The sequence below is a fragment of the Elgaria multicarinata genome, chromosome 15 (genome assembly GCF_023053635.1).
Source record: "Elgaria multicarinata webbii isolate HBS135686 ecotype San Diego chromosome 15, rElgMul1.1.pri, whole genome shotgun sequence".
Classification (NCBI taxonomy): domain Eukaryota; kingdom Metazoa; phylum Chordata; class Lepidosauria; order Squamata; family Anguidae; genus Elgaria; species Elgaria multicarinata.
In genome coordinates, this window is record NC_086185.1 from 25325828 (window position 1) to 25396292 (window position 70465).

Genomic DNA, 70465 nt, shown 5'->3' on the forward strand with positions numbered 1-70465 from the left:
CTCCAGCCCCATGGGGTGGGAAGCAGCAGCGCTGCCGCGTTGCAGTTTGCCCCAGACACGGGTGCAATAGAACTGAACTGAATGGGTTTTGCTCCCAGCACGTTAGAAAAGTGACTTCTATGGAGGAAAGCAAAGGGTGGGGGGAGTTTGTGGCACTGGCCACTGCCTGGGGTGCGGATGGGCAGGCTTTTGTTTCATTAAGGGACCAATTCTGTGCATGTCTTGACAGAGAAACTGGGAAGCCGTTTTTCTGTCTAAACATGCACAGGCTTGGGCCCCCAATTTGCAGCATTTATAAGCTGCTCTATATCTGAAAAGATTCCTGAGTGTGGTGAACAATAATCAAGACCATCCTAGCCCCATAAGACAGCCAGAGAAAAAGCAAATGCAGGGAGTCTATTTATGCACTTCCCTGCCTGAAAGAACATCTGTGAGAACTTTACAAACTAACTATCTATTTATTTATTTATTTATTGCATTTCTATACCGCCCAGTAGCCGGAGCTCTCTGGACGGTTCACAAAAATTAAAACCATTCAAAGTATAAAACAATAGTATAAAACCATAATATAAGATACAATATAAAAGCTCAACCAGATAAAAACAGCAGCAATGCAAAATTACAAATTTAAAACACTTAAGTTGAAATTTATTTATAGACTGTTAAAATGCTGGGAGAATAAAAAGGTCTTCACCTGGAGTCTAAAAGCAAATAATGTAGGTGCCAAGTGAACCTCCTTATGGAGCTCATTCCACAGCCGGGGTGCCACAGCAGAGAAGACCCTGCTCCTCCGGGTAGCCACCTGCCTCACTTCCTTTGGCAGGGGCTCGCAGAGAAGGACCCCTAAGAACTAGTGCCCATTCTCCCATCAAATCCCTTTTTCTTTTGGGTCGGGTCTTATAGAATGTGAACACGAAAGCAGGGACTGTGTTGTTATAATACTGTGTATGCTGCCGTAGGAATCCTTTTCGGCTGAAGAGCAGGTTAAAAAATACTGTAAATAAGAGAAAAACAAAAACCAGCCAAATTCAATGGCAGCAAAAGCGTCAGCAGTGGTGTATGGCCACTGAGCTATAAAATGGTCAAATTTGAGAACAAGCTAAATATGACCCTTTTACCACCCCATAGTGGTGTGTTAAAATGCTTACCAGTATTTTTTGCCACTGCAAATTTAGGCAGTGAGACAGCTGGGGGTGCCCTGGAGGCCACAGCCAAATGAACTGCTTAGTGACACCCACGCTCTTAGTGGCATGTCAAGCCACTAAGTTTATGAAATTTTAACAAGCAAATGTACATTTCTGTACAACTGCACATCCCAAACCTATGCAGATTTCAATGGGCTTCTAACTTCGTACAGTCTGCAACCTTTGACAGCACAAATCTGCAAGCACATTTTTGGCTGTCACTCCTGAAACTAAAACAACCGACATCTCAAAATTCGATTCAATATTAAAAGGTCTGCTTTCCAGATGTTTAATTGATTGAGTGGAATTGAAATTTATTTCCAGTTTGGATACAAATGGGCATACAGCTAATACACCTGTGCTTTTTATATTGTGTTTTGTATTCATGTTTTTAAATAGTTGGCTGTTTTATGCTTTTCACGGTTTTGATTTTTGTGAACTGCCCAGAGAGCTTTGGCTATTGGGAGGTATAAAAATGTAATAAATAAATATTTAAAAGTTACAGGAGGAGGATATGAACTTTCGGGGTTGTATTGTTTATACATTTGTTTGGAATAGGTGGCAGCAGAGAAGAGTTTGATTAAGGAGCTGCACAGTTGGCTGCTTCTCAGGAGAGGGCAGCACATGTGAAAACTAAAAGAAAGGAAAAAGAGAAGGACTGAAAAAAATTCTCCAAGCAACAGCTTGGGCTGTTTTCTCATGGGGCGTTTTAACAGACTGCAGTCTTTACTTTCCTTCATTTGTAATTAGAATAAAATGCCTACAATGTCTAGTATGTACATTCAGTTTTTAAATTAATCTTTCTTGGCTTCCTGTGCCATAGTAACATTCCAAAGCAACATATCATAACTTCGGGGGAGGGGGGGAACTGCTTTTGTATAAGTGCAGAGTTAAACTTATGGAAATTGTGGCCACAAGATGTGGCAAGAGCTATTCGCTTAGATGACTATTATTATTATTATTATTTATTTATATAGCACCATCAATGTACATGGTGCTGTACTACTAGTCCCGATGGCTATATGCTACCTCCAGTATCAGATGTAGTATGACTATGTACACCAGTTGTTGGGGATCATGGGTGAGAGGGTGTTATTGCACTCAAGGGCTACTGTTGGGTTTCCCTCTGGCGGCTGGTTGGCCACTGTGTGAACAGAATTCTGGACAAGATGGACCCTTGATCAGATCCAGTATGGCTCTTGTTAAGTTCTTAAGGCAGCACACCTTTTCCTGTTAACAGTCCAATGGCTTTTAAATATTCAGAGATTGGATTGGAAAGACAATGATACTTACTTCTGAGTAAACGCGTATGCCACTGTGCAGTTAGTCACTTTTGTTGTTAGATTAAAGTGGCCTTGGCGATGATGGCTGGAGCATGCCAGAAGTTGTAGGACTTTTTTCTTTCTTAAGCATAAGATTGCAGCCTTAAGAGACTTGCAGGGCTCCTCTACAGACAGATGTCGTATTCAGTTATGAAGCTAATATTTCACTCCCCTCCCTTCCATGCTTTACAACTGCTTCTAGATTCCTGATATATTAGATAAAAAAAAAGAATTACCCCAGCCCCGATTAAAAGAAAGTAATGCTTTAAGCTTGTGCAATCTTGCATTTTAAACTCACTTTAATCAAAGCAGAATGGAGCTTGCTTCTGCGGCCTTGGTTTACTTGAGAATAAGCACCATTCTGTTTTAGGAAAGAATCATACATTCTCAAATTCAAAATAATAGAATGAGTATTTGTAACCATCATTAACTTAAGTTCTATTCATTTCAATGGGTCTACTCTAAGTAGGACTTTTGTTGAATTGTACCCATGTACCTTCCCCCCCCCCCCCAGCCCAATCTATTTGCTCTCCATGTGTGTGGGGGCCTGTCCAGATGACATGCTAAACCATGGTTAGGCCAAGAACTCTTTTCCAGCAAATGGTTAGTGAGCGTGTTTAAACCGTGGTTATGTAGCCATCATGGTTAGAAATGGTTCACATGATACACTAAGCCATAATGTTTAGCTTAAAATGCTTAACCACCATGACTTAGCATGTCGCCTTAGCAGACCTGTGTGTCCCATTTTGGGACCTGGTCCTGGACTCCCACCCCAACCTCTTGTCCTAGGTGCAGCCATGTTTCTCAAAATGAAATATATGTTGGTTTTTTCTCCCTTCAACAACATTTTTAAATATGCACATTTATGCAGATTTTATATCACACCAAGAATTTATGCAGACAATTGATTACTCCACTGGCTAACATTTAATAAGCAGCAAAAAGTGTCTGTGTGTGTGGGGGGGAAGGGTTAAACGGAAGAGCCTGGCAGAGCTGCACGGTGGAGTGGGGGCGCAGCAGCTAGTAACTGGAAGAGCCGACGAGTGGGCACGCAGCACCGCCTAGCACAGTACGGCGCGCTTGTTTTGGAGGACGCGGATTGGTTGCTTGCTTATGTAATGGTCCGCAGGAGGAGGGGGAAAGCTGGCGCGAGGCATTCTGGGCATTGTATTCACTTTTGGCCTCCCTAGCGCCGCACCGGTCTTAAGCTCAACCGCTCGCTTTGCCTGACGGGAAAGCGAGTCCGTTTCTCTTCCTTCCCTCGTCCTGTCTGGGGACTACAGCTCCCAAGATGCAGCGGGAGCGCAAGCGCAGATTCCCCCCTCCTCCCCCACCCCCAAAGCCTGTGGTAAACAGAGAGCCGCCAAGGCGGCTAGCTGCTCCCGTGTGGCGAAGCTTGGTTGTGAGGAAGAGCCGGGACAGCGCGCACCCAGGCCCCGGCTTACACTGCCGGGAAAGAGCGAGCGAGCGAGCGAGGCAGGCTAGCAAGGCCGGGCGGTACCACTGAGCGGACGAGGCCGGGGGCGGCGATCGCTTCGTGAGGGAGCGCTTGGACCGTACCATTCTGTGGAGCGGGGGAGAGAGCTCCTCGTCGCTTCGGCCCTCAGGAGCAGGCAGGCGGGCGGTGATGTGGCGGCGCTGAGGGAAGGCAGGCAGGCAGGAAGGAGGCAGGCAGGCAGGCAGGGCGAGCGAGCGAGCCAGCACCGAAGCGGCGCCATCATGGCGGAGCCGGCCGGGAGCCCCCCAGCGGCCGAGCCCTCGTCGGCGGCGGCCTTGGACCCGGAGTTCCCCCCTCAGAGCCGGCCGCGCTCCTGCACTTGGCCTCTGCCTCGGCCCGAACTGGTGGCGGCGGCCGAGCCGGAGCCCGGCGGCGGGCCAGGGGCCGGGAGCGGCCTGGGCAGCCCCGAGGAGCCTGGCGGGGCGGCGCTGGCTGCTGCCGCCGCTGCTGCTGCACCCGGCGCCGGCGGCGGGGCGCGCAAGAGCGGCGGCTCGGGCGGGGGCTCCGGCGGGGCGCGGCGCAACGCCTGGGGCAGCCAGTCGTACGCCGACCTCATCAGCCAGGCCATCGAGAACAGCCCGGAGAAGCGGCTGACGCTGGCCCAGATCTACGACTGGATGGTCCGAAACGTGCCTTACTTCCGAGACAAGGGAGACAGCAACAGCTCCGCCGGGTGGAAGGTGAGCAAAGGCGGGTCGGGGTCGGGGTCTGCGGAAAGGAGCCGGCCGCGTCATGGGCAAGCGCCCCCCCGCGAGCCCTCCTGCTCGGGGAGCGTCACGACAGCCCTGCAAGGTAGGCCGGGGAGTGTTGTGGTCGTCCCCGCGGCACTGCAAGCGGGGCTAGGGGCTGAAGGGCTTGCAGCCGAGTAGAGCGGAGGGCCACCTGCTGTAGGACGTTGAGCATTTTCCCCTTCTTTAACTCCCTCCTCCGTTTATTCTGGTTTGCTATGTTTGTATACCATCTTTCTGCCAACGCACTCGGGGCAGTTCGCGGTCGCCTGTCGACCTAAGAGTCACAATGCAAAAGGGAGCGGTTGGGGAGGGAATAAGACCTCTTCCTGGCAGCGTATCTGAACCTTTCCAAATCGAAGAGTTTCGTGGAAGTCCAAAGCTAACTTGGCTGCTTTGTGGTTTTTATTGAGCCCTCAAGTAATATGATGCCTTTAAGAATGTCGAGACAAGGAATATAAACACAGAGCTATAGTTTCTACTATAGCTTGTTGAGTTTCTACCTGTTTTGCCAGGGTTAAAGAGGTGCAGCAGTTCTGCCAGGGAAGAATAAAAAAAGGTGGCAACGTCTGGAGGCTGTGCACAGCCTGGCCACTCTGAAGTCTTGGGGTGGGATCGGGTATTGCGCAGGCATTGGAATTACTAGCGTTCAGCCGTCCAGCCAGTTTTCAGTGCCAGGCTGCAAGCCTGGAACATGTTACAATAAATGTGTGATTCAGGGAGGGAATGTAAGTGCGTGCATATTCTTCAGCACAGACCACCTCCACACATCTGGAAGTAGGCTGCAGGCCTCTGGGTCATGGGGTGTGACTTACTGGCAGCCTTTCATTCCCAAATAAACTGCTGTGGTAGTTAGTGTGTACATCTGACTGGGCATTGGACTTGGCTGGAGCCAGGGCTCTGTTCCAGAATTTTAAAATGCTAAAGAACTGCTCTGGAAAATAGAGAGTCTCTGGGCATGTAGAGAGTGCCCACTTCAGTACCCATAGCCAGCTGGCACCTACTTGGGGCTAGGAGTGGCTTTCTGGTCTCAAAGTCCTGTGATTTGGATGGCATGCTGTGTATAGGCTGATCGGGGAGGGCTGATGAATGGGTGGTTCTGCCATGTAGCAGATGGGTTTTTCTGTCCTCTATCTCTTTGATACCGCCAGGTGGGGCAGATAGTGCAGCGGATTCTAAGAGAGCTTGTGGCTAGAGAGGGAGGAAAGAGCATCAATCTGTTGTAAAGTAGGTGAACCTACAGTGGCTGTGGGTTGTGTGGGAGGATACCGAACAAGTCAGGCTGAGACTGACCTGCTAGTTATCCTTGGATTGTTGGAAAATGCTTGGCCTTGAGTCCTATATGTCATTTTCTAGGCCTTAATCCGTGTACAGTTTTTTGCCCCACATTGAGAGATCAGTGGATTTGGCTTGGTATTTCTCTCCATATGGTGGTAATGCCGACTTCTGCAGGATGCCTCTCTGCGCAGAAGGCTGGGATTGGCTCAACCTCCTTTTCTCTGTGTCACCTCGCTTCCCTGATTACTCTGTGATGCCCCAGATACCCATAGTACTGCTAAATTCCAAGGGCAAAAGAGTTTGCAAAGGATCACACCATCTGCAGCTGTTAGCAGTGCTGGGTTAAGGAATTCTGCTCCTGTTGTTGCCAGAAATCTGGAAAGGATGACAAGAAATAGTTTTCTCTGGGACTCAAACCTCTTGATATTTTCAGTCACTCCTCTCTCTTGCCCCCACATTACTGCACATAGCTGATGGGTGGCTCATGAAAATGTAATTTCTGGCTGTATTCGGGTGTCACGATAGTGCAGATGGGTTAATAAGCTACTCACACCCACCCCCTTGTCCTGCTGCAGTCTTCCTGCCGGAGCAGTGGTACTGTTTCACCTCTGAGACACTGGGGGTTTGCAGGATCGGGACAGAAGTGCACACAGAGCACCACTCAACCCCTGTGCATTTACCTCAGAGGAGCAAAAATCTTGAGTGCACCAAAAAGGGGAAGTGGCTAAAAAACCAGGATCGAGACAATACTTCACATACAGCCTTTTCTAGTCAGGAGGCATCATCAGAACCCTGCATCCTGACAGGCAACAAGGAGCAGAGCGGTAGTGGTTTTGACCACTCTTACCGCACAGCTGTCTAGCCGGCAAAAATAACCCACAGTGACCGCCAGAGGACACGATAACCCACAGTGGTTTAAATATCCCACTCCGCAGACCTTGGGAGTGGGTTATTTTGGCCAAATAAGCCATCATGGGTTAAACTCCACCCGACAACATGGAAACCCATGTAACCCATCGTGGGTTGTCATGACGTCCAAACCCAGTCTAAGACTATGACTTTTAATGGGCCCAGAAGAGGTAATTTCAGCCCTGTTCTTTTCCATTCCATACTCTTCTGTGGATTTCCTTTGATCTGTCTAGCCTAGGCAGATCTGAATAAAAGAACAGCTGTGCTTGTATCAGCCTGAAGATTTCTCTAGGTCTAGTCCCTAAAGATGGATGCTTAACGAGCTTTAGGGGGTTGGGCTTTGGGGTAGGGGTAATGCAGCTGACTCCTACCTCACCCCATGGCTCTCTTTTAAATTCCTCCTCTGGAGCTTGAACCTACAGTTCACTTTGTTTCAGCACTTCCAAGAAAGGCCACTCCCTGCCCCTTTGTAAATGTTCTCAGAGATTTCTTGGAAAGGCAGGAGCCTGATCTGGGACTCTAGGCCAGGCTGCTGTGTAAGACCAAGTGTCACTTGAAAAGTTTTCAATGCTGGGCTTCAGTTCTTTGTCACCCAGCTGCGTTGATGCTCGGTATAAATAACTCCTTCATAGCGTGCATTCCTGGCTCGCACAACCCTTCCTTCAGAAAGGGAGCTCTTTGCAGAGAGAGAGAGAACATGCCTTCTCTGCTCTGAGGAGGCTCAGTAAGGCTGAAAAGGCATTCAGAAAGCTATTTTTTTTGCAAATACGAGCCTTATTTGTCCTAAAAATGGGAAATGCCAGTCTTAAAGGGACTTGGTTCCTTTCGTGGCTTCAGATGAGGTGGCTGCACTCATTCCCCCATGCCTATTTCGAGTCCCAGAATAGCACCACGTGCATGAATTAGCCACCTTTTGAAAGCTTGCACTTAAAAGGGTAAAAAAAGAAAGAAAAAAGTACTGCCTTGGTTTTGCTGAGATTGCAATTGCTTTAATTTCATGGTTGCCTTTCCCACATTTTGCAAAAAGCGGGCTGCCTCTCAGCCCTGCATGGCTCTCTCTCCCACTTTCCTGCCCCATCTCAAGGGTATATGGCAGGGGTGGGCAACTTGTGGCACTCCAGATGTTTTGATGTACAGCCCTAGCCAGCATAGCTAATAGTGGGAGATGTTGTGAGTTGTAGTCCAAAACATCTGGAGGGTCACAGGTTGCCCACCCCAGTTTACGGCAACATTTCTGCTGTTTTTAAATATGAGATTGCAGAGTGTGGCAATTTTCAGAGAGGGCACCATAGATTTGGTTATTACTATGTCAGTTGTTCTGAGGTGCAGGGATTTGTCTGAGAGTGCCCAATAGTCTTCCTAGCTGAGCAGGACGTGATCCCATCATGCCGGCTCACTCTTATTTTTTAGCCACATCCTCATTTGTACATACTTTTCACCTAAATGGAGATGTTGAATTGCTGGGGATTGAATTAACCAAAAATTGTATGGGTACTTTCTGAATGGTTTCTTGCTGCTTTTGGCTTTCTTTTATTCTGCAGTATATCCTTGTATGGTTAGGCAATTAAAAGCTAGGTCCTGTTTGAGATGCAGCTGAAACACAAGTTTTGGCAGTGAGGACTGTTTTGATCTGGAGCTTGTGGTGTTTGACCCTGGGTCATTCTTCTCCCTTACAAAGTTTGAAGGGTGCAGTTAAAAGGCTTGCGTTGTAAACTTTTTAGCCCAGGATGTGGTCAACCATATCATAATATTTCAGTCTCCTCAAAGAAGCATTCTGGAGAATATCTGCGAATAGCCATGCGATTTCTCTTCTGTCTCCGCAGTGTAGAATTTGAGAAGGTTATCAATGGCTACTAGCCCAGATGGCTATGTGAGGCAGTAAGCCTATATACGCCAGTTGCTGGGGAACATGGGTGGGAGAGTGCAGTTGCATCATCCTGCTTTGTTGGTCCCTGGTTCACAGCTGGTTGGCCACTGTGTAAACATAGTGCTGGACTAGGTGGACCCTTGGTCTGATCAAGCAGGGCTCTTCTTATGTTCTTAGAATTAACTAGGTCGAAAAGGGAAAGATGCTCAAACAAGATGGCAAGATATGCCTGTAGGTTCCTGTTTAATTTTCTTGTTACTTCATGAATGTTTTTTTTTTAATTTTCTGCTTGGCAAATCTATGCTTTGCCAAGTAGAAGCAAAGAAAATGTTTGGAATATCCTATATCATGCGTTGGCCTTCTGACACTTAAGTGAAATTCTGCTCCAAGTACTGGATCTAATAGGCTTTCGTAAAATGAACATAGGCTGGCTTATTTCCCCTGCAGTTGCTGCTATCTCTTGCAGGCAACAGCTTGCCCCTTAGAATCCCTACACGTGGCTGATAGAGATGGGGCTGGGTCATGTTGAACCTAGAGTAAGTCCAAATTAATAGGGGCTGTGGGGGAATTATAAGGTATTGGCATTTGACCCATATGCCTGAGGATTTAGTGGCCATTCCCAGTTGCTGTGGCTGTTTCAGTTTTGTCTCCATAATACGACCTGTATTAAGCTAGAGGGCTTTGTTATACATCCTCCTTTGAATGTCTCTTTCATTTGCAGGTACTTTCTGGGAAATCTTAAAAAAAGAGCTCCCAATTTTATGTTGAGGTATAACCAGAGTCTAGCCTTCTATGCTGCTCCAGGCTGGAATGAAAAACTGTTCTCTTGAGGTTACACACCAGAACCCCAACTGCTCTCCATGCAGACCGTTCAGTCTGGGATCAGGTCTTTTTTTGACTGGAAATTTAAACATATATGCCTTTCCTCACAAAAGTACTGTCCAAGTGTATTAAGTTGTCTTTTGTATACTTTAATTGTATTCATTTAGACATCAGGTTAAGATCTTTCTTTTTAATGTTTAATGTTATATTATTTTTATACTTACATTGTCGTATTTTTGGTTTGGTTACTTTGCTCTTCTTTTTGGTTTTATGCTTGTAAGCTGCTCCAAGAGCATTTTCCAGTTAGGCAGTTTACTAATAAAACAATAAAGAAATACGAGGGGAAGCTAAGGAGGGCTTCTGAGGTGTCATGTGGCAGAAGGGGATGACGATAAAAGGAAACAAAATGTGGTGATGAGGGTTAGAAAGAGATGAGGGGGCAGGCGCCGTTGCATAAGCACACTCCTCTCCTGTAATATCTCTGGGCATCCTTGCTAGAGAGCCCACAAAGAATAACTTCTCTGAGGTGTTGTCAACCATGCCTGTTCCTGAGCGAATGCTGTAGATTAAAAACAGGGTGTGCTTAACTGAACAAGAACAGAACAGGACAAACATGCCCCACCCCAGAGCCATTTGGGTTCAGAGTCCCAGAGGGCACTTTCCCACTCCCTCCTCACACTGTGCGCTGCCTGCTCTTCGCAACTCAAGTCGAATTATCTTGGAAGGCCTTGCTATTATTGCTGCCAGTTCTGAAAGGAGCTGTTTCCCCTGAAGTGTCCATGTGCACATGTTGCCTTGCAGCTGTATCAGGGTCCAGAATGACTGAAGCGGGCTCCAAAAACTGGCAAAAGCTGCCTTCCCTCCAACCAGTAGGTAATGCTACTCAGTTTGGCTTCTATTGACTTGTACTAGTACACCAAATATATATATATCTCCCTCCTCCTGCTTTGCTAGTATAAAAACCAATAGTTTTCTCTGTGTGTTTTACTGAAGGTTGGAGATACATCTGGGTAACTGCTCGCTTTTATATATATTTTTAAAGTGGGACTCATCCATTGTATGTTTGTTTGTTTATTTCAGCAATCTTAGGTATAACTTAGAACCTGCATAACACCTAGTACTGCTTAATCCAATTAGTTTTTGTGAACCGCCCAGGGAGCTTTGGCTGTTGGGTGGTATAAAAATGCAATAAATAATAATAATAATAATAATAATAATAATAATAATAATAATAATAGAGTCTGCTATCTCCTCTGTCACTGTATCTTAAGACTGTGACTAAATGCAGTCTTTGTGGCTTCCAAACTTCAAGCTACCTTTTTCTCCCACTCCCAGATGTACATGTTGTTTATCATCCAGCCTGATGAGGAGTTCTGGAGAACTCAAAAGCTTGCATACTATTTTGTGACATTTTGGATGATCCTAAAAAAGTTATCATCCCACTGTGGATTCTGGAATGCTTCCAGGAAGTTAATACAGCTCCAGTGGTTGTCTCTGTTAACTGTCTTCCCACCCCCAGTTTTCTTGCTGTTGTTCATATTGTTCGTGTTACTTTAAGACATGTGTCTTACTTTTTGCCATCAGAGAAGCAGGTTAAAAAATAGTTGAAAACAGAAACCTAGTTATTTTGTAGTAAACAAAAGAAAATGTATGATTTTCTCATGAAGATGACAGCACTCTAGGTGCAGAAAAGCATCATGGGATTTGAGTGTTGTATATGTCTGTATCTACATTATACACAGAAATTATTTTCTAGTGCTGTAAATTGTTTGGAATGCAGGGACTTTATTGTGGCAACATCCTGACTGTAGAATTCCCATCCCAAGAGACTGGGCCTATCTTTGCTGGACTTTAGATAGGCAGTTAAAAAAAAATTATGCCTGTCTCTTAAAGGTTTTTAAAGTGAGACTGAAGTGCTACTCTTCTTGGTTTTTAAACGGCTCTGGTTAATTGAATGTATTGCTTATATTTGTTTAATGTTTTGTTTTTGCATACCACCTTGGGGAGCCTTGTTAGGGCTGAAAGCAAGTTTATAAATATACCTATAAAGTAAATAAAACTACGTACCACACTTATTTTAATGAATAGAATCTTGTTTTTAAAAGGATTTCACTCATTCCAAGAGAATCATTGGTAGGTGATCTTTTTCAGTTTTCCTCCAATTCCTGTTTTTTCCATTGGATTTTTTTTTAAATCAAGGGGAATTTTCCTCCCTCCCAGTTCTTCCCCCCTCCCTCTGCTGTGGTCTCTCCTTCTAATCATCAGTTACTAGTGACCTTCCACCCATTCCCTCCTTGTGTCACACTTTAAATCAGCCTTCCCTAGCCTGGCTGGGGACAATAGAAGCTGTAATCCAACACACCTGGAGAGCCCCAGGTTGGGGAAGGCTGCTTCAGATTGTAAGATCTTTTGTGGGTGGGAACTGTCTTATTGTCAAACACCATAAACATTGGCACTATATTAGCTAGTAGGTAGGCATGAGGGAACGGATGCCTAGTGTTGAAGCTCTTCCCGCTCTATTGGAGAGGGTGAGCTTCTTCCTTGGCATGCAGTTGGAGCTTGCAACTTGATACGGGAGGCGCCTTTCATTCCTCTCAGGAAAGTCGGAGAATTTGGCACGTTAAACTTGATTAAAAACCGTCATTTCCTGTCTGTCCTGGTGAGGACAGCTTGCTGCCAAATCCTTAGAGCCCTTGAGGAACTCGGAATGGATACCACCTTCCCGGCGTTTTCAGAACCACCCTAGAGGAGACATAGTCACTTTGTATTATCAGAGTAGCATATTTTTGTGGAGGACAGGATCCAGAGAGATGCTTCTTTTAAATTGCCACCATTGATTTTCTTGCATTAGTACTTGACTTGAAGTCCTGAAATAAGTTGATAGTTCAAAAAGCAGCCAGCTTCTCAGATGGTGTATGTCAGGAATTTTGAAGGAAGAAGCATGCATTTCTGACACAGTGAAGTTCCTTTAAAAGCCTGCTCTAGCCTCCCCTTCCAGTGAAATTACGTTATCTCCTGAACATACACCAATACAAACTAAAACAGGGGGAAAGTTAAATGGGTCTATTTTCAAAGCTGGTGCATACTAAGTAGATAACAGAGCTGTCATGTCCGCTTCCCTCATCTCTGCAACTGATAAGGAAGGCTTTGTGGTTGGTCTGGTATTTTATTTCCTCCTCCTCATTCATGAATATATTTGTTTTAGAACCTGTACTGGTTTGCCTTGAGATCATATCACATATTGGTCTGATCTATGGTGCTCTTGTGTAAAATCAGTGGCTTCTGTTTCCTTTTATATCACTTCATTTATGGGCATTGTTGCTTCATCCTGGCTAGATTTAACCATCAGAAAATCCAAGTATTAAGTCTACAGCCTTCAAGCGCATCAACTTTCTGGGGGAGAAGACCTGTCTCTGACGGCTAAACCTAGCCAGCTTGAAACAGCCAGTCCTATAAGTGTAGCCACATAGAGGAAAACAGAAGCCGCTGATAAAAGTCCCAAAAAGCCTAAATGGCTTTAGCGCTATACATTTACAGTCTGCCCCCTTCCCTCTGCTCCATGACAACCAGCAATTAGAATGGAATTGGCTTCTTATAAGCAGGCTCAAGAGACACATGTACCATGCTGAAATAGCAATGGTATGCAGGGTGGTGTTCAAGGTAACTGCCTTGTGACACAGCCTTCTTCCCTGGAAGGCTCACTGAAACACGAGCCTGTGTGTTTTCTAGAAAGTTGGACCCGCTTTGGGTACTCTTGGTATGTTAACTAATAATATAGTTTTCTCTATTTTTAAAAACAAGTAGAAAATCTGAACAGCCCACCCTGAGTCTTTGAGGTCTAGGGGAGGTATTGGGATGTAGACTTGGGTAAGTTATAGAAAGTGTTTCTCACTAGCATTCTCAGCAGAAGGCACAAGTACAGCTCTAACAGTGTTTTTTTTTTTAAAAAAAGAACAATTGCGGTTTTTAAAAAAAGTGCTCAGAGAGTCTTGGTTTGTCTGTGGCTGAAAGTGCTGCTGACATCACTTTGATACAAAGTTGGTTGGGGGAGGAAGGGGGTGTTGGATAATGCGTTCAATAACTGAGCCTGAAAACCATCAATTTACGTTAAATATTATTTAGATAAAGACAGGGTTGAGTCTAGTCATGTGGCTCCAAGCTTTTTGCTAATTCATCTTTTTTTGCCAAGTTTGTTCTGGGTTTGCTTGCTCCATAACAGTTCTTTGCTTTGTGTTTGAGCTGGGGCAACCCCTGAACACTTCACCTTTAGTGCATCTGGTGTTCTCCCATCACGCAGCTTCTGAATATTCTTGCCGGATTGGCGGTGGCTCAGTCACTGGGCCTCCTGGGCCAAAATCATGTACCGAGGGAGCATGCAACTCTGAGGCAGAGCAGCTGCTGTGCATGCAAAAAGTTCCAAGTTCCATCCATGCATCTTCAAGTAGGGCTGACAAAGGTCCCTGCCATAAACTTTGAAGTGCCACTGCCAGTCATTGTAGAACAACCTTCCCCAATCTGCCGTCATCCAGGCATGCTGGATTATTTTTATTTATTTATTTATTACATTTTTATACCACCCAATAGCCGAAGCTCTCTGGGCGGTTCACAAAAATTAAAACCATCATAAAACAACCAACAAGTTAAAAACACAAATACAAAATACAATATAAAAAGCACAACCAGGATAAAACCATGCAGCAAAATTGATATAAGGTTAAAATACAGAGTTAAAACAGTATAATTTAAATTTAAGTTAAGATTAAGTGTTAAAATACTGAGTGAATAAAAAGGTCTTCAGCTGGCGACGAAAGGAGTACAGTGTAGGTGCCAGGTGGACCTCTCTGGGGAGCTCATTCCACAACCGGGGTGCCACAGCGGATTACATCTCCCATAATCCCCAGCCATGGCTGGGGGGTAATGGGAGTTAAAGCCCGGCATGCCTAGAGGATGCCATGTTGGGGAAGGTTGTTGGGGACAAACTTGAGCTAGATAGACCAACAATGTTTGTATAAGGCAGCTTCCTATGTTCCTATGATCTGAGATGGGTTACCATAATACTGCACACATGGTCGGTGGGTCGGTCTCTCCCTCCCTCCCCCTTTCTCTATGCTGCCATGCCTTAGTTTCTGCCTGTATTAAAACCAAAACACTAAAAAACGCTTTAAGACTTTTACCAGAGTAGCCAGGGCTTGATGGTTTTGTTCTGCAGTTCCAGAACAGTTCTGCTGTCGGGCCAAGGACATCCTTTGACGCAAAGCTTAGCACATTGTGGTTCTGGCTGACCAGGCCTGTTACCCAGAAACAAAACCATACTACTATTCCTAGGAAGTTACATGCTGTTCCGAACCTCTTGGTTTCAAGTCACTCTCAAGTAAGCGGAGCCAAAGTTTTGTGGTTATGCAATTAGACAGCAGTCATTCCTTTTGGGGTGGGGGTGGCTCTTGTTGGCTAGCTGGTTGGCTGACTCCCTGTGGGGCGGGGCTGCACAGCAGCTCGCAGCTCGCAACCTCTGGGAAGGGAAAGAAGTATCCCATTCTAAATCAAGAACAGCCATGGATGAGCTATGGTTTGTTTCTCTCCCCACCCACCCCCTGCAGTAACTGCAGAGTTGATCTTGAAGCCAAAGAATTCTAGGCTGGTTTCTGTATTCCAGAGGCTTTGAAAACAGTACTGTTCATTGGGATCCATGAACTTCTGGTTGTGTGGCCATCACTGGGGTTAGCAGCTGACTGCTAGGCTTGCTTGTGCTGTGACTTACAGCCAGTGAACTAGCATCATTGGATGCTGCCCAGTTCATCATTCTCAAGGCTGAGGCAGGGCCACACACTTTAAGGGAGGCCTAACTCTGATGAAGTTAAGGCCTGAAGTGTACTAATTTTCCTCAGGCAATCCTCTGTTTTACTTCGGCTTGGTGAGAAAAGCGTCGTCCCCTGTGCATATTCCACGCATCTTGAGTTGTTGTAACTTCCATTCTTAACCCATACTTGCAGCTGAATTTTATGTTGACCACCCTGCTGCATGACTGCCCCAAGGAAATGAATACAGCAGATTTCCCCGAAACAAATGACACCGAAGGCCAGCAGAAGTGAGAAGTGTTCCTTGGATACCTCTTCCAGATTCCTTTTGGCTTGAATGCAGTACCAAGTTGGAAACGGCTCACGCTCTGCAGTGGATCTGCCATTCCTGAATCAGTAGTGCTTTTTATTGGAAAGCCAAATTGTGTTGCATTGATAGCTGTGATGACACTGACCCTGTTCAGACAACACACTAAGCCACGGTGCTTAAGCATGTTGCGCTAAACATTTTGGCTTAGCGTGTCATGTGAACCATTCCTAACCATGGTGGCTACATAACCTCTATTTAAACTCACTCACTAACCATTTGCGGTAAAGGGGTGAGCAGCCAACCATGGCTTAGTGTGTTTATAACAGGCTGAATATAGAAATTTCTGCCACGTTGTCCTTTTCTAGATTGTTCTTTACACAAGCTTGCTGACATCTTTGTGGGGTTTTGTGCTAAGATGTGCCCTTCCCTCCCTCCTCCCCCGTGGTCTCCGTAGAGAGGAGTTTTCAAATGTGTGGCATGGGAATATTCCTAACACTGTACTCATCCCATTTTCTCTTGCAGAACTCCATCCGACACAACCTCTCCCTGCATAGCAAGTTCATGAAAGTGCACAATGAAGCTACTGGGAAGAGCTCTTGGTGGATGCTCAATCCCGAAGGTGGGAAAAGCGGGAAAGCTCCACGGAGGAGAGCAGCCTCCATGGACAACAGTAGCAAGCTGCCCAAACCCCGAGGGAAAGTCTCCAGGAAGAAGCTACCCATGCCGGTGGCCCCGGAACCTACTGCAGACAGCCCAAGCTCCCAGTACCCCAAGTGGCCTGGCAGCCCTTCTTCCAGAAGCAATGAGGAATCTGATGTGTGGACCAGTATCCGGCCTCGGACCAGTTCCAATGCCAGCACCATCAGTTTGGGGCCTTCTCCCATCCTAGCCGAGCAGGATGACCTTGCTGACGAGGAGCTCCTCCCCTCCCACGTCTACTCCGCTGCGTCCAACAATGTCCCGCCCACTGTGACAGAGGAGCTGGAACTCATCGATGGCCTGAACCTGATGTCGCCTAGCTCGTCCTTGCTTTCGGCTCAGCAGCCTCCTTCTAGCAGCCTGGCCCAAAGAAATCCCAGCTTCCCCTTGCGAGCTCAGACCTCGGCTCCTCAGGCCCCGTCCTTCGGCAGCTCCCTCTTCAACCCCGTCGATATCTCGCTGCACAGCTCTGCTGGCTGTTTCTCTGGTCCACAGAGACTGGAAGACCTCCTGACGTCCAATTCGCCACCGCCCAGTGATGTGATGATGACCCAGGTGGATCCCATCCTCCCACAGAACGGAGGCAGGTTGAACAGCCAGACTTTCCTGCTCCTGGAGGAGCAGTCCTCCAAAAACAAGATGAGCCCAGTTAGCCTACTCAGAAAGCCTTTGGAGCAGCAGCTGGAGCCAGTTGGTGTCACGGCTTTGCCATCGGCCTTTACCATGGTGTCGTCTCCTCAGAATACCATTGGCCTGTCTGCTTTGAAGTCATCGGGCCCAGCACAGTCTGCCCAAGTGGTCCAGCTGAGTACCCAGCCCCCTCTGTCAGCTGCCATGTTTGCCTCCTTCGGAGGGAATCAGGACCGGCTTCCCAACGACTTGGACGATATGCACATGGAGAACCTTGAATGTGACGTGGATTACATAATCAACACTGACCTCATGGATGGAGAAGGACTGGACTTCAATTTTGAACCCAACCACACTTGGGTACCAAGTTAACTTCAGGATTGACAAGGTAGGTGAATGTACAGCTGGAAAGAGCAGAACCTCTTTCAGCCCAAGGGCTGATTTCCATTTGAAGGAAGCTCTCAGGGTCACATTCCAGGGTGGGTGGGGCTGAAAGCACAAGAGGCAGGGGGGAAATTCTAATAATAATAACAACAACAAATTTTAGCTTAAAACTCTTGCTGCCAGTCACTGCGCTTAGGAGAAGCCGTTCAACCTCTTAGGTGGGGGATGAAACTGCAAACCGCCAAACCATTGGTGGTCAAGGGAAAGGGTGTGTGGCCATTTAGGGAGCCACAAGGGCCCAGAGTTGGCCCCTGGGCTTATGGCTTTGCACCCCAAATGTTCAGCCTAACAAAGATTCTGTTTTATCAATGGGACCAAAATCCCCTCCCCACAGTCAGAATATTGGTCCTATTTATTTATTTGATTTGTTCAATGCCTTTCCACCAAGAAAACGATGCTCAAGGTAGCTATGAACTTAATAGTTAAGGGACAGAGCTCTTTTTGTCTTTTTTGAGATAGTCTTAGGTTCAGAAAAGAATTAACTTGGGGGAAATACTTTTTTAATTTCTAGGAGCCAGCATGACATTTTATGTGCCCGCAGAGAGATATTTCACCTATTGAGGTATTCAGTGAGAATTCCCCAGCCTTGATTTAATTCAGCCTGCTGTTCTGTTCTCAAGCAACTGGCATATCTGGATAACGTGTATGTGTGTTTGTGTGACAAATTCTGTATCCCATCCCTAGGATTTTTATGAGGGCTCTTAATTCTGCCTGGTTTTGGGGCCAGACTTGTGTTATTGTGTAAGTAAGTAGCTGCCATGGAGCCACCCTGAGCAGGATCAGGACTGGAGGGGCAGGGTGTGAAGTTTAAGCTTCCTTTTGGTGCTATTTGCATTGGGAGAAAACCAATGGGAGCTCATTTCTTCCATGTGGAAGTGGAAGGGGTGGGGGAAGAGGATTTTCATTTGGATTGCAGGTAGGGAAAAGGATTAAACCCCCTTCCTCACTGCAGTCTAAGTGCTGCTTGCCCCCCCCCCCCCACATACTATAGGCATGTAATAGCACATTTAGGCTGTAATCCTATACATGCTTACTTGGGATCAAGTTTCATTGAACACAGAGGTCTGGTTCCCACGTTGCTAGTATAATGGGTTTTTTATGGGTTCTTGTTAATCGTGGGTTGTTATTAACTGCGAACACTGCACTATATTTTAACTCTGGGTTGTTAACCACAAACCCAGAGTTTACAGCCCAACAACTTCCATGAGTTCTCTTCCTGGGTTGTTCATGGTTAACATCCCATAGTTAAACCGTAGTGCAGGGTTTGCATGTAACGACATCTCATATTCATCCTGTACTTACTACTGAGCCAGTGGGTCTTACTACTGGGTAAACATACATAGGATTTCATGGTTAATATCACAACTAATTTGCCCTTTTCTATTTGGCAATGAGCCCCTAAAGCCTGTTCAGTTTTATGGCAGTCATCTGGACACTTGTAAATGGGTGGTTCTGATCGCCGGAGCTGTCAAAACAAACAAATGCTGCCTTCCGCTGTTAACTCCTCATGTAAACGTCCTTAGACAGAATTGTCCGTTGTTAGATGGCGGTTTAACTTCCCTACATCTAAATCTGCTTTTATGTTACTGGGGTAACAACTTAAACAGCAGCTGTTGACAGCCAGATGGTTGTACAGCAGGTGACATAGGTGCTCTTGCGCTCTCTGCCTTAATTCCACGAGGTCTCGCAAAGTACTTGTACTCAGACCATTGTCCTCTGCCCTGGGACCAACATGACAAGAATCCAAGCCCCTTAATTTAGACTAAAATGTGCCTCAAACTCTCCTTCCTCTCTCCATTAGGAAATAATTAGGAAAGGAATTGAACATAAAACTACCAGTATCACGCTTGACTTTATACAACTCTATGGTGTGACCACACTTAGAACACGGTGTGCAGTTCTGGTCACCGTACCTTAAAAAGGATATTGTAGAGTTGGAAAAGGTGTAGAAAAGGGCAACTGAAATGGTCAAGGGGCTGGAGCAATGCTGCTGTGAGGAAAGGTTACAACAGTTGGGATTGTTAAGCTTAGAAAAAAAGGAGTCATTTTCCTCCGTCTCTCATAATACCAGAACACGGAGTCATCCCATGAAGGTAGAATGCCTGTGAACACCATTTGCTGGGGGAAATGGGCAGGAAGGTGTTGTTGCACTCATGTCCTGCTTGTGGGTTAGCCCCTGCGTGTACAGGATGCCGGACTAGATAGACACTTAGTCTGATCCAGCATGGCTCTTCTTAAGTTTTGCTCTTAATCATGGCCGCAAAGCAGAACTGAATTGTGTACAGTAGCAGTTTGTTGAGAGCAGTCTTCCAAAAAGTGCTGGTGCTGTTCATACAGCACTAAGGAGGACAAGACAGAGGACTATTTTGCACAATTGCTCACTATGGTGCCAGTGTATGTGGGCGGCCATTTGTTGTGACTTGGTTGTGTCGTTCAAACCAAGTTGGCAGGCGTAACCCATGGGCTGTTCTAGGATTATTGGAGGGTTGTTTAACCCTTGCACATCCCATGCCGCCTGGGCTTGGACGACACAACATGCTGCGGCCGCTGCTTCAATATTGAAAAATGCCCCTGCATGCACCACATTCCACAGGGACTTAAACAAGCCATGGTGGGCTGTGATGATCATGTGAACCGGATCAGAGTAAAGTTGGATACTCCTCAGTTCTTCTCCATTGGGTATTCTCATGTTTTCCAAGCCCTTGCTGTCCACATTCTATCCAAACTGTGGTGGCATAGAATAGTTTCCTAAAATGGCCACTGTCTTCTCTCTAGAGGACAGACTTACTTGAGTGGTGAAGAGGGAAACCGTTTGACTTTTGACCCCAGCCACTTGCAAATAAGCCCACAGAAACGTGACTTTTGTGGCTTTAAAGACAAGGGAGTCCAATTCTGTAATGAATCTATGAAGCTGTCATTCAGAGTCAGATCACTAGTCTATCTAAACCAGTACTGTCTGCTCTGACTGGCAGTAGCTATCTTAAGAGCTGTTTCCCAGCTCTTCCACCTGATAATTTTAACGAGAAATGCTGGGTATTGAACTGGGGTGTTCTGCATGTAAAGCCATGCGATCTCGCATTTTGCTGGGCCCTTTTCCACACTTTCCTGGCTGATCACCTCGATGCAGTTCTTACCTCGGGCAGTCAGGTGACTGGCAGCTTGCCAATACTTGCTGGTTTTTTTGAGGGTGACTAGAACACAGCAGAGGAAACAAGTGAATCCCCATCCTTCCTACTGCAGCAAGCAGGAGTATGCAATATCTCTGGCCATTTGACTCTTGTACCATCAGCTGTAAGCAATGGTTATGGTGTTCACACACTCTTCCTTCGGTTGTGTTGGACTCCAATTCCCAGCAGCCTCTGTAGATACAGTGAAGCTTTTGTAAACCTCCAAGAGAGCTTCGGCTATGGGGCGGTGTATAAATGTAATAAATAAATAATAATAAATAAGAGAATAAAATGGTTGGCATAGGCAGAGGGTGCACATGGAGGAAAGGAGAGAGTCTGTACTCTAGAACAGTAGTGGAGCTTGGAAGGAGCGGGAGTAAGGGCAGAGCGAGCTGAGGAACTCTCTGCAGCAGGGCTTGAAGAGGTGGGAAAAAGAGCCTGGGCTTCCCAGAGTTGTAATTGCAAAGCACACAATCCCTTGGGCGTTGGGGCTAGAAGCAATCTGACGATTGCAGATTAATAAGGTGCCTCTGTTGGGGGCAGATTAACCTACATATGCCTGGACTTGAATCTCATAAACCTCTATTTGTGGATGCAGGCTCCAACATTAAAGGGGCTCTGTCTCTGATGTGGGGACCACCGCTTCAGAAATGTAGGTACTCCAAGAAGGGTGATGCTAAATACTTGGAAACCTAATTTCCCTCTAGTCTGGCTGCGTCTTGAGTTTGTGTGTACTTTTGTTGCCATCTGTGCACTACCAACAACTAAGCACCTGCTTTCTCTCCCTCCCCCTTCAGTGCCCTTCTGGTTTTGGAGCTTTCGTATCCCCAGAAGAGTCTGGAATGCAAGGAGCACCTGGCGTCTGTCTTGCTGCTCTGCAAACCAGCTAGGAGTGAGGGGGAAACTGCGACGGGAAGAGAGAGATCCTGTTAAGTGCCACATCTTTTCCTAAGTCTACTGTAAGCCCTGCAAGCCCCACCTAGGCCTCCCTGCAGGAGCCTAAGAAGGCGAGCCCTCAGACGTGCTCCACCCATGGCCAAAGACTCTTCCTGCCCTGCAGAAGCACTCTCCAAATCGATGGACTCTGACCCAGTCACAAGGGGTTGGGCGCTTTGTGCTGACGACGTCGCCCCTCCAGCTGATTCCTGCCTCCACTCTTCTTTGACCTGGCACCCTCCGCCTCGATCGCAGGATGGCTGGGAAGACGGATGGCGAATCTTGTGGCCGCCTGAGCTGAGAAGGCCCTCCTGTGGGGCACGTGTCCGTTGGGAGCAAGTGGGGAGGCAAGTGGAGAGAAACGAAACTGTCCTGCAGGGGAGGGGAGACCGACAAGCTTATTCTTCACTCTACCAGCCAACACACCCCTTCTAGAAGTTGAGGCCTGACCGGGCCTGGCGAAGGCCCCACCTGTGCGGTCATTGGTAGCACTTCCCTGAAATTGTGACTGCCCCAATGCAGGCAAGCAGGTGCTAAAAGCTGTTGCTAAGAAACCAAAACAACTTCTCTGTGACTTCTTTCCTGGGCTGTCTTGCTACAGCGGAGAAATGGAGAACCCAGATCCGGCCTTAACTAGAGCCCTGATTGGTGTTAATGTTTTTCCTTCTTTTTCTAATCCAGAAGGGCATTTTCTACAGGTGAACTATTTTGGAGGGGTTGGGTTGGGTTGTTACTTTGTTTTGTTTTTTACTAATCCGTGCAGGGGGGACGGGGCTTTCTGTGGTAGCCTTCAAACCATTGTAAGTATCTCCATATGAGTGCCTTTCCCTCCCTCTGACGGCACTGGCAGAAGCAGTGGTTTTTTGAGCTGCATCAAGAACAACTTGGCAATTTCTTGGGTGCATTAGCTGGGTGGCGGGAGAAGGGCACCAAGCCAGCCTTGTTCTTTGGAACTGGGGCAGGTGAGGGAGTTGTACATTATAAATAATTACCTGTAAAGCTAGCCACAGATTAACTAGAAGCTTTTGTAAACCTGGGGCAGGCGGGGAGGGTGACGGAGGGGGTGGGGGAGAGAAGCTGTCTATATTTTAACAGAGAATCCTATCAAATTATTGGCTAAACGTGCAGCCCGTTTTCTCGCAGCTTTGTACCTTTTGATACCAGACAGAACACTAAAGCACACAAGGCCAGGAACTGGTCTGAAGATGGGATTAGGGGAAAGCTATTCTGGGGGTGGGGGTGGAGGTGGGATTGGGGAAAGGGGGTTAGCTCAGGCGCAGTGGCTTCTCCTACACGGAGGCGCGCTCCTGGCCAGCTTGCGCTTTCAGCAACTAATCATGAATCACCAGCAGGACATATTGGGGTCCTCTAAGAGTTAGAATAGTTGGATCACAGCTGCCACTTCTGAGCCCTTGACCAATTTGTGCAGACCGGTGTCAGAGGGAGCACCAACTCAGGCTCACCTCTGCTCAGCACGTGTGGCAGCTTGGAGGTTGTTGGGTCTGCCTGGAGTCGGCTGTTGCTACGGAGCAAAGTAGGCCCAAGAAGAACAACGGGTTTTGTGGTTGGAGATCTCTTTATTGCTGTGAGGAGAGAATCTTGGGAGTCAGGGAAAGGTGATCTGGCCGGTCCCTGTCAAGTCTGGAGTATTCAGTGTGGCAGGAATAGCAAGCACAGGAGGGTTTCCTTCTAGCATCAACCCCCTTGATAAGCTGGCGACAGTTGCAGGCTATTCTTTCTGCCTTGAGTATGCTTGGAGTTTCACTAGCAATACTGGCGACAGAGAAAAGTTGAAGTTTTGCCTCCTTAAAGTAAAGCTGAGCCCTGGCACAAGTTCCTTCTCTAGATAGCTAGTTCCAGGAAGCTTCCTCCACAGCATTTCTGCAGTTAATGGAAGTCCGTTCTGGCTGAGGCTGGCCAGGGCAAAAGTTTTGTGTCCAAATGTGTTACTCACATGTGAGTAGTGTGTTCTTGGCGAGCCACAGCTTGGAGGATGGAAGACGCAGCCCAGACTCTTGTGTGCAACTGCAGCCTGGTCCAAGGTACCAAGTTTTTGCTGTTTTCTGGCCTGGCCTTTGAGCAAGCCACGTCAGGTGTGTGCATTTTCAAGCCAGGCCCTGTAACTCTTCTCTGGGGAATTGGGGCAGTGGCCTGGCTTGACCTGGTACTTTGCATTCTTCCAGCACCGGTGTTGCCTCCATAGCAGCTAGCGGAGCTGAATGAGTAATACAGCTAGCTTGAAATGCGAAAGGAGCCAAGAGAGATGAGCTGGAGCTTCTGGTGCAAGGAGCCTGGCACATTTTTGCTTTCTCAGTGCCCACACTAGTTAATTGGAGGAACTAATCAGCCCCCTGTCCTCCTCGGCTTGGCAAAACGTGGGCTGCAGCCTGGAGTCTTTGGTCAGGTTTAGCGGGAAGTGAGAGTCATTGTGACGCTGGCGGCTGGTGTTCAGGCATTGTCTTGAGCTGTGCTGGAAAGGCAAGTGTGAATTTCCAAAGGTGAGGTGGATGTAAAGCTATGGCCTGTAGCTCAGGACTGGTTAATTCTATAAGAACTGCTCTACCCCACCACCCTGGCTGTGGTTTCATACCTGCAGCTACCCCTAATGCATGCTTAAACTCTGCTTTCCACTTGTAACCATGCATTGGAAGAGTGGGCCATGTCAAACTCTTTCATTCAAAGGACTACTTCAGTGTTCTACAGGGTGTGAAGGATGAACTGATCTTCATTAAGCGATCTTGAAAAGGCAGCCGGAACCCCTTGGTGGTTCTTTTTCCTCCCCAGCTCTTTGGGGTTCACTGAATGCAAGGAGGAGGCTGTTCTTGCTGCATGGTAGCATTTCTGCCTTGGATGAGCCAGAGTGGAAGACCGTAGGAGTGAGGCTGCAGGGGCTGGCTCTGCCATTCGGGATCTAGGAGCAACTGGATTGGATCTCTGTGCATGTCTCAGGGCAGACTGTAAAGGATTCTCCCATCCCAGAAAGAACCTCTTGACACAGCAGCTTAGCTAGGGCAGGCCTCTTTCCAGGGCAGTGTGATGGAGGACCCTGGGGTGATAGAAGGTTGTGCATTGTATAAATACTCCCAGGGCTGCTCCTTCCCTTCCTGGTTTGTGGGGTGCGGGGTCATTGGTGGTTTGGATGGGAGCTGGTGCAAGCAGGCTCAGTCTTATTTTGCCTGAGGAATGGACTCCTGCCCACTCCCCACTGCCCTCACTTCCCCTTGCTATATTTGGGTTCCGTTCCTTGTAGCAATAGAATCTCTACTCCCTTCCAGGGCTTTCCAGTAGCTCCCATACGCTAGAGAGCCCGTGTGAAATGTGTTGGAGGGCAAAATGTGACAAATAAATCTCTGTAATCTTCCGGCTGTGTTGGGACAGTTCTTCCTTTCTGCTCCTGCTGCTTATCTGGACATCCCAAAGTTTGCAGGAAGAGTTGTGCTGGGGAATTTGCGCCTGTCTGTCAGTGATGGAAGTGGAAACCTTGGGAATGCAGCAGGTTGCTGTGTTGAATTCAATAACTTCACGTGTTTAAATGGGCTTTAAAAACAACTCGATGCTGAGCAACAGGAAGTACTTAGTTTGCACATACCGTAGCCCAGGAACTAGCATGCAAAGGAGGGCTACCTCGTTTCCCCGCCGCCAAAGGTGCAGTGCAGCTTCTCTGGTAGTGATGGCGTAGCCAGGCCAGTTGACATGCGTTCGGACCTGGCCTTAGTTCATGGCCTATCGTGTTCTGGTTGCAAGGGCTGCATCCAAGTCTGAGCTTTGAATAAGTGATGAAGCAATATGTGTGTCTTTGTGTGGGTAGAGTGCATTTACTGCCCCAGGCAGTAAGTCCAGCCAATCTTCTCACTTCAGGCGTTAAGAACATCAGAAGAGCCCTGCTGGATCAGACCAAGGGTCCATCTAGTCCAACACTCTGTTCGCCCAGTGGCCAACCAGCTGTCAGCCAGGAACCCACAAGCAGGACATAGTGCAACAGCACCCTCCCACCCATATTCCCCAGCAATTGGTGTATATAGGATTACTGCCTCGGATACTGGTGGTAGCACCTCGCCATCAGGACTAGTAGCCATGGATAGCCTTCTCCTCCAGGAATTTATCCATCCCCCTTTTAAAGTCATCGATATTGGTGGCTATCACTGCATCTTGTGGTAATGAATTCCATAGTTTAACTGTCTACTGGGCGGAGAAGTACTTCCTTTTATGTCTCCTGAATCTCCCACCAATCAACTTCATGGGATGATCCTGAGTTCTAGTATTATGGGAGAGGGCGAAAAATGTCTCCCTATCCACATTCTCCATACAAATGCATAATTTTGTACACCTCTGTCATGTCTCCCCTTAGCCTCCTTTTTTCCAAGCTGCATAATCCAAGCTGTTGTAACCTTCCCTCGTAGGAGCGATGCTGCAGTCCCTTGATTATGTTGGGAGGAGGTGGCAGCTTTCAAGCTAAACGTTTCTGTGCTTTTCCCATCCTGCCATGTTTATGTCTTAGCGAGTGAGTAAGGAAACTTGTCTCGCTGGACCAGACACATGTCTTTCTAGCCCAGTACTCTGGCCAGCCAATTGCCAGCAGGAAACTCAAAATCCATGCAGAGAGCCATCCCTGTCTGGCCATCCTGATGTACTTCCGTTCTTTGCTAATCTGACAAATAGATGTTGATAACCTCTTCCCCATGGGAACAGCTTGTGCCTGACGAATTTGGCACCCTCCACTTCCAGTCTGAAAAGGAGGCTGAGTGCCTTAGGCCCGCTCCAGCTTACTGAGGGTGGCGGTGAGGCAGAGCAGCTTCTGAGGGAGGCAGATTGCATGGCCAAGAAGGAGCTGCAAGAGGAAAGCCAACAGGTCAGCCCCTACTGCAGGCAGCAACGTGTACAGTTAGGTATTTCTGCAGGAGGAAATGCTTAGAGAAGAGTGTGTGTGCTTGGGGTGGGGAGAAAGAATCTTTAACCCCTGTTGGATGACTGCTAACGGACAAGCTCACGGAGCTGCTGGCATGCTGTTCTTTGAATATAGGGAGGCAAGCCAAAAACCTAAGCCCCTGAGCCTTACATTTTTAGCAAGGAAGCAAAGTCCCGTGCCATCGCGAAATTCTGCCTTTTGTGAAAGCAGAGCTCGTACACTCCGTTGCCTCTCATCTCTTTGTATTGATAAATGGAGCGGGGGGTGGGGAGAAACCACGAGGCGAAGCCGCTTCTTCTGGCTCGGCGGTCCGTTCTGCTCTCTGTGGAAAGAGCAGTGGCCCAGGCTGCTCCGGATGACTCCTTGGCAGGCTGCATTCCAGCACAGAGAGCTGCTCTTCGCCGGCCAGCACATTCCATTCCTTTCCTCCCACTAGCAGGCTTGGGATCAGCCCTGGCCTGCCTCTGCCAAGACACAGAGGTGGGTGGCTGCGCGGTGCGTTTTCCCCCTCAGGAAGCTGAGCGCTCTTTTCCTTTTCGGCCAGCTGTGACCTAGTGTCTGCTGCTATGCCATAAATGAAGGGGGAAACATTGGCTCTAGGCTGGTTCAGATCCGTGATGCTGGCTGTAAGGCTAACCAGGGCCTCGGCTGCAGCTTTCCCTATCCGTAAAGGTAGTTGTTGTAGCCTAGGCTTTTAGAAAAATCAGGCTTCCGTGTCAAATGGCATGGCTGAACTATGCAGATGCAGGCACATTGGCCACTTGTATTCAAGGGAAGGGGCCAAGATAGCGTTGGAAAGGAGGGCGTGGATTCAGATTGGTGCTTGGGTGCATTTGCTGCTCTCATCTTCAGTAGACAAGGGCAGGGAGGCAGATGGGCTGGTGTGGAAGGGCTTAATCTGGGGGGAGGGGCCGTCGCTCAGTGGCAAAGCTCATGCTTCGCATGCAGAAGGTCTGATGTTCAATCCCTCGCGTCTCCAGGTAAGAGGATCAGCTGCCAGTGATGGGGGTGGGTGGGGGCGGCGGATGGACCTCTATCTCAGACCCCAGAGAGTTGCTGTAGGACAGCCGGGCACCCTTCTCCAACTTGCGCTGCCACTCCCATCATCTGCAGTCGGCATGGCCACTGGGAGTTGTTGTCCCAACACATCTGCAGGGCAGCGGTTGTGGGGGAGGCTGGAGCCTGCAATGTGGGGCAAGTAGCCTGAGGCGTCGGGCTCCTTTTGCTCAAAAGCGAAGGGTTGCTGTGCTGTGGGGTGTTTTCGGCCACCTCAAAGAATGGATGGCATTAATGCAGATCTCCGTTACTAGCTTTCTGTAAAACCAGCATTGATAGAGATCGGCTGTCACCTGTTGGTCAAGAGCTGCAGTGCAGGAGAGATTCCATCTTCCAACATAACCTCCGCAAGAGATTCTCCAGCTAGCCATAGGGGCAAGTTCCTGTGATGTGAGTGGTGCCCTGTGCACTATTAAGTTGCCTGGCCCCTTCTGTGATGGCCTGCCATCGCCTAAGGCGTGTGGTGTGTTATATGTTAATTTAATTATTATTTCATTTATATCCCGCCTTTTTTCCTCCAGGCAACCTAAGGTGGCTTACACAGACCTCCTCTCCATTTAATCCTCACAGCAACCCTGTGAAGTAGGTTAGGCTGAGAGTCAGTGACTGGCCCAAAGTCATCCAGTCAGCTACATAGCTGAGTGAGGATTAGAACCCGGGTCTCCTGAGACCCAGTCCAACACTCTAAACCCTACATCACATTGCATCACCATTAGCGTTCTGTTGGCTTCTATGTCCCCATTCGAGGCACAATATTTAACTGCGCACTCTGCTTATTTGTGTGATTGCTTTTCTGCTTTGTTCCTACGCTGTCCTTTGAGGCAACTGTGCACCACCTTGACTGTACTGGCTACACCACAAATTTGAAAAGGAAAGGTACATAAAAAGATCTTATGGGCAGCCTGTCAGTGTGTATCCTTTTTCTCAACGGGTCTGCTAAAATCCTCCTAGAAGCGCCATAGGACTTTTCCTTTTAAGCAGGATCAGGAGAATTTTAGCTTTCACATTAAGCATTCAATATATGCGTTTCTTCCATTTATGCTATGCACATTCCCTTCTCTTCCTATTCCTCTCCTTCAAAACACTTGCCCATGGTATTTTTAGTAGGGTTGTAGGCTGAATAAAGGTTGTTTTTTTGAGAGACATCCTATCCGCAGTTCTTATGCTAGAGGTTTATGATCCAGTCTTGCCACCGGACCTATCAACACAGCCATTGGCTCCCTAGAGCCATGTGGAAAGATCCAGGCCCCCTCCAAAGATTGAAGGAGACAGCAGACCCAAAAAAGCAAGCTTCATCTGGAGGCCATGGAAATGGCAACCCCTACAGTCAATACGGAACTCTTTCCCCTCCTCTGGGTTCCATCTCTTCCCTTCTCATTTCAATGGGATGTGCCAGGGTAAGATTGGTAACCCATAACACCCTCTACCATGGTGGCTCTCACACAGCAGCTTTAGCCAATGAAAGAGCAGGGAGACGGGGGTGGGGGCACAGCAGTGGCACCACTGAGTTGACGGGTGCAACCACTGAGTCATAAAGGGGGTATTAAGAGGGTGTCTGCCCATGGTAGATAGCAGTTAGAGGGCATGTGCAGAGGAGGGGAAGGTGGCTTGCATTACTGAAAGACCCCTACTGAATTATTCCTCCTCCTCCGTGACTTACTTGTGTGGGCCCTTGCCTGTGCACCTACAGATGAGTGACCGTGTGTAGCTGTCTTTGCACTTAGCTGCAATCTATCCCAACTTTCACCTTTGCAACATTCCCTGCCCATGTGCAGTGACATTGGGAGGGAGCTCCACTGCATTTCTAATATTCTCTTCCCCCACCCCACCCCACCCCACCCCACGGCATGGTTATCCATGTGGAGAGACCCCATCTGCCTCTGTCTTCAAGGGAGGCCTGGGGTATAAGACCAGTTGCTCCATGCCCACCTTCCAAACCCTTTCGATAGGGGCTCTCTGGAGGGCATGGCTGCCAGCCAGGGAGCAAGGCAAGCTAGCAAGCCTGTCCCAAGGAAGGGGGACGACACACTGCAGTTGGGTTTGTAGGGCAGCTGTTCTTGGAGAAGACAAGGCCATCCTTCCCCCCAGCCCCTGTGTGGTGATCCAGGTGCAAGGATCGAGGCCGGAGATAGTCTCGGCTCCTCTGCTCCTGCTGCCAATGGAGTTTGAACTATGTGTGGCAACGGGATTGCGTGTATCCTGCTAAGGAGAGACCATGCCGTGGCACCAACCACAGTCCTTCCATGCCGGTCTAGCCGCCTGCAAGTCACAGATCCATAAGCTGAAGCCCTTGCCCAGTGAGCAGGATTCTCCCCAAATGGACCTGAGACACAGATCATTGTACTTTTTACGTGGGATCCCCCCAAAATCATGGTGAAAATCACGAGACCAAGCCATAGAAGTCAAGTATCCCTTAGTTCATCGTACCACCATAGCACAAAAACATGGATCCGTGGCACAGATCCTAATGGGTCGCTTGCATTTTTACAGGGGCTCCCTCCAAAACTGCAGTTACATCACAGGATTTCTGCCACCATGGACTGAACTTTAAAAAATCATATAGCTGGCATTTTTTGAGACTGGCATGGCACAAAGACACGGATCCTATTATTGGAGTGGGTTCCACCAAAACTACCATCAAATCGTATTAGTGGGCAGGGACTGTGTCCAAAAAACCATGTATCTAGGGATTCATTGCGCCATGAATGTGCAAAAAAAAAATATGGATCTGAGGCACAGATTTTCATGATTTTCACAGGGCGCCTCCTCCCACCCTGGGAACCACAGTTGTATTACAGGTCTCATCTGCCACCATGAATTGATCCTTAAAAATGAAGGATCTGGTGTTTTTTGCAACGGTGCAAAAACATGGCTCCAAGTCACAGATGCTTCCTGGTGCTCTCCACATATATTCCCTTTGTCCCCAGTCAGCTTGCCCATGCCGTTGGGATGGGAGTTGTAGTCCACTTCTCTAGAGGGTAACAGGTTGGGAAGAGCTAATGGAGCATTATGCGTGAACACTAGCAGTTGCCTAAGAGTGACGACTTCCTTTCAGTAGCAAACCCCTGAGGTTGTCAATTAAGGGATAGACAGAAAGCTGTGGAGGGAAAGTATGCGCCTTCGCCGGAAGAAGAATGGCAGTGCGCTTCAGCTCCAGTTTTCCCAGTCCATGTAGTTTGCTTTATTGACAACAGCTGCAGAGACATTTAAAAGATGCTGGTCACTTCCCCCACCAAGGAGAACATGTTGACCTTCACAAAGCAGGCTCCAGGTCTCTGCCCCAGCAGGTACAGTGCTCTTGCAGGAGTGCCAGGATCTGGGCCGTGCCAAGGGAGGCACTGGGCGAACACCCACACAAAGTGCAGGAGTCCAGTCTGTCCTGCCCAGCAACCACATGAATGCTGCTTCTTTCGGCTCTGAAGAATGCGGGCCACTCCCAACGGGTCGCCAGCAGCAGCTGACAAACCCCAGCCATTCCCAGAAAAGGCAGTTTGAAAGAAGAGAGGTGGTCCCCCCCCCCCTTCCCCAAGCCAGCACCGGGAAGGAAAGGGCCCACGCCTCCTTTGTGCTCCCACGTCACTCGGACAGCAGGACGTGGATCTTGGTCAGGAGCACATCTGAGTCAGAACCTGGAAGCACAAGGCGAGATGGGTGTGAATGCAGGCAGTGCTCCTGGGCTGAGCCGCCCAGCATTCTGTGCCCCCCCCCCCAAATAGACTCCATCTGCAAAGAGAGGGGAGCTAAACATGCAGATGCATTTAGCATCGCAAACATGGCGTCCATTCATGTGGACTGAAGAGACCAGGACAGGAGTGGCAGCCTGTGGCTCTCTGCCTAATTTCAACCACCCTCTGCTCTAGCTAGGGAGGAAAAGCAGGTAGCAGGAAGGGAGAAAGAGGGTGGCCCTGTTCACTACTGGCACCGGGCTGCCCGCAGAGAAAAGGTCCCCCACCCATCCTGTAAGTCCAAGTGGGTTGGACTTAAAAGGGGTGTGTAGTGGCTGTAGGGGGGCGTGGGAGGGTTGGGAACTTCTGACAGGCTACAGCAGCCTTCCCTATCCCATTATCCTCCAGATCCATTGGAGTACAGCTCCCATTATCCACAGCCAACACATCTTGGGCTTGGGAAACGCTGGGCTATAGGCTGGGAAATAGCAGGAGCATGACTGCACCTGTCTGTCCTCCCCAGCCCCAGTGACAGGGTGGTAGAGGGTGCTGTAACTGGAAAGGCCATGCAGGAATGCTGCAAGTGCCCAACGTGAGGTTGGATTGGGTTTTTTGTGTTTGCAGTTTCTGCAGCTGAAACTCTCCCCACGGCCTGAGTTCGATCCCAGCAGAAGCTGGTTTCAGGCAGCCGACTCGGGTCGACTCAGCCTTCCATCCTCCCGAGGTCGGTAAAATGAGTACCCAGTTAGCTGGGGGAAAGGTAACAACGGCCGGGGAAGGCAACGGCAAACCACCCCGCTATAAGGCCTGCCAAGAAAATGTCAGTGAAAGCTGGCGTCCCTCCAAGAGTCAGTAATGACTCAGTGCTTGCACGAGAGGTTCCTTCCTCATTGCAGCACGTAAAACGCGGGAGAAATATCAAATCGTTCCAAAGGACCAACTCTTACCTGCTGACTCTTTTCTCCCGGACCATCTTCTACAAGAGAAAGGGAGGGAAAAGGTTAGCTCACAGCCAAGGCACCTCACTCTCCCCTGCTTCACTACATCCTAAATGTCACTTCTTGGTCCTTGGACATCAAGCAGCCCAAAGAACAGGCAGGCATGTTGAAGCCTGTGGCAGCCTTCCCACAGTGTGTGCATACAGAAGCATAAGCAGGCACTCAGCCCCTGGAGACGGCTTTCTTCAGCATCCTCAGGTGCGCAGGATAGGTGCTGGCTTTTTGAGAGACAGACCCTGCCTCTCTCCCCCCCCCCCCCCGCCCAAACTCCATGCTGGGAAGACCGGAACTACGCAGAGGTCGACAACCAGAGGATGATGCCCTGCTGTACAAAAAGGAGCCTCAAGTCCTGCGTGCGCTGTACTCACTTCAGCAGCAGGAAGGCCCAGGCAATCAGCAGGAAGGAGACGCAGTCTGTCACAATCCAGATCATTTGGTACGTGGCACGAGGCTGTGGGTGCACATGTGGCACAAAGGTCAGTAGGAGAATTGAGTTGGGAGAAGCGGTAGGCTGGCAGCCGCCTTTTACTGAGTCTGACCCTGGGTCCATCTAACCCAGTATTGTCTACACTGTCTGGCAGCAGCGTCTCTCCAGGGTTTCAGGCAGGAGTGTCTCCAGCCCTTCCTGGAGATGCTGTCGGGGATCGAACCTGGGACCTTCTGCATGCAAAGCAGGGGCTCTGCCGCTGAGCTACGGCCTCTCGCCCACCCTGAGAGCAGGTCACAACAGGCAGAGGGATAGCCTTCCCCCCGTTTCCTTACCAGAAGCCAGTGGGGGCGCTCCATCCCCTGCAGTACTTGGCAGTTGTTGGTGGTCACAGAACTGGCCCCTGCACACCACAGGATCGAGAAGAGCCACGGGGCATTCACCACATACAGGTTGACGGAGATGTTGTCCTTGCGGTATTCCCTAGGGAAGAAAGGGGGAGTCCAGATGTCCAGATTCCGGCTGGACATCAGGAAAAACTTCCTGACTGTTAGAGCAGTGCGACGGTGGAATCAGTTACCTGGGGAGGTGGTGGGCTCTCCCACACTAGAGGCCTTCAAGAGGCATCTGTCGGGGATGCTTTAGGGTGGATTCCTGCATTGAGCAGGGGGTTGGACTAGATGGCCTTGTAGGCCCCTTCCAACTCTGCTATTCTATGATTCTATGAGGCACAAAGTGGGAGCGGCCAGTACCAACCCAGAACATCAGCTGACTGCAACGGCGTTTTTCCGCGTGAAGCCCCAATGACCTGGTTTACACCACCACAGTTCATTTACGGTGGGCTGCAGCGCAGGTTTTGAATATTCACACCCCACCCCCAGCTTAGGTTGTCTGAACCCAGAGAATGCGGGTTATGTGAGGCTTCAACAACCCTCAAATAACCCATGGTCTGTTGCTGTGTGATATGAGGGTTGTTCAACCCTTATATAGCCCATGGTTGCCACATTCAGATGACACGGCCATATTCAAAACGGCCACCCCCACGCACCCCAGTTGTGTGCATTTGATCGTGTGCATTCGTGTGCAGTGCTAAGGAGCAGCAAGGAGAAGATGGGCTTCCAGAGGCAAGGTGGGCGTCTTGGGAGTGTCTTGTCCCAGAGCATCTACCCTGCAAAACTGCTGCCACACTTACGGATTATTTTCAGTACTCAGCCACTAGAGATGGATGTATCCTTTACTCAACAATAACATGCAATGACATCCACAGATTCCGTGGCCTGCATGATTTTTCTGAACAGGCCCATCAGTTACGCTGCATCGTGCACGTGCAACCCCCACCTCCCAATCTCAGGATGCTTGACCTTTCACCCTGCTGGGATAGCTAATTCTCTGCTTGGATGGGGTTGATCCCACATGCTGTGAGATCCCCGCTGACTTGTCCCACTGCCCACTCCCAGTTCTAACCGGATTTCTGTGCTGCTGAGGTTCTGGTAGGGCAGGTTGACATGCAGAAACTCTTCCGTCTCATTGCTCAGCCTCTTTCGGCCATAGATCTGCTGGAATCCAGGTGCTTCCTTCTTCACCTGTTCTCGAAATTCGTCAGGCAGCCACAAGATCTGGGCCACGGAGGAGAGAGAAATGGTGTGACTCGAGGCCTTGTACTCAGCTTGGGGAGGCCTGCTCTGTATCCCACTGCTATCAGAAATGCGTCTGGTTCATAGGCAAAGGGCGACTAGTTCATGGTAACAGTCAAAACTGTAGAACTCCCCCTTCCAGAATACCTGATCAGGTCCCTCCTTGACAGCTTTTCCTAGGTGCTTAGATGCCATTGTGTTCCCGCAGTCCTGCAGTTTCACTTAGGGTGACCAACTGTCAGGATTTCCCCGGATTTGTCCTGGTTTTTGTTCTTTCCATGGTGTCAGGGGGGATTTTCTATAATTTTCAATAATGTCCTGGAATGACACACCTTCCCCTTTAAGGCTGCCATTAGCATGGCAGGAGGGAATGACATGCTTTCTTGAGGCACATCTTTCCCCCACCCCGAGCTCCAATTGAGGTCTTAAAGGGGAAAGTGGGTCATTCGTGGACATTATAGAAAAGGCCCCAATTGGAGTGGATGGTGGTGGTGCAGAATGAAATCCTTTCCCCTCCTCCACTCCAATCGGGTTCTTTAAGGTGGCGGGGGAATAACGTACTTTCTGCAGGACTCCGAAAGCTGCTTCCCCCCACACACTAGGTGTCCTCTTTTTTGGTTTCCCAAATATGGTCACCCTAGTTTCACTGGTTCCTGGACTTGAATTTCCTGCCTATTTTGGCCAGGACAGGGAGGTTACTGGCTTTGTTAGGGTGCTATTCTATGCATGTTTAGATGGGGGGGGGGGAAGCCTCCATCTCCCAGCATTCCCAGCCGGGGAATGCTGGGAGCTGTAGGCCTTTTTCAGTCTAAACGTGCGTAGGATCTCATCCTAAATGCTCTCTCCCTGCATCTGTTTCCTATAGCTCAAGTTGCAGTGTGGGTAGGCTTGACCTAGGCTGAATTTTTCCAAGACAAATGTATCCGCTCCCCTTTCTGGTCTACCACCTTCCTTCCCAGGGTACTGGCTTGCAAGCCTGGTATGGCCCATTCAGCCTTCCCTGCCGTGCTAAGTGGGAACGATGGGCGCTGGGGAAGGCTATTTCCCATTCGAGGAGGATGAGGATGAGGATGGTGACTCACCAGCTCCGGGGCAATTCCCGACTGGAGGATGGTCTGCACAGTGGCGTTGACGAGGTGCTCGTAGTGGGGGTCCTCCTTTGGCCGCAGGTCAAACATGACCGAGACGTTGAGCCTCGTGGCCTCGACCAGCAGCTGCTTCAGAGACAAGATCCGCTGGGCCCGCGCCAGGGCCTGTTCGTCACTCGAGAGGCGCCTTGCAGTGGGGAAGGGGGGCTTCTGGCAGGGGGGAGGGAGACAAAGGGAGCATGTCACAGGGCCCCCACTGCTCTGGCCTCTCTTGACCAGGGCCGGTCCTACCATGAAGCGTGAGGATGCAAGTGGCGGAGTGTGAGAAGAGGGGTGCTCTCTGTGGCGTTACATCCCACAAGTCAGTTCCCAAATGTATGTCTGGAGTTTGTAAGTCTGTGGTTTTTAAAATGTTGGCCTGAGTGGGCGGAATTAGAATGTCTGGGGAGGGGGAGGAGGGATATATAAGGGGGGATTGAGGGAGACTTTTTAGGTACTCTTAGAGTCTTTAGCGCTCTCTGTGCTTAGAGTACTTGGGTCTGGAGAATTTGAGGTTCAGAGTAGAAAGTGGTGTCTTTGGAGTGTGGTGTGCACATAGTTGATGTATATTAAACAATACTGATAATAAAGAAAGCTTAAGAGTGATTGTGTGAGAGAAAGGAAAGCGCGTATGTGAATGAGTGAAAGGATTGGATGAGAGGTTTCAAAAGGGTTTTAAAATGTTTTAATTTGAAACGAAGCTTGTGAACTTTTAAAAATAAATTTTAATTATTTTGATTTTAACTACCACAAAAATCCCACGTGTCTGTTTGGCATATATCATCTGAAGTTTATACATTTAGCACCCATTCTTGCAATCATTCACCTCAGCACATATAACTCACAGTGTTTTATTTTATATATTGAAATCCTTCTCCATTTAACCCCTTTCTCCACATAGTTTGGAGGAAGGTGGTTCTTATCCCTTGCCTCAGGCGTATCAAGCGGTGGTGCTTGGCTTGAGCAGGGAGTAGCCTCGGCCAGGCTTGGTGTTCAGAGCCTGTGTCGTGGCACTCTCCCCCTCCAAAGGCTCTGCCGCTTCTTGGTCCCATGCTCCCTCCCTCCCTCGCATGCCACATCTCCTTTTCCTTTCCGCCCTACTCCGCTCATGCACCTCCCAACCCTGCATGCCTGGCTGGCCCCATGCGCCTGGCTGGCTTACTTTTCTTTGCATGCATAGGCGCACCCACCTTCCCAGCGCACTGCCCATAAAGCGCTTTCAACTTCAGCAGCTGTGCGGTGCTTGTACGGGGCCGGGAGAAAGTATCACGCGAAGTCCCAGAAGTTCTGGGACCTCTTGCAATACTTTGCTTGACACGCAGGCAAAACTGCAGGCTCAGTCCAGCCAAACATGCCTGGGGTTAGGCCAGACCCAGACCCCATTTCTCACCTGCAGGAACCAGCTGCCAGCGTCCAGCTGCTGCAGCTCCACCCAGTTGAAGGAGGTGGCGTTGGAGTGGGCCCGAGTTGAGAAGACCTCTTGTACATCTGTGGTCCGGGTGAGCTTCTCGTCATGCATGATGAAAGGGACCCAGTCGGCGCTGGGGGCGAAAAAGAGGAAAAGATTGTCTGGAGTGTGGATTCATTTTTCCCGCCAGAGGGGTGTGTGAAGAATTCTGACATGTTGTGCAAGGTCAGGAAAGCTCCACCTCTCTTGACCCACAGCTCCTCTGTCCATTTTGCCCCTTACCTCACCAGGACATCTGTCTCCAAGACACTCACACCACAATTGGCTGCCTTCTGGAAGGACATCAGGGTGTTCTCAGGTGCAAGCTGGTGGGAGATGAAGAGTGACAGGGGCATGTGGAGGGCTTAGGCAGTGCAGGACGGCCATTTTTTGGTTCCCTGCCCACCGATCCTTTTAGTTTCTAGGTTGTGTCCTGCAGAGCAGGCTTCCTAGCAGGATTCAACAGCTATCTTTAACAGGGGTGGGGGACCTCATCCAGCTCACAGAGGCTTGGACGCCCTCTGCAGACCTCACTCATTGTCCTCCCAAGCACTCCCCTACTGGCCTGAAGGCTACTGGGGTCTTGGGGAGCAAACAGAATGACGAATCTCCTTGTTATCTCTGGTCGTTGTTAACAAGGGGATCCCCCTTCATGCCGCTCACTCCCACTTCCAATGAAAGGGGGAGCACTGTAAAAACGAATCTTCCTGTTATCTCCAATTGCAGATTGGAGATAACAAGGGATTCCCCTGGGGGAGCAGCATGCCAAGTACTGTGTGTTCAGCAGGAGCTCCTACACACCCCTGCAGAGTCCCTTCCCTTCATAAGCCGCCCCAAACAGCAAGATTCTAGAGCAGTGGTTCCCAAAGTGGGCAGTACCACCCCCTTGGGGGTGGTGGGATTGCATAGGGGGCGCTAAGAGGCAACGGGGCAGCAGGGGGGCGCTCAAGGTGGTCTTTTCCGAGAACGCCTCTCCAGAAGGTCTTAAAACCCAGGGACATTTTAATGGGAGAAGATAGTTTGGTCTCAAGCCATATAGGGGAAGAATCTACTCATGTATTAATAGTGTTTAAGAAGAGTCCTTTTAATGGTGAATTGAAATGTTTCAAAAGCACCAAAACACTAATGAAGAGACATACCCTGCTTAGTGTGCCCCGCCATGCTGGCTGCAAAACAGAGGCGTTAGTTTTCTTTTCCCTCCCTCTCTCAGCAAGCCTGTGGCGGGTGCTTCGGATTTTGAATAAATATTCAATTAATTGTTACTGTTTTGAATTTTATTGTTATTATCTTCCTTAGTGGGTTGTTGAAAACCACTATTCTGAATAATGATTTTTATAGTGTAGGGTAGGGGGCACTGGACATGAGTTTGTGGAACCAAGGGGGCGGTTACCTGAAAAAGTTTGGGAACCACTGTTCTAGAGGGTGGCCGCAACCCAGGTTTGTTGAAGGGCGCTCAGGGGGAAGGGTTGGCCTGGAGCCACGGGAGCACGTAGCATCCCAAGGCCAATCTGCTCTGAGAGTGTCACCTCTAGGTGAAAGTAAGGGAAATGGAGGCAGCCCAGCTTCAAGGGCCCGGCCAATGTTGGTCCCTGCTTCCCAGATTCTTATTCGTGCCTAAATAAAGGAACTGCAGATTACACACTTCTCTGCTCCAAATTAAGATGTGGGATTGCACACCGGGCGGGTGGCTCCGGATTGCACAAGCATGCCCCATCCAGACTTCTTCTCTGTCAGTTTCTTTAGCCCCAGCCTCCAACGTCACCCCCTTCTCCTACCATGAAGCCCCAAGGAAGGGCTACCTACTCACCATGGGAGCTCCGCGGTGCCCATACAGAGCTGGCTTGGGGGGTAGCTGGCTATGCTCCAAAAGGCAGGGCGAGTCAATGCCCAGCGGGGCCAGGTACAAAGCGAATAATGCGCCCAGGTACAGGACCAGGAGAAGTATCCGGAGGGCTGTGGAGGTGGAAAAGGCACGTGAGATGTCAAGGGCAGGTTAGCTACCCACCATCTTGAGGAGGAGGAGGAGTGTTCGCCAGCCCCCCCCCCCGCTTTGCAGAGGCCCCTTGGGTAAGAGGGAAGCCATGCCACACACTCGCCCCAGTTCTCCCCTCCCTGCCAAATCACTAGGGTCGTTTTAGTTCCTTCTCTCCAATGAGGAATAACTTCTTCAGTCTCAGAGGGGAACTAGCTAATGCAATAGCGTCGCCTGCTGACCACTAAAGAAATGGCCACACAGCAAACTTTGGCACACCGTGCTGCAGGCCAGTGACATCTAGCGGCCTTTGAACGACCCCGCAGGGCTCTCGTCCCAATGTCCCAGCCCACGAAGGTGTATAAAGGCCTGTCGAAGGAGCCTCCACTGTACTGAGAGGAAACGAGAGGAGCTGAAGTAGCGTCCTCATACCCAGAGCTCAAAGCCAAAGAGGTTGGGCCTCCCCAGTACCTGAACGGGATGTCCGGTAAAAGCAGTCGGCTACCGGCCAGGCAAGCAGCGTCATGCCCACCACGGCTCCGATGTGCAGGAAGGGGCCCGTGGCCTGGGAGGGAAGAAACAAAGGCAGGCGTCGCTTTGGACTTTCCAGGCCACAGGAGGGCACAGAGAAGGGCCGTTGCTGAGGAACGGGACGGGGGGTGTTGGACCTCTTTCGGTCGGAGGGCTGAATTTGGTTCCAGAGAAGCTCTCAGGGTGGGGGCAAAGAGGGAGGGGCCAAAATACAACCCACAAGTTCAGCAGATGTTCGCTTCAAGCTCTTACTAGAAACTAAGTCTTAGGGGAGGCGTTTCATCCTTTAGAATGGGGGATGAACTGGGCTGGAATCAAGGGTAGGCATGGTTGCGCACCTGCCAGGAGCCCCAGGTTCAATCCCCAGCGTCTCCAGGTAGGCCCGGAACTCTGAAAAGCTGCTGCCAGTCAGTGTTGACACTACTAAGCTAGATGGGTCAATGGTCCGACTCCGCATAAGGCAGCTTCCTATGTCCCCTGGATTGGCTCTTCCTCCTCTTCCCCCATTTCAGCCTGCTTGTTCACCTGCCTCTTCTCAGGTGGTGAGAAGGCGAACAGCAGACCCACTGGCTCCATGGCTCGCTGTCTGTGAAGCAAGAAAGTGGTAGCAAAGAGGAGGAAGGAGGAGGAGGAAGAGAAGCTGGTGGCAATGGTGGTGAGAAGGGGCGCTCATTGAGGGAGGGGCCCATGGAGGGTCCTTTGCCCCCAAACCGGGATCTAGCACTGTCTGGAATAGACCAATGCTTCAGCACAGGCTCCCAACCCCCAGAAAGAGGTCTTGGGGTTGTGGTGGACAGGTCGATGAAGATGTCCACCCAGCGTGCAGCTGCAGTAAAGAAGGCAAACTCCATGTCAGGCATAATTAGAAAAGGAATTGAGAATAAAACTGCCAGTATCGTACTGCCTTTATGCAAGTCTAGGGTGCGACCGCACTTAGAATACTGTGTACAGTTCTGGTCACCGCATCGAAAAAAAGGATATTGTAGACTTGGAAAAGGGGCTGGATCATCTCCCCTCTGAGGGAACGTTACCACAGTTGGGGGAAAAAGGAGGGTAAGGGGAGACATGATTTCAGGGTTGTACAAAATGATGCATGGTATGGAGAATGTGGGGAGACATTTTTCTCCCTCTCTCACAATACTAGAACCCAATGGGGTCATCCCGTGAAGTCGAATCAGGACAGATGAAAGGAAGTACTTCATACAGCTATGGGTTTCACTACCACAAGATGCAGTGATCACCCTCCTGTCTGTATGGAAGAAGGCAGTAAGGGTTTGAGTTTCCCATCACGAAGGGAAGGCCAAAGGAAGTGAGGCAGGTGGCTACCAGGAGGAGCAGGGCCTTCTCTGCTGCGGCACCCCGGCTGTGGAATGAGCTCCCTAAGGAGGTTCGCTTGCCACCTACATTATATGCTTTTAGACGCCAGGTGAAGACCTTTTTATTCTCCCAGCATTTTAACAGTCTATAAATTAATTTTAACTTGGTGTTTTAAATTTGTAATTTTGCATTGCTGCTGTTTTTATCTGGTTGAGCTTTTATATTGTATTTTATATTATGGTTTTATACTGTTGTTTTATACTTTGAATGTTTTTAATTTTTGTGAACCGCCCAGAGAGCTCCGGCTATTGGGCGGTATAGAAATGTAATAAATAAACAAACAAATAAATACTTAGTGAACCGTGTGCTGTTTTCAAACACATCTGTATCCACAGTGCATGTGTGCAGGATGTGTGCCCCATCAGCCCTGAACACCAACCTACCATCTGCTGAGAATCTGCCACGTGGAAAATCTGCCACGTGGAAGCTCCTATGAATCGCAGCTGCCTGCTACCACAAGCGAAGTTGTGTGCCGCAACTCAGCAAGCAGCAAAAACAAAAAGTGCCCAAACTTCAACAGCATGAAACCCTTATACAGCAACAGCTCCTCACGCAATTCAATTTAAAGCAGCATCCATGTGGCAGCGGCTGTGGCATGGCCCTTGTTCTCCGAGGACCCATGACAGGTGTGGACTCTTACCTGCAGGGAGATGGAGGCGCTTTCCCACTGCTCTGCCCACTGGATTTCCAGCCCCACAAAAGCTGCTGCCACTACGAGTGCTGTTAGGATCAGGAGGCCCTGGAAGAAACCGAAGGGTGACGTAAGTGTCTAAGGACCAGTTACTTAGGAGGTTGTGGCCTCTCCCACACTAGAGGCATTCAAGAGGCAGCTGGACAACCATCTGTCAGGGATGCTTTAAGGTGGATTCCTGCATTGAGCAGGGTATTGGACTCGATGGACTTGTAGGCCCCTTCCAACTCTGCTATTCTATAGTTCTATGATTCATGCCATCATTAGGGGAGAGCCAGGATCTCTTCTTGATCATCCCAGAGTGCAGGACACGGAATAACGAGCTCAAGTTACAGGAAGCCAGATTCAGGCTGGACATCAGGAAAAACTTCCTGACTGTTAGAGCAGTACGACAATGGAACCAGTTACCTAGGGAGGTCATGGGCTCTCCCACACTGGAGGCATTCAAGAGGCAGCTGGACAACCATCTGTCAGGGAGGTTTTAGGGTGGATTCCTGCATTGAGCAGGGGGTTGGACTCGATGGCCTTAGGGGCCCCTTCCAACTCTACTATTCTATGATTCTAAGAAGGGCAGTTGTGGCCATGATGTCCTGAGCACTTCTTTTGGATAAGCAGGCCCTATGCATAGATTGGCAAGGACTGTACCACATCTATGTTCTGTAAAGAGCCCAGCCTACTCTTGGCACTAAATAAAATACTCTTGCTAGATAGCTCTCTGGGAGTGGGACTATCACTACCAGTTTGCCTTAAAGCACAGTCCAGGATTTGACAAAAGAGGGATAAAAGTCTTTAAATGGTCCAGGATGGTCAGGGGAGGTATTGTTGGAGCTAATTGTGCGAGGATGGTATCCTGATACAGAAAATGCCAAGTGTTTGGAATGGGGAAGTCATCCATTTAGAGGAAGTAGTACAACTTGACACACCTGGCAACAGGTAGGTGTGTGTGTGTGTAGGAAGAGAAGTGATTTTGAAGAGATAGAGATGCAGAGGCAGAGAGATACGAAAAGACACAGAGAGAGAAAGAACTAGGGGGATAGGGGAAAGAGAGAGAGAGACAGAGACAGAGACAGAAGCAGAAAAGAGACAGAAAGAGACAGATCCAAAAAGAAAGAGGGAGCAAGGTACGAGCTTAAGACTGAAAGCATCTTTCTCTCTCTGGAGAACCCCATGAGGGGTACCAGATCTGCTGCCTGGTAGGAGTGTATATCCTGCTTACTTCCACCTACATTCTACTTATACTTTTTAAAACAAACCAAAGATTACAACACACCATAAGTCTCCAGCAATCTCAACACCAAAGTGGTTGTTATTCTTTTTATTTATACAGCACCAGTACATGTGGCACTTTGCAGAGTAGAAGAGGGCAGGCCCCTGCCCCAAAGAACTTACAATCTGCAATTTGGAACGGAGGCAGGGGAGGCAGGGGATAAATAGGGAAGCAGTATGTAGTTGTTTCACTTACACAGGCTTACATGCTTGGCGTAGGGCTGTGCTTCCTGCAAAGGAAACCTGTAAGAGGTGCAAGGGGGCAACCTGAGAATGTGCTCAGGGCAGGGTTACCTTGTGTAGCCAGTGGAGCTTCAGGGGTTGGTGGCAGAGCTGTAGGCAGAGCGCCAGAACCTGGGATGAAAATAGGGAAAAGGTTAGAACCAAAGAACCTACTTTTGCAAAGCTTTCAGACAAAGACTGCAGGAGAAAAGGGACTCTCTTACAAGGAGATGATGGTGTTGACTTAAGTTTTTTTTTAACCCCTGCGTTAAGGCAACCCGGATCCAACCAAGAAAAGCTGAAAATCAAGATGAACGTTGGCATGTATTTTTTTATTTGCACAATTCATTCTAGTGCTACCAGTCATGTGGCAGGTTATGCTGGGGCTAAAAGCTCAGCCACAAAACCCTGATAACCTTACCCCCTTCTGGCTTCCAAAACGTTCTGACTGAAACCCGGAGCGGATTCAGCCCTTCACTAACACCAGAGCCACCAGCCTCCATTGCGCTTAAGGAAAGGTGAGCTGTAGTTCTGTGAAGTGCCCGAGACTGCTGTGTTGGAAAGTGCTATGCCCTTCAAAAGACTACAGTTCCCAGGATTCCTGGGCAGGGCAGCAGCATAGAAATGGCTTTAAATCTATGGTACAGAGGTGTCACAAGGACCTTTCCGTATCATTAAGTAGCAGGCAGGGCAGAACATTCCTAGCAGGTGGAAGAACATGCTCTCAAAGGCCTAACGGATTAAGAAGAGCCATGCCGGAGCAGAACAAAGGCCCATCTGGTCCAGCATTCTGTCTCCAGAGTAGCCAACGAGAAGGTCTAATCGGAAGCCCACAAGTAAAACACGAGTGCAAAAACATGTCCCATTTCCCCCAGCAACTGGTATTATTATTATTATTATTATTTATTTATATAGCACCATCAATGTACATGTACAATGTACAATGTACAATGTACATATACAGAGGAATACTGTCTCTGAGACTGGAGGTAACCTGTAGCCGTTATGACTAGTAGCCTTATTCTCCCAGATCCTGGGGGCTTGACTCATCCCAAAACTGGACCAGGAAGTTCTGGCAGGGAGGCAAACCCTGGAAGAAGAGAACCAGAGGACCAACCGTACCAGGAGCACAGAGGAGTAGGTCACCAAAGTCGCCGTTCCAGACAGCATCACCAGAGACCAGTCCATCCACCACTCGGTCTTGCGGAAAATGAATCTATGGGGTAGAAAGAGGAATTGGGAAAGCTTAGGGCCAGGCTAGCAAGTTGGGGGTGGGGGTGTTGGGGGAGGAGGGGGTTATGTTGTATCTTCTACTCACTCATTGAGGTTGTGGAAATCGTTGAGGGTGACGAGGCCAAGATAGAGCCAGGCCAGGGTGAAAAGGCACACGCAGAAGAGGAAGAAGAACCAGGCACAGTCGCACTGAAAAGTGGAGGAATGGATTAGAGAATGGCACATCAATGTGCTCAAAGCCCCACAGTGCTCGGTTCTTGGCCCTTGGATGGCATGCCCTCTGGCCTGGAAGCTCCGTTCCAATTCTAGATAGATGAAGCTGGCTGTGGATACTCAGTGGAGGGCATGCACTCTGCACATGCTTCAGGGACTTTTATCTGAGATCAGTTGGGCTCATGGCTGTGACAGGGCCTTTTTAGTGGTGGCCCTGAGACTGCGGAATTCCCTCCCCTTGGAGAACCACTGGACTCATTTTCTTCTAATATTTAGAAACTTGTTGAAAACTGTTTTATTCCAGCAAGCTTTCCTCTGCTTGCAGTGATGGATTTGGTTTTTTAAAAAAATCTGTGCTCTTTTAAACTGTTTTATTAGGAGACATGATAGCACTCTTCAAATACTTAAAAGGTTGTCACACAGAGGAGGGCCAGGATCTCTTCTCGATCCTCCCAGAGTGCAGGACACGGAATAACGGGCTCAAGTTAAAGGAAGCCAGATTCCGGCTGGACATCAGGAAAAACTTCCTGACTGTTAGAGCAGTGCGACAATGGAATCAGCTACCTAGGGAGGTTGTGGCCTCTCCCACACTAGAGGCCTTCAAGAGGCAGCTGGACAACCATCTGTCAGGGATGCTTTAGGGTGGATTCCTGCATTGAGCAGGGGGTTGGACTCGATGGCCTTGTAGGCCCCTTCCAACTCTGCTATTCTATGATTCTATGATTCTATTATGACTTATTGCACTTCAGGTTTTAATAGCGTATGGCACTTTTGTGTTGTCCATGGACGGAAAACTGGGCTAAAAAGATATAATCAAATCAAGATCTTATCTTGCATACTCTAAGGATGAGCTGTGGCACTGACAGCAAGTTCAAGGCTAACTAACCATGACCCTGAGGGGAGTGAACGGCTGAAGAAAGAGAACAGTGGGGTTTTTTTTTGTTTAAAAGGGCCCTCCTGCCCCCTTGGCCCAAAAATAAGTTTTTCAGGCATTTTAAGCAATACAAAAACCTGCAAAACCTATTTAGCAAGGATATATATATATATATATATATATATATATATATATATATATGAGAGGAGCATAAATATAGCATGAGCTGCAACCCCTCTTCCGCACCTTGGAGAGCCGCTTTAGACTTCTGACTGGCTCTGCCTGAAAACCGGAGCGGATTCACCACCCCACTGACATCGGAGCCACCAGCCTCTACTGCATAATGCCTACTGGCCAGGTTCGCATGACACGGCAACCCATAATCAGGGGTTGAACATTCAGGATGGCACCTGTGGGTGCCACGGCTCATTGTGTGCAAAGAGCCCCAGGGAAGTGGGAAATGCTTGCTATACCCCAAAGGAGGCTTGGAGAACCAGGCCAAAATATCCCTCTCCGAAGAATGGGAAGAGCCATTCAGAATGAGGCTACTTTGGGCAGGAACAGTTAACCGTGCCTAGCTGGCACTCGTCTCCTCCAGAATCTAGCATTGCCCAGGTGGCCCTGAGCACGGCTCTCCGGCTGCTTCGTGCCCTCTAAGAGAGCCACAACAGTCCCTGCTTGCTCTCCGGGTTGATGATGGGGGGGGGCTAGGGTGGCTCCCAGAGGGCCCCCACCCCTGCTTCCCAGCCCACTCACCTTGCTGGTTGTCAGGCCTTTCTTGCTGCGATGCCAGTGGCAGCTGTAAAGGCACAGGAGGCAGGTGGCACACAGGTGGCAGCATCCCCCATCCTTCGCCATGGTGTGTCAGGGGGACGGGGCGGGGGCCCTAGGCCCTGCAGGGAGAGAGCACACAGTGCCCATTGGCATGGCAGACAGAGAGGAATCGCTACGCCGAAGGCAGAGATGTGATAGAGAAGGAAAGAAGGAAACCATGCAGGCTTGAGCGGACCTCCAGTCCTCTCCCTGCCCCTCGCTGCCCCCACCCCAATCAGCAGGAACAGATCCGTTTGCAAAATGTGTGTGTGTGTGTGTGTGGGGGAGAAGAGTACAGTGAGATTCCGAGCCCCCCATTATCCGCAACCTGCACAAGTCTGCGGGTGAATTCGCAGAAGAAGAACCTAATCCAGTTCAGGCATCAGGCCAAAGGAAATCTGTGCAGTGGGAGCTCAACCAGCCTGGCGAGCCACACCCTGGCCACCGCCCCCCCCGAACCTGCAAGTTCGGGCAGGCCCACGATGCAAGAAGCTGGGCTAGTATGGCGCTTAACCCTACATGTCCTCCAGAGAGGGAAGACGGGAGAGAGAAAGGAAAGAGGCAGGACGGTGCACGGAAGCAATAAAACCAGAGGAAAACAACATTCAACTCCTTTCCCCCTGCCATCGATTTTGCAGGTGGTTCGGCTCGGAAGTCACACTTTGGCAACATGAATCTGCTTCCTGCGCAACTTAACTTCTTTTGCATGTGTCGTGTGCATGCATAAGAGAAAGGCTCCTTCTACTTTCCTGGTTCCCACGCTGCTCTCACCCCCCCCCCCCACCGCCCATTGCAAGCAAAGGCAGAAGCATGGCCTGAGCCGTGCAGGCTGTAAAGGAAGGGTGGTGAACCCAGAGTGTGCTTGGAGGATGAAAGGCTAGGTCTGTTCACAAGAAGCAGCAGCAGCACTTGGAGGCTGAAACGAACCCGGGAGCCCATTTCCAGCACCAACCCGAGTTGAATTAAAAGCCAAATTCCTACACATCCAAGCCGCGTTAAAAGTCAGCCACACCAACACTGCAAGGAAGGCACACGCAAAGCTGCCTCTTCATCCTACATTTCCATTTCCTTACTCTGTTTGCTCCCTTGCGCTGTGTTTCTAGATTGTAAGCCTCCTGGGGCAGAGACCCGGCTTCTCATTCTTTGGAAAGCACCACAGTGTCAATGGCAACATCATCCAAAATAGCAGGCCCTGTGAAAACTACAAGCAAAGGGCTGTTTCATGCAGGATGTGTTTCCTTACGTAGCGATAGTGTGAAAATTCACAGGGAAACGATGCACCCGCCATCTGGCACGACGAACTCAGATGTGTTTGCTGCAGTTACTCATACTGGGAGCAACCTTCCCCCTCCCCAAGCACAAGATAAAAACTGTGGCGAAAGACAGAAGTCGCACGATCATCACGCATGATGGTGTAGAGATGTGCAGGGAGTGCGCCGTCATGTGCGAAGCAGTTGTGAGAGGCACAGACCCTGCGGAGGCCTCTCAGACCTGGGCAAGGTGTTGCTATGGATACCAGAAAGGCTTCAGGCCTTGGTGCAGAGAGGCAGGGAGAGGGAACAGGACAACCGGGCTACATGGCTCAAAAAAAGGCACCTGACTTCCTGGGCAGCGATAGTGTCCAGGGCGGGTGTGCAGGGACTAGATGGCACCGAGGGTGGGAGGCAGGAGTTGCCAGGCAGCATGGGACGCCCCTGCGAGCCTCGCAGAAACTTGGCTGGCCCAGTCCCAGCCCCTCTGCTGCAAACAAAGCCGCTGTGAAATGCTGAGAAGGAGCGTGCGTGCGTGAGTGCGCAGGCACCAGGCGCATAAAAATAAAAGCAAACTATTTTTCTTCCGAAGAAGATGCTCAACTCTGCCAGATTTTTAGTTGCAGAAAGATGTTTTGAATGGGAAACAGGCCAAGCTTACAGGGAAGGAGCAAGCTGGGATATAAAAGAGGCCTCTTCAAGCCCACAGAGCTGCCCTCTAGCACAACAGCCATCCAAAAGGCAGTGATTTAATCCTACCACCCATTTCTATGCCGGGACGGGGGGGGGGGGGGAGGGAGAGAAAGGGGTTTGTTTTCTTTAAAGAGAAAAATGGAGGGGAAACTTCTCAACTGCACTTCAGTTCCTGCTGAACCGAAAACTGAAACTAAACATGCATTCCCTTCAGCGGGGGGGGGGGGGGGGGGAGAGAGAGAGAGAGAGAGAAAGAGAGAGAGAGCGCTTTTGGCAAAAGCTTGCTTTTCCCAGCGCTCAGAAGCGAACCTTTTTCTTCTAGGTAGCAGCCCGATCCTCGGTTTAGTTCCAGGGAATTTCACAGAGGAGCTGGAAGGGGGAGGAAGAGGAGGACCTCCTCCTCCTCGTCCTACCTGCAGAACCCCACGAAAGAGCCTTCTTTGCTCCCAAGTCAACCCATCGCCTGCTCAGCCGTCACCTGCGGCGCTCCTCCCAGTCCACTCACCTTAACCAAGGCGCCAGTCCTCTTGAAGACCTGGCAGAGAGAGGGCGAGGGCTGGTCAGGCAGATGTGCTCTCCTCCTCCTCCGGCAGTCCGAGGAAGGGCTTGAGCCGAGGGCTGGCTGCCTGCCTTCCTTCTTGCTGCTGCTTTTTGCTCACGGTCTCCTCCTCCTCCTCCTCTCACCTGCACACTTCCTGGCAAGACAGCGCCGTACGTGTGCCACCTACGGGCAGGGCCAGGTGCGCTTGGGAGAGGCATGAGTGAGCGGCTGCTGTCGAGGCTGCTGTTTCTGGAGGCCAGGGAAGCTCCCCCCCCTCCCCCCACGTCTGCTTTTGGTGCCTCTCGCTCCCAGCCTGTCACTCACCGCCGGCCCAGGACACTGTGGCTGCTTGGCCAGGGAAGGGCCCCCCAAGTGGAGGAGGGGGGGGTGAAGCAGCTCACACGTAGCCCAGACGGCCCGGGTGTTTGCAGGCAGCCCACGCGCCAGGCGGAGGAGAGCGCCAGACAAAGGGTGGGGGTCTCCCAGCCAGGGCCAGGGGCGCCTCTGCACTGCCATTTGGGCCGTGGAACCGCTCCCCACTAGCCCCTGGCAGCAGGAGACCGGCCAAGACATTGGGCAAGGCAGCCCAAGCGACGACCCCTCCGGCCACCGAAGTTGAAGAAGAAACTTTCTCCAAGTTCTGGAACTGGACGGGATCTGACCACACGGCAGTGGGGCAAGGCACAAGAGCCCACCTTCCCCCACCCCCCGGTGGCACTGCCCACCCCCCAAAATCTAGTGGGGCAGCACAGAAGGGGCAAAGTAGATTTCTAGGTGGGCGAGAGCGGTGTCCCCTAGGTGAAGATCTCCAAAAGGAAGACCACATTTCACATTAAAACTTCTACCCGAAACATGTCATTTCCGAAATAAATGGGACATAGTTTACTTTAGGCCTACACCACAGAAGGGGAATGTAATTTTAATGTGGGGGGGGGGGAATCATTTGTGGTTAGATTTTCTTTTCTTTTTTTTACTAGTATATAAGAATTTGAGTTAATTTTCTCTCCTGCATGTCAGATGTTTCCCCGCTGCCCTTGGTGGATGGCTGCTGGTTTGGTGACATCTTGGAAGAATCTGTGCGGAGCTGCAAAATAGGTAGAACTGTGGAAGAGCTGCAGAGATGATCATCCCCTGTACATGTGAAAAGCGCTTTTCCTTCAAGTAATGACAGGAGTCCAGCAAAGTGCCTCCCTGCCTCCCTCTAGCCATTAGATGGGGATGCCTTTGGCAAAGATTTAGCAAAGATTTAGCCAAAAGAGATGAAGCGGGGTTTGGGGGTGGCTCTGTCCCGTTGGGTAGCAGCACCCCCCACCCCCCAGATGATGTGTGGCAGAGAAATGCAACTCTTTCTCCCTGCTCCATACGCCCCATCGCATTCCTCCTGGTCAAGAACGCTTTCTGCTCGAGGGGGCTTTGAAAAGCTGTGATGCATAATGATCAGAATCCGCCAGGAGGTGGGGGTGGGGGGTGGCGGAAAGAAAGTCTCTGTTCTCTTGGTAGCAGGATTGGAATTTGGTAGGTCTTGGCTTGGCTGAGCCTCTCCGTCCTTTCCATCCCGATTCTGTCGCATGCAGAATTTCCTAGAATTTCCCACCCCCTTGGCAGCATCTCCAGGTAATGCTAGGGAAGGGTCCTGCCTGGAGAGCCGCTGCTGCCCACCAGTGTTGGCAATACTGGGATAAATGGACCCAGGGACTGACTCGGTGTAAGGCAACTTCTGATGTTCCGATGTAGCCGTGCACATTTCAGTACACAGAGGTGGCAACTGCTTCACACAGATCTCAAATAGAGATGCATTGCAATGACTCTGGCACTGCGTTTCCGCCTAAGCAAGACCAGACCTGCTCTGATTCAATACTGCCTGACTCAGTGCGCTGAGTCAGACCCACAAACTTCTGCTTACACACAGGAGTGTAGGAAGCGGCCTTAGACAGAGTCAGACCAAGGATCCGATTAGCCCAGTGTCTCCTATTCCGGCTGGAAATGGTTCCCCAACGGCTCAGGCAAGAGTCCAGTGCCAACTCCAGGTTTTTGAAGGCCATTGGGCAAGGCTCCTCCACCTCTGAGTCAACCTTACCACCACCATTGTCTCCAGCTGCTCTTGGTTGAATTTTAGATAAGATTAATCATGGGTTGCCAAACTGTGTTATGGATGTTTTGTGGGTCCCTTTGACAAGTACAGGAAGTCCCATAAGAACAGCCCTGCTGGATCAGACCAAGGGTCCATCTAATCCAGCACTCTGTTCATACAGTGGCCAACCAGCTGTTGACCAGGGACCAACAAAGCAGGACATGGTACAACAGCACCCTCCCACCCATGTTCCCCAGCAACTGGTGTATATAGGATTACTGCCTCGGATGCTGGAGGTAGCACCTAGCCATCAGGACTAGTAGCCATTGATAGCTTTCTCCTCCAGGAATTTATCCAACCCCATTTTGAAGCCATCCAAATTGGTGGCCATCACCACATCTTGTGGTAGTGAGTTCCATAGTTTAACTCTGTTGCTGTGTGAAGAAGTCCTTCATTTTCTTTGTCCTGAATCTCCCACCAATCAACCTCATGGAATGACCCCTTTGGGTTCTGGTATTATGGCAGAGGGAGAAAAATGTCTCTCTATCCACATTCTCCACACCATGCAAAATTTTGTACACCTCTGTCAGGTCTCCCCTTAGCCTCCTTTTCCCCCAAGCTAAACAATCCCAGCTGTTGTAACCTTCCTTCATAGGGGAGATGCTCCAGCCCCTTGATCATTTTAGTTGCCCTTTTCTGAGCTTTTTCCAGCTCTACAATATCTTTTTTTTTTTAAAGTGTGGTGACCAGAACTGTACACAGTATTCTAAGTGTGGTCACACCATAGATTTGTACAAAGGCAGTATGGTAATGGCAGTTTTATTCTCAATTCCTTTTCTAATCATGCCTAACATGGAGTTTGCCGTGGGCCTGGGTTTGCCCTGTATAACCCAGCCATATTGCGTTGCTCTCTGTTTTTCTCTGGATTGCTAGAGCAGAAGCGACACCATACCAAGATACCAGATTTGACAGGGGGGAGTAATGCATACCAACCTTTTTGGGTTGATTGGGCTCATTTGGAATTTTGAGGGGGTGTCATGAGAACTCTCACACAATGGCTGCCATGGCGGTGGTTTGACCATTCATAAAATGGCTGCCATGGTGGGCAGAGCCAGTGGCCTGGGCAGGTGCCTCGGGTGGCCACATGGAAAGGAGGACAGGGCTCCTGTACCTCTAACAGTTGTATAGAAAGTGGACTTTAAGCAGATGTCATTTGTATGCACCTGGTGAAATTCCCTCTTCATCACAACACTTAAAGCTACAGGAGCCCTGCCCTCTTTTGCAGAGTGACCAGATACAAAAGAGGGCAGGGCTCCTGCAGCTTTAACTGTTGCGATGAAGAGGGAATTTCAACAGGTGCTGCATACAAATGACACCTGCTGTAATTCCCTGTTCTATACAACTGTTAAAGATACAGGAGCCCTGTCCTCCTTTTCATATGGTCACCCTACAGGTGCCAGGTGAGGTGTTTGTGGGCACATTGGTGCCCATGGGTGCCATGTTGGAGCCCCCTAGGCATATGTTCTGGAGCAGGCACTAGAGTAGCAGTTGCTCATACTTTGGGCTGTTGAAAGGCTGACTATTATTGGGATGGATTAGAAACCTAAATCAAAGTAATTGTACTGTACATCCTAGCATAACCCTCAAGTCATGGCACTGGCACAACTCTGATGACACAAGGCTGCAGAGCTGAGGTACAGAAGTGGAACAGGTTTTTCCATCCTCTCTGCTGAAATATCAGCTGTCTTTACCCCTCCCTCTACCTAGCAGCAGACATTTCATCACGCTACCTGCACTGTTTCCATTCCAGCTGGTCATTACAAGAACTGCAATTTCTTCTCTACATGAGCAATTTATTGCACACTTATGATTGGCCACCCACAGAAGTTTGCGAGTCCTTTACATGATACCGTCAACCTTCAGGATGTCTCCTGCACCTTCCCCTGGTAATCTCGCTTTAAAAAATGGTCAGCGATAATGCACTATTTAAAATTATCTTGGGATATCACAGACCACTAGATGGTGCTGTTTCATTTAACTTCATGGAGCATTACAAATCATGTGGTTGCTGTCTAAAGGAGCCGTAGTAAACGCAGAAAGACCCCAGAGGAAGAAAAATGGTACGGGTGCATTTTCCCCTTTAATGCAGAGATGCTCTCAGAACTGATGACCAAGCTTGCTTTTTTCTCCTCCTCCCTCCCCTTCTGTTTTTCCTTGTCTGTCATATCTTTTAGTTTGTTGGCTTTCAGGCAGGGACTATCTTATTAGTGATATCTGTAAACCACTCTGGGAGGATTTGTTTTTGCTGTCAAATAACTAAGCAACAAACAAACAAACAAACTAACAGTGTTTTATGAAAATCCTCAAACAGCCTCTAGGTGACACCCTGGTACCAAGAATATGAAAGGCAAATCTGATATTATTCCTCCTTGATTTTGGGGGAATGCCAGTGGCTTATCCAGATGCTTCTGTGACCCTCCTAAGATGTCCTCATTGCCAGTCCTTAAGGGATGGGCGCCACTCTGTTGACTACGAAGGATGATGTCTGGTGGCCCCTCAAAACCTATGCCAAAGTGGTGTGTGTGTGTGTGTGTGTGTGTGTGTGTGTGTGTGTGACTGACATACTCATCGTGGTGTGTGTGTGTCTTACAGTGCAACCCAAACCAACATTGCATCTCCCCAGAATCTACGCCAAGGTTTTGTACTGCTTTGTGCCCTGGATCCCAAATCTGGATCCCAAATCTTGTATTGCCACCACCAAGTGGCTGGGGTTCCTAGTTAGCCTCCCCCACCCCACAAACTACCAGAGAGTCGGCAAGGCCCCCATTTCCAGAGAGAGGGAGGGAGGGAGGGAGAAAGAAAGAGAATTATAGAATAGTAGAGTTGGAAGGGGCCTAAAAGGCCATCGAGTCCAACCCCCTTTTCAGTGCAGGAATCCACCCTACAGCATACTTGACAGATGGTTGTCCAGCTGCCTCTTGAATGCCTTTAGTGTGGGAGAGACCACAACCGGGTATATTCTCCCGATGTGAATATACCCAGTCACTACGTTCAACATCTAAGGTCCTCCTCTGGGTGCCTACTCCGAGAGAGGCTCGGAGTGTGCAACGAGGGACAGGGCCTTTTTGGTGGTGGCCCCCAGACTGTGGAATGACCTCCCTGATGAGGTTCGCCTGGCACCAACGCTGCTATCTTTCCGGCGCCAGGTATATGGCAGCACATCTTAATCACCCACATGTTTAGTTTTTTAACAGTTTTTAATACTTTGTGTGTGTATGTTCTGTGTTTTAAAATTTTAAATTTTGTATAGTTGTTTTTATCTCAATTTTAGAATTTCTGTAAACCGCCCAGAGAGCTCTGGCTGTAGGGGCGGTATATAAGTGTAATAAATAAATAAACCTCCCTAGGTAACTGGTTCCATTGTCATACTGCTCTAACAGTCAGAGAGAGAGAGAGAGAGAGAGAAATATGATCCTTGCTAACACAGCCTTCTGTAGACTCAGACCAATTCAGTTAGGCTTCCCAGTCACAGTTATGTTAATTGCAGTGTGTATTGTCAGAGCCTGAGCGTGTGGCTGCATTCTTTTCAAGAGAAGCTTTCTGGTTATTGTTGCTGGTGCAATGACAGGTTCCTATTGTGCTCAGAGCCGACAATGGGAAGGAGGTAGGAGCAATTCAGAAGACACTTTCCCATCATAAATGCAGATGGGCCGTCTTCCTTAACCTTCCTGCCTCTCAAACATTTGCCAATTACTTCCCAGAGTTAGAAGGAGGAGGGGCAATTAGACACTTATTCATATGCTAATAGCCTTCCCTTCGTTGAAAGTGGGCTTTCTCCATTTTTTTTTAAAAAAGGCTTGAATGTCAGCAATAAGGATTGATTAAAGTAGCAAATTGCATTTGTAACACACACACACACACACACACACACAGAGTTGAGATTCACACAAACACAACTAACTATATAAGATTAACAGCTATGGTCCCACTCAACAACTTCGAAAAGCAGAAAATTCCTGCCCAGCTTGCAAGACGGAAACTCTCCACTAGATGCTTGGTCTGTTGGCTGTTTTTCATTACAGGTACAATGTGCAAAGGCAAGAAATGCGACAAGCCGCTGGCAACAATAAGAGATGAAGCCTGAATGGAAGCCCTTCTCTCAGATGCCTGCAGGCTGGGTGTGACTGTTGAGTGAGCATTCTGCACGTGCTCTAATGCACACACACACACACACTAATAATCATCAGGATGACTGAAGTGATGGAGAACCAATTGATAATGCAGCCAATGTTCTCAGGATTGTGTGCGCATGTGCAGAAGCTCTGTAGGGTGTGGAACACTGAGAAATTAAGTGTTCATTTATAACCATACATTTCTAGCCTTCAAGGTAGTCTGGATTTGGTTTTAAAGTGTGCTGTAGTGCCTGGTGATTTCTTTGAGGGGAGAAAGTGAAATCCCCCCTTGTTTCCATGGTGGGAAGAAGCTTAAATGATATGTCTTTATACAATGCCCTCTGCTTTCTTGGAGGGGAAGTATAAAAAAGTCCCCCATGGCCAGCGGATCTGTTTTTGTGGCTTTGGGGAGATCGAAGATCTAGCGCATTATCTTCTGTGTTGCCCTCTGTATAAAGAAATCAGGGAGCGTTTTCTAAAGGAACTATTGTTAGCAAGAGCAGGTTGGCACACTAGAGACATTATCTGCGATGTGCTGGCGGACCATAGTAAAGTTATCACAATCAAGGTAGCAAAGTTTGCGGCTGCAGCCCAAAAAAATCAGAAATAACTTTCTAAACAAAGTCTGCGTAGATTGTAAGGGGGACCATTTGATTTAATAGTTTTGTATAAACTATCATCAGCGATCCCACCGATCTGATAGTGCCAGATACTGACTGCTAGTATTTTAGGTTATAATGTAATCACTGAAATTAACCTTGTGACTTTGGCATGTATGTCACCATTGTGATAGCAAAGGGTGGGTGGTGCAGATAAATGGAGCACCCCTAGAGTGACCCACTGACTGACTCCTTGGTTGAGAAAGGATTGTACCTCGAATATTTTGAATATTTCAAATAATGTGTGTTGCTATATGTGAGCAATTCTGTATTTTGTAATGGTCTTTGTGCTACAAACAAACAAACTATTCATTCATTCATATGTCTTTACCCCTTCCTATAACTAGCAGGTGCAGAACATGGGTAACCACGTTGCACATAAGCAAATGTAGGCACAAGTCAACTTAATTTTTTATAAATTCATGGGATCCTGCTTCCTTTGGTAGCATTTTTGTCTTTTGTTTACCCAACCCTGAATTCTACATTCCGCTCTTTCGCCCCTCATAGCTGGAGCCAAAATATCTTTCACCAAGTGTCTCTGAAAGTGGTCATCGCCATCACTACAGAAGAGGGACGCAGCCTGGCTAACTCCCCTTCTTCATTGCTGGATAAAACTATAATGTTTCTCAGAAAATTGAGAACACTGAGTCATCCCTCACGGGTAGGGTGACAGGGCTCCTGTATCTTTTAACAGTTGTACTGAAAAGGGAATTGCAGCAGGTGTCATTTGTATGCCTGCAGCACCTGGTGAAATTCTATCTTCATCACAACAGTTAAAACTGTTATATCTGGTCAAGAGGGCAGGGCTCCTACAGCTTTAACTGTTGTGATGAAGACGGAATTTCACCAGGTGCAGCATGCATACAAATGGTACCTGCTGAAATTCCCATTTATTTATTTATTTATTGCACTTATATACCGCTCCCATAGCCAGGGCTCTCTGGGCGGTTTACAGAAATTCTAAAATTAAGATAAAAACGAGTATACAAAACTTAAAATTCTAAAACACAGAACATACACACATAAAGCATTAAAAACCGTTAAAAAAACTAAATATGTGGGTGATTAAGATGTGCCGCCATATGCCTGGGCAAAGAGGAAAGTCTTAACCTGGCACCGGAAAGATAGCAGCGTTGGTGCCACGTCGGGAGAGGCGTTCCGTCAGGTATTGTGGTCCCAAGCCGTGTAAGGCTTTATAGGTCAAAACCAGCACTTTGAATTGGGCTTGGAAACATACAGGCAGCCAGTGCAAGCGGACCAGAGCAGGGGTTATATGGTTGAACCTTCTGGTTCCCGAAATCAATCTGGCGGCTGCATTTTGCACGAGCTGCAGCTTCCGAACCATCTTCAAAGGCAGCCCTACGTAGAGTGCATTGCAGTAATCTTTTCAATATAACTGTTAAAGATACAGGAGCCCTGTCCTCCTTTTCATATGGTCACCCTACCCATGGGCACAGATAAGGCAATACAGCGCAGGCTTTCAGACCACATTGATAAAGGAGCCTGGCCTTTCACCTCTCACCCTACATGGCTTGGATGTTCCCGCACATTTCCCTTGCTCTGCGATGAACCCATCTTTAGTAACTGTAACATAACCTGCAGACTTTCAACAACACGTCCCTCCTGGTCAAAACCAAAGTCTTCACGATGCTGCCAAGATGGAAGGCCTTGCTTTCTCAGCCACACAGGGAAAAGCAGTGAAATCACACAGATACTTACCAGCACTCCTGAAGGATGCCAGCAATCACAACAGCAGCTGCCTGCAAAACCTTGATTTGAGGCCCTTTTGCCAAATTTAAAAACTCATTCACCCCTCCTCTTTCCCAAGGCATGCTGGGAGGCAGCTCACACAACAAAACTTGGAGGAAAGCTTTAGATTTGCAGGTAGACATGAATGTTACAACATCTGGAATGTATCTCTGTAACCTTTTAAATCCTTTTACAGTTCACATCATCCCATTTAAATATTTTAATACTTTTGTTGCTTTAATTTGGATTTATTATGCACCACCTTGTTGGCTTTTTGGTGAAAAGGAAAGAATTGAAATATAATTGTTAGATCTATCAGAGACAAGCAAGCCTGTTTGTAAAAACCTTTGCACACGAAGTTCCTAAACCACAGGCATTAAAGCCCTCCAATACCAGAGACTTTGGGTGAGCCAAAACTCAGCTGCTGCCATGATTAACCCTGTCATGAAATGCCATCTAAATGTCTTCCTCTTTCTTTCCTGGCAAGGCTCCTGTAGCTTTAACAGCAGCAAGAAATGTGGTTGGTGTGCTTACCCCCATCACTCTATGGCCGCGCTGAGATTTTGTGCTGGATTTTGGCCTGCTGCATAGTTGCAAAAGGACAAAAAAAAAGGTAGACATAGCCTTAATCACATGTAAATAAAAAAAGATATACACCAGCAGCTGCAGTATGTGAATCCACAGGCTGTGGGCTACAGGGTGCCTCGCTGCTCATCTTAATGGATTTACATACAGGCACGCTAATGGCAAAAGGTTCCCCTGGCCCCACTGCGTGCATACGCAAAAGATTTAAGTTCTGCAAAACCTAAGGGAAAAAGAACAGCGTCAAAAGGGTTAATGAGTGAAATATATAGAATATTGTTGGAGAAAGGGTCGATGGATAGTTCAGGAAAAATGGTTTGGGAGACAGATTTGAATGTACAAATAGGACAACAGAGCTGGGAGGGACTATGGAAACAAAGAGCGTTGAGAAATATGTCAGTAAGAATAAAAGAGAATTACTTTAAAATTATATGGAGGTGGTACCTAACCCCGGTTAGATTGAATAAGATAAATAATCAGCAGTCAGCAAACTGTTGGAGAGGATGTGGGGGAAAAGGAACATATTTACATATGTGGTGGGAATGCAAATATGTACAAAAATTGTGGAAGATGGTGTTTTTGGAGATTGAAGAAATTGTGGGAATGAAGATAGAACGAACACCAAAAGTTGCATTACTGTCACTATTTGAAGATTTAAAATGTAAAAAAGAAATTAAGGAATTGATAACGAATTTGCTGACTGCAGCAAGATTGATTGTAGCTAGGAACTGGAAGATTCAAGGGGATTATTGTATTGAAGAATGGTACAAAGAAGTATGGGATATAGCTATTAATGACAAATTGACTTGTAATATTAAATGGAGAAGAGGTATAGCTAAAACAAATGATTTTGAAGGAATTTGGAAACAGTTCCTAATATTTGTGTTTTCTAAGGGAAGTGGGAAGCCACCAGCAGAAGAAAGTATGAGATTTTGGAATCAGGAATGAGATCCCGAGGTGGGGGGTGCACTTATATGTTGAGTTTGATTATGTTATATAGATATGATATTAATGTTATTCAACATTTATGTAGTATGTTGTTTCTTTAATTGTAATGGTGTATGTTTAAGTATTGTAGAAAATAAAAAAATATTTTTTTAAAAAAAAGTTCTGCAAAACCTGGGATGGGAGCTGAACGCCGTAACACTAGCCTCTTCGGCTAGCAAAACGTTAAGGTGGCAGTTTCAAAAAGTAAACACTGCAACAGCAATACCCTGCCTTCTATTACTTGTTGCTGGTAAATTGGCAAGAGTGGAGCATATGTGCTTCTTCCATGAGCTTTTGGTAGAAACAGTAATATTTGCCTGGTCATTTTAATCGTATATTGTGTATTATTGGTTGCTGTGCTCAGAGTGGGCAACCGGGGTATCAAAACATTTGTGGGACTGTTTTTATCTGCTATTACGTTGTGTTTTTAGTTTTCTGCTCCATTGTTTTATTGTGTTGTCGGTCTAGAAGGAGCATATCCTTCTGTCCTGTAGCTTTTATAATCAGGCCCGCCATCTTATGATTACCCCATTGTTGAGTAAACTGTCCAGAAGTCCAGACAAATTTTATGTTAAGTTTCTGTTGGAAGATAAGTCCTCAAGAGTAACTTTGGCTGTTGCTAAATTTCTTACAGTGGCGGCCAGGATTAGAGCTCTCTGTGTATTAGATGAAAGTTGATAATAGCTCTAACTGTATGATTTCATGTTTGATTCTTGTTTTCTCATGGATCTATGGATCGCAATAAAGAGGTATGGTATGGTATGGTATGGCTTTATGATTTTAAATTGCCTTGAACATTTTTTGGGGGGTTGAGGCAAGGTTGAAATATTTTACAGAAATGAAGGCCGAGCTACTTGCAGTGTGCCCATTTTGGGGTGTGCTATGCGAGGATTGTGTGTATATGCATGCTCACAATGGGAGCAGGGAGAGAAATTAATTTTTGACAGGGCCCAATCTGGAAGGATCTGTAACGTGGACGTTGCAGGCAAAGGACTTTTTTTTTTTTACCCCCCTCCTCTTCAGGGTGAACTGCAAAACAAAAACAAAAGGAACACACACACACACCCTAAACAAACAAACAACCATGAGAGGCTTCAGCAAATCTCCTTGTTTTTATTATGTTCTTAGAATCATAGAACAGTAGAGTTGGAAGGGGCCTACAAGGCCATCGAGTCCAACCCCCTGCTCAATGCAGGAATCCACCCTAAAGCATCCCCGACAGATGGCTGTCCAGCTGCCTCTTGAATGCCTCTAGTGTGGGAGAGGCCACAGACCTCCCTAGGTCACTGGTTCCATTGTCGTGCCGCTCTAACAGTCAGGAAGTTTCTGTGACTTGGGCCCATTATTCCGTGTCCTGCACTCTGGGATGATCGAGAAGAGATCCTGGCCCTCCTCTGTGTGACAACCTTTCAAGTATTTGAAGAGTGCTATCACGTCTCCCCTCAGTCTTGCAATTCCTGCATCGAGTAGGGGGTTGGATTCGATGGCCTTACAGGCCCCTTCCAACTCTACAATCCTATGATTCTACGATCCCCACGGGCAGTGGATACCAGTTATTAACTCTGAAAGAAGGATAAATTGTATCAAACTCCCACCAAGCCTCGAGGCCCTGGTTAGGCATGAATGAACGAACTACTGCAACTTCAGCTGTGGATCTCCAGTGAGTCCATGCTGCATCTCTTCACCATGGGCAGGAACATGCAAGCCTGAGGCCTTCATGACTAGTTCAGTTAACAGAGATGCAGTTTCAAGTAACGAAGCTTCAAATATGCGCATAATGTATTTTCAAGTTTTTTTCTCCTCCTCTCTTTCTTTAAAGTAGGTTCCCTGCTCCCCCCATTTAATTTCTGCAGCATTTTTTCAAGTGCTGGGGAAGATATGAAGCTTACTAGGTGAAAAAAGTGTGTGTGTGTGTGTGTGTGGTTAGGAAGCTTTAGAAATTCTCCCCCACAAAGTGTGTTTTAATAAGTTCCAGGCAGGCAGAGGAATCATAGAATAGCAGAGTTGGAAGAGGCCTATAAGGCCATCAAGTCCAACCCCCTGTTCAGTGCAGGAATCCACCTCAAAGCATACCTGACCGATGGTTGTCCAGCTGCCTCTTGAATGCCTCTAGTGTGGAAGAGCCCACAACCTCCCTAGGTAACTGGTTCCATTGTCATACTGCTCTAACAGTCAGGAAGTTTTTCCTGATGTCCAGCCGGAATCTGGCTTCCTTTAACTTAAGCCCGTTATTCCACGTCCTGCACTCTGGGAGGATTGAGAAGACATCCTGGCCCTCCTCTGTGTGATTTGCTGACTTTTTTGAACACGAAAACCAGTAGATGGCGTAGAAGAATGCATAATTCCTGCAGATCAACAAAACAGACCCGGAGTTTGGCGTAGAATTCAAATCATTCAGCCTGAAGCCATTCTTGCAGAAGCAGAAGCACCCCTGTGGCTTGAGGTCGCCTCTTCGAAGCAGCACAAATTACGACCGTCTCTCTGGTGCGGCGGTCAAACGCAAACACATCTCTCCTTTCAAATTGACAGGGCCCTGGGTGTGAGCCTTTGTGTCTTACCTGCCTCACTTTGCTTGAACGATGGCAGCTTCCAAAATGTATTCTTTGTGTCTTGCTCAAATAGGGGTGCTTTGGACTTGGTTTTGGGTGGGGTGCAGCTTCCGCAGAACAGCGACTAGGGCGCGTGTGACTCTGAGCACAGTGAAGTGCTTGCTGTTTATTGGAACCTGGTTTTGCCTGGGGAGCCTGGTCTGCTTAAGAACATCAGAAGAGCCCTGCTGGATCTGACCAAGGGTCCATCTAGTCCAGGATTCTGTTCACCCAGTGGGCCACCAGCCGCCAGAGGGAATCCCTCAAGTAGGACATGACTACAACAGTACCCTCCCACCCATGTTCCCCAGCAACTGGTGCACATAGGCAGTATGCCTCTGCTACTGGTGGTAGCACATAACCATCAGGACTGGTTTCCCTTGAAGCCTTCTCCAGGAATTTGTCCTTTAAAATATAGGGCTTTATAAATTATAGCCAACACTTTGAATTCTGCCTACTAGCTACCAGATTGGTAGCCAATGAAGCTACTGTTGCACTTTCCCTAAAGGACCGGGTCCGTAGTTTGGGGGTGCTCATGGATCCAGAACTCTTACTTGAGGCACAGGTGAACTCAGTGGCAAAGAGCTCCTTTTATCAGCTTAGGCTGATATACCAACTATGCCCTTAACTGGACAGAGATAGCCTAGCTACAGTTATCCATGCTCTGATAACCTCTTGTTTGGATTACTGCAATGCGTTATACGTGGGGCTGCCTTTGAAAACGGTCCAGAAACTTCAGCTGGTACAAAACAGGGCAGCCCGCCTATTAACAGGGACTGGCCGACGAGACCATATCACGCCAGTCCTTCTACAACTTCATTGGCTGCCAGTCCCGGTCCGGGCCCGATTCCAAGTGCTGGTATTCAAAGCCCTAAACGGCTTGGGGCCAAGTTATTTGAAGGAAAGCCTCCTCCCATATGTACCTGCCCGGACCTTAAGATCATCCACAGGGCTCCTTCTCCGTGAGCCCCTGCCAAAGGAAGTGAGGCAGGTGGCTACCAGGAGGAGGGCTTTCTCCGCTGTGGCACCCCGGCTGTGGAATGAGCTCCCCAGAGAGGTTCGCTTGGCGCCTACACTGTACTCCTTTCGTCGCCAGCTGAAGACCTTTTTATTTTCTCAGCATTTTAACACTTAATTTAACCTAAATTTAAACTTTGCTGTTTGAATTCTATATTTTAACATATATCAATTTTTGCCATGTGGTTTTAATCCTGGTTGTGCTTTTTATATTGTATTTTGTATTCATGTTTTTAAATTGTTGGTTGTTTTTATGCTTTTCATGGTTTTAATTTTTGTGAACCGCCCAGAGAGCTTCGGCTATTGGGCGGTATAAAAATGTAATAAATAAATAAATAAATACTGTGACTCATATAGGCCATATAACTGGCTCTGGTCAATAGTTTGGTCACATCTACAGATAGCTCTGGGGAAAACTCCTGGTTAAAACCATGGAAAACTGCTGCCAGCGTAGAGCAGAGGTGAGGGACCATTTTTCAGGTGAGCGACGCATTCTCTTGTGTGTGGCGGTAATTTTCCATGTGTTGTGTGTTGGCCATGGACGGAGCCAGAGCCAAAATCCGATGGAACCAAGGGGAGCCAAGTCAGAGTTCCGGTGGACCATTTGCAAGAGAGGAGGCTTGAGATCCAGATGGTCTAGGCAACACTGCTCTATATGGACCAGCCGTCAGTGCAAGGCAGCTTCCTAAGGGGCTAAGCCAGCCTTCTCTAACGTGGGGCACTCCAGATGTCTTGGACTTCAACTCCCATCAGCCCCAGCCAACATGGCCAATATCAGGAGTGCTGGAAGGTGTACTTGAAAAGATCTGGAAAGGTTAGGAAAGGCTGGGGTAAGCCAAGGTGGGCTAGGAAGGGGAGCTGGACATGTTTATGGGTCCCAGAAGAGGGTTCCAAGCATAAGAGACAGGAAAGGAAGGAAAGGAAAGGAACCTCTCGTGCAAGCACTGAGTCATTACTGACTCTTGGAGGGACGCCAGCTTTCACTGACGTTTTCTTAGCAGCCCTTGGCAGCTACAAGTGTAGAGTGACACGGGAGAGGGACTTCTCAGTGGTGGTTTGCCGTTGCCTTCCCCGGCCGTTATTACCTTTCCCCCAGCTAACTGGGTACTCATTTTACCAACCTCGGGAGGATGGAAGGCTGAGTCAACCCGAGCCGGGCTGCCTGAAACCAGCTTCCACTGGGATCGAACTCAGGCCGTGGGGAGAGTTTCAGCTGCAGAAACTGCTGCTTTACCGCTCTGCACCACACGAGGCTCAGTAAGAGACAGGAAGGGGGGGATATAGGCAGAGATATCCCGGAGTCCTCCCCTGTCCCTGTGCCACCACTTCCCTGCGCCATTCAAGCTCTACTTTCAATGTGTTTTAATAAAAAAGCATATAAAGCTGCTTGGAAGCATCTATCAAAGCTGACCTGATGGCCCAGGAAGAGCAGAGCTGTGGAACGGCGCTGTCTTGCGTTACGGATGTCTTCGTTAGCGCAGTAGATCTTGCAGGCTGAGCGTTTTGTCTCCATATATCACACCAGGCGCCTGAAAGGGAGACTCCTTTCCCTGCTTTCTTCCTTAGTTTGCAAATAGTTGATGCTTGGCTTCAGAAGGAAAACATTCAAGAGAGTTGCATTACCCCTGTTCAGTTCCGAGAGGAAGGGATTCTTCCTCAGGTAGAACGGAGATCAAAGAGTGGGGACCAGCTGAACCCTGCCTGGCCAAGCCGCGATGTTTTGTTGGCCATGAAATGATGTCTGCGATGCTGCTTTGGACCAGTTCCAAGGAGAAGCGCATCATCCAGCAAGGAGCTTGGTGAATCAGGCTGCATCTTGCAAGACGGCTGCAGTTACACTCAGAGGATGAAGATGTCTTGGCCCAAGGGTATAAAGAGCGTTGGACCTCTTTCAGCCCAATGGCTCAATTCTATTACAAAGAAACTCTTGGGGGCTGCATTCCAGAGTGGATGGGACTGGAACTGAAAGGGGGGAAGGGGGCCACTAACCAATAATAATAATAATAGTAGTCAGAAAGGCCAAAACAACAGAAAGCTAGAAGTGTAGAGTGACAAGGGAGAGGGACTTCTCAGTGGTGCCCCCCCCGCCTGGCACTAACACTGTTATCTTTCCAACACTGGTTTAAGACTGCCCTCTGCTCTCAAGGATTTAACAGCCTATGATGGGGCATTTATGCCAGCCCTCTAAACAGGTCTAGCATTCTATTGAAACTGCTTTTAGGTGTCTAAATTGTTTTCAGTTTTGTATATTTACATTTTTATGCTGTAGCCGCTTGATTTGAAATTGAATACTTCCCACTCCATTTGCTCAGTTGACTTTACTGAGAGAGCACCATCTGGTGACGGAATTATAGTGCAACATTGAGATTGCGCACTGGGAGATGGTGTGATTTCTCGGATATTCCCACATTATCTCTGGTTTTTTTTTAAACCTGCAAGCATGGGAAGGGCCATGGGTGCTGACAATATTGTAAAATGAAACTGCAAACTTCTGTGAGTGGCCAGCCACGAGCATGCTATAAATCACTTGTTTGGAAAAGCTCTGCAAGAGAGATTCTTTTCAGATTTTTATAGACCTCTTTATTTTGTACTCCTCCTCCTCCTCAACAGAATTATATGTTCACTGGGACATAAGGCAGACTTGCCCAAAGCTGCTGCCCTTTAGGTGGGTTGGACTGCAACTCCCATAATCCCCAGCCAGTGGGGAGACTGATCCATGTCTCCGATCACATTCATCTACAGTCTTGTAAAGGTGCTCTACAGCTAAACGCTTTCCCTTTTAGGTCTGGCAGAAGTTCAGAGGACTAGCTTAGATTAAATCACAAACATGAATGTGCTTCAAGCTGTTTTTCTGGTTGTTGTTTTTTTAAAACAAGCTGAGCTGTTGCGTTGCCTTCCTCTCTGCCAGAGTAAGCATGCTGACCATATGCTCATTTGCTTATGTTAGTTTGTTTAAGGGGCTGAGATTAACGAGAAGAGACAGGATGTGGGAAAGAGAGTCCGGCTTGTTTATTGCAGGCCTGGAAACATGGCTGTGCACAAGATACTTATATTTCAGTTGTTCTGTGTTGCTTCTAAATTGGAATTTTGACTTGCAGGTGCTCTTATGCAAAGCTTTTTTTCCTTTTCTTTTCCTTTTCCTGTTTTTTTTTTGCTTGTCAATTTGATCAAGCAGTTCGCCTCTTGCAATGAGCATCTTATCTCAGTGTATCAGGGTGCCATCTGCTCAGTGGTGCCACACATGCACAGATCCCAGGTTCAGCCATGAGCATCTCTCCTGAAAAGGAGTTCAGGGACTGGGAAAGTGAATTTACTTTCGAATAATACTCAAAATGGCCTTGAGAGAATGAAAATCTGGACCGAAACTAACAGTAGTACATGTGAAAAGGATCTCGAGATTGCAGATGATCACAAGCTGAGTGTTGCTCAGCAATGTGATGTGGCTGCAAAAAAGGCTGATGTCATTTTAGCTTGCGGTAACAGAACTATAGTTTTCAGACACTTTAAAAAAACAACCCTACATGATAGGCTGTGTCTGTGCATTGAAGTTCTCATTTTCTATAAAACCATGCTGCTGTTCACATCTCTTTATGAATGGATCTGGATGAATACCCTAGGAACGCTTTTGCACGCATCCAGGAGTTTACCTTTCTGCATGCAGTGTTTGCGTTTTGGGGGAGAGCTAAGTGGGCCTTTAATAAACCCCACAGCTGCACATGTTTGTTGTTTATTCGTTCAGTCGCTTCCGACTCTTCGTGACTTCATGGACCAGCCCACGCCAGAGCTTTCTGTCGGCTGTTGCCACCCCTAGCTCCCCAAAGGTCGAGTCCGTCACCTCCAGAATATCATCCATCCATCTTGCCCTTGGTCGGCCCCTCTTCCTTTTGCCTTCCACTTTCCCTAGCATCAGCCTCTTCTCCAGGGTGTCCTGTCTTCTCATTATGTGGCCAAAGTACTTCAGTTTTGCCTTTAATACCTTTCCCTCAAGTGAGCAGTCTGGCTTTATTTCCTGGAGTATGGACTGGCTTGATCTTCTTGCAGTCCAAGGCACTCTCAGAATTTTCCTCCAACACCACAGTTCAAAAGCATCTATCTTCCTTCGCTCAGCTTTCCTTATGGTCCAGCTCTCACAGCCATAGGTTACTACGGGGAATACCATTGCTTTAACTATGCGGACCTTTGTTGTCAGTGTGGTGTTTCTGCTCTTAACTATTTTATCAAGATTTGTCATTCTCCCAATTTTAGCCAAGTCAACCCCTCACCAAGAGCCTTCTAAAACAGTAGTCATGGGGGCTCTTTGAGCACCAGCAGCAAATCCTGATCCTGGGAACTGAAGGATGTATTGCAGGGATTCATGCTCTTCACCATCACACAGCACTGGGCAGTCCAGGAAGACCAGTAAAGCTGTTTCTGAACAGCCATTGGCTAGAGCGGTTCATATAATATTGCCTGACCTCTGCAAAATCTTCTAGGTCAGGGTTGCTCACTTTTGTCTGCGTGATTGGATTCTCTTGGTCAGGACATTTTGGTGCCTGAGGCAAGATGGTGCTTTCTCCCATTCCATGTACAAAAGTTGACTCGCCCGTCGGTTTGGGAATATTATATGTGCTCATATTTTGGTGTTTTTTTGCTGGTCTTGTGACCGTAAATAAAATTCATCATCATCATAACACTATGAAAGTGGTATGAAAGCAGTATATGGTATATGTCATGGGCCCCAGCAGTTGTCAGTGCACTTCAATACCGCTACAAAGCAGTAGTGTGGCTCCTGCCTTTCATATACAGTTTTCATACCACTTTCATAGTGGAATATCCTGCTTGGCGCAGATGAGCACTATATAAGTTCTCATTTACAATTTCTGAAAGTGGCTGGCTGAGCCATGCCGTGAGAAAGGAGGCAACCTTGACTTTGCCGCACACATTTATTTGTAGACTCAGATGGGAAGGAAGGCAAACAAATCAAGGCCTGCCATCTCAGCCATTACGTTCGGCATTTCCTTGGATTCTCAAGGCTGCTCTGGATGCTTAACATTCACCGAGGAGCCTCCGGGTTTTGTTTCGTGATTATCGTTTTGCCTGACTAGAGGCTGCCTCAGCACCTTCCTAACATGTCTATTGTATTACCTGTGATTCCTGGCTTATTTGGGGAATGTAATTACCTCCCCTTCTATGCTGATAATGGCAGCAATTAAATAGCAGTAGTGCAAATATCCATGGCAGTTTTGCAGCGTGTTGTCAAGCAGCAGCAATTTGCACGCTTACAGCTGCAGCGAGAGCCATTGAAACTGTTTCTGAAATGCTCTGGGATTCTGCTTGCCAAGCAGGAATCTTTTCCAAAGGAGCCATTGGACTAGGATGCCACATATATCAAAGCTAGGCCTTCAGTTTGTTTCAGAGGATTCTGGGGCACATTTTAAGGGCATGCTCAGTTTGCTCTGCAACACCTCCAACATTCCCCAGTTACTAGGGGTGTGCACGGGGTGTCCGCTCTGCGCCGCCCATACTCCGCTCCTCTTCGCCGCGGAGCTCCGGCTCCGAATCGGAGCTCCGCAGTGGAGGGGAGTGGTGCCAGGTAAGGCCGGGAGAGGAGGGCGGGGGGGTTTACTGGGCCCTGCCGGGCGGCGACGATAACAGAGCCCGGTAAGGGACCAAGGGGGAGGGGGGCCTTACCTGCCTCCGTCCGCGGTCCGTCGGCTTCTTCAATTGAGCCCATGGTTCAACCAGGAAGTCTGGGCCGCAAGTGCGGCCTAGACTTCCTGGTTGAACCGTGGGCTCAATTGAAGAAGCCGAGGGACCGCGGACGGAGGCAGGTAAGGGAGAGGAGGGGGGGGTTACCGGGCCCTGCCGCTGTCGCCGCATGGGCGACAGCGACAGCAGCAGGGCCCGGTAAACCCCACTTACCTTTCCGGCGGAGCTCCGGATCGAGGCGAAGGATCCGCCTTCACCTCGATCCTCTTCGCCACGCTCCGCCGGCCCCCCAATCCTCTTCGCCTCCGCCTTAAGGGGAGGCGAAGCACCCCGCTCCGCTTCTAATTCGCCGGTCCGATTAGAAGCGGAGCACATCCCTACCAGTTACTGTGCATTGCAGGAGACTTTCCATCTGGGTGGACAAACTCTTTTTCAGGAATCTTCACATGGAGAAGGTTCTGATTAGCTTCCAAGAAGCCCCAAGGTTTGGTTTTAGGACATAGATCCATGGCCAATGATATAATGGCCTGTCTGCTCACAGGGAGCAGGAAATTGTTTTTGAACATGGTGTGAGATGTTCCACATTTCCATATCCCATCTCTCTTCGGTCTCAGAGCACATTCTCTGTAACTATGCCTTGATTTATTTACTGGATTTGTCTTGGCTGCCCATCAACTTATGTTCTCTGGGCAAATCATATAAATCCTCCTGGCCCACAGACAACTTCCTTGAGGAGAGAGCACATACCCTGGGATTAAGTTGGGTACCCTAAGGACCTGCAGTTTGTGTGGTCATTCCACAGATAATCTGCTGTCCAACTGAAGCTATATGGAGCAAACCACACTGGAAACTTCGTGAAGTTTTTCTCGACATTGTGCGCGTGTGGGGATTAGGGTATGCCTACGCAGGCGATTCCCATGTCCTCGGCTGCCACCAGCACCTACCAAAGTTGGACAGCTCTCATGGATGTCAGAAAGGGTCACCAGGATGAAGTCAAACCAAGTGTGTGATGTTTGCCATTCCGTTTGCACTCCCAGTGTATGACATTTTGAGTGCCCTTGAATGCACAGGATTGCAGATGATCAGAAAAGCGAATTTGCACTCCTGTTTCAAATTGGAGAATGTGGATAGGGAGAGCTTTTTTCCCTCCCTCTTTCAAGTTACTAGAACCTGGGGTCACCAGGTTCTGGGGTCTGCTCTGGAACTCTCTTCCCGGGGAAGCTAGGCTGGCTCCCTCCTTGATGGGCTTTCGGAAGCAGGTTAAAACTTTTTTGTTCAAGCAGGCCTTTGGAGAATAATCCGGCCCTCCATCTATGTTAATGTCTTATAATTTTGTTGTGTATTTTAAGCGTTTATGGTTTTGTTTCCCCCCCCGCCAATGTATGTTTTAAACTTTGTAAGGCCGCCTTGAGGCCCAGCATTGGGCAAAAGGTGGGATAATAATAATAATAATAATAATAATAATAATAATAATAATAATAATAATTGGTGGGAGATTCAGGGCAAATAAAAGGAAGGACTCCTTCACAAAGCGCATAGTTAAACTATGGAATTCGCTAACAGAAAATGTAATGATGGCCACCAGTTGGGATGGCTTTAAAAGGGGGTTGGATAAATTCCTGGAGGAGAAGACTATCAATGGCTACTAGTCTTGATGGTTATGTGCTACCTGTAGTAGCAGAGGCAGTAAGCCTATATTCACCATTTGCTGGGGAACATGGGTGGGAGGGTGCTGTTGTGCTAATGTCCTCCTTGTGGGTGCCTGGTCAAGGACTGGTTGGCCACTGTGTGAACAGAATGTCTTGGTCTTATCTAGCATGGCTTTTCTTGAGTTCCTATGTTCTCAATCTTTATGCACTTTTGGTAGCACCTGTGAACTGATGTCCTTTACTTGGAACATGTTATATCGGTCCCCCACATTCCACTATTATCATAGTATAGCTTAGGACTCATCTACCTGAAGCAGCGCCTTCTCCCATACTTTCCTGCCGACTGCCAAGATCACCTTTGGAGGCTCTTTCCTGGGTGCTGCCCCCCTCAGTGATGTGGCAGGTGGGTACCAGGCAAAGGGCCTGCTCTGTTGGGCTCCCCCTCTCTGTGCAATGCCCTTCCCAAGGTGATCCGCCTGGGATCCTCACTATATACATTTACATACCAGGCTAAGACTGCCCTCTTCCAGGAGGCATTTCTACTTGAATCTGTTGCTCTGCTTCTTAGCTTTGCTCTTAGTTCGGTAATACTTTAATGTTTTAATATTTTGAGGCTTTCTATTGTATTTATGGTTTTAGTTGTTGTTTTATTGTGCTTTGGTTTGTTAAAATTATTTTAAACCTCCCCGAGGGTACTTGCCATTTGGGTGGCATATAAATTTAAGAACCGTATGATTTGAAGAGGTACTCCTGAACTAGCTGGAGGGGGGCGGGGGAA

The 70465-nt window shown here is 48.4% G+C and overlaps 2 protein-coding genes across 3 annotated transcripts; one reads left to right on the plus strand and one right to left on the minus strand.

The window, feature by feature from the left end:
- The first annotated feature begins 3865 nt into the window (after window positions 1-3865).
- FOXO4 (forkhead box O4) lies at window positions 3866-24950 on the plus strand. Its single transcript, XM_063142001.1, has 3 exons — window positions 3866-4684; window positions 16236-17430; window positions 21451-24950. Exons 1-2 carry the CDS (start codon window positions 4226-4228, stop codon window positions 17412-17414), a joined length of 1638 nt encoding a protein of 545 aa, XP_062998071.1. The 5' UTR covers window positions 3866-4225; the 3' UTR covers window positions 17415-17430; window positions 21451-24950.
- Window positions 24951-30708: 5758 nt separating this feature from the next.
- On the minus strand, window positions 30709-48547 carry GDPD2 (glycerophosphodiester phosphodiesterase domain containing 2). Of its 2 annotated transcripts, none has more exons than XM_063141617.1 (16): window positions 48490-48547; window positions 45985-46121; window positions 44227-44330; window positions 44031-44124; window positions 42981-43040; window positions 41370-41468; window positions 39293-39386; window positions 38657-38802; window positions 37093-37175; window positions 36793-36943; window positions 35358-35573; window positions 34106-34257; window positions 32977-33124; window positions 32583-32665; window positions 32164-32192; window positions 30709-31180 (listed from the first exon to the last, which is right to left on the minus strand). In XM_063141617.1, exons 2-16 carry the CDS (start codon window positions 46084-46086, stop codon window positions 31128-31130), a joined length of 1614 nt encoding a protein of 537 aa, XP_062997687.1. In that variant the 5' UTR covers window positions 46087-46121; window positions 48490-48547; the 3' UTR covers window positions 30709-31127. The 2 variants fall into 2 exon arrangements, with proteins under 2 accessions (XP_062997687.1, XP_062997689.1); XM_063141619.1 differs by lacking the exon at window positions 48490-48547 and adding an exon at window positions 46370-46426.
- Between the last annotated feature and the right edge of the window lie 21918 nt (window positions 48548-70465).

Coding starts and splice junctions, on each gene's coding strand:
- GDPD2 (XM_063141617.1), bottom strand. CDS start 46,086: ATGGCGAAGGATGGGGGATGCTGCCACCTGTGTGCCACCTGCCTCCTG. Junction 35,574..36,792: donor CTGGCAGCTGGTTCCTGCAG/GTGAGAAATGGG, acceptor CCCCCCTGCCAG/AAGCCCCCCTTCCCCACTGC. Junction 32,666..32,976: donor AGCGCCCCCACTGGCTTCTG/GTAAGGAAACGG, acceptor GTGCACCCACAG/CCTCGTGCCACGTACCAAAT.
- FOXO4 (XM_063142001.1), top strand. CDS start 4,226: ATGGCGGAGCCGGCCGGGAGCCCCCCAGCGGCCGAGCCCTCGTCGGCG. Junction 4,685..16,235: donor ACAGCTCCGCCGGGTGGAAG/GTGAGCAAAGGC, acceptor TTTCTCTTGCAG/AACTCCATCCGACACAACCT.